The sequence below is a fragment of the Pomacea canaliculata genome, linkage group LG6, assembly GCF_003073045.1.
Source record: "Pomacea canaliculata isolate SZHN2017 linkage group LG6, ASM307304v1, whole genome shotgun sequence".
Lineage (NCBI taxonomy): Eukaryota > Metazoa > Mollusca > Gastropoda > Architaenioglossa > Ampullariidae > Pomacea > Pomacea canaliculata.
This window is the reverse complement of record NC_037595.1, coordinates 20,006,959-20,070,739: the sequence shown is the minus strand read 5'-3', so window position 1 is coordinate 20,070,739 and position 63,781 is coordinate 20,006,959. Positions and strand designations below refer to the sequence as shown.

The 63,781-nt window shown below is 38.2% G+C and overlaps 3 protein-coding genes across 6 annotated transcripts; all 3 read left to right on the top strand.

Annotated features, from left to right (window-relative positions):
* Positions 1–7,162: 7,162 nt before the first annotated feature.
* On the top strand, positions 7,163–19,291 carry LOC112566621 (neurogenic locus notch homolog protein 1-like). 3 transcript variants are annotated; one of them, XM_025242884.1, is made up of 12 exons: positions 7,163–7,322; positions 7,863–7,916; positions 8,627–8,705; positions 9,256–9,438; positions 10,615–10,781; positions 11,208–11,295; positions 11,426–11,671; positions 12,093–12,256; positions 12,839–12,958; positions 14,381–14,478; positions 14,660–14,701; positions 19,149–19,291. In XM_025242884.1, exons 1-12 carry the CDS (start codon positions 7,284–7,286, stop codon positions 19,162–19,164), a joined length of 1,296 nt encoding a protein of 431 aa, XP_025098669.1. In that variant the 5' UTR covers positions 7,163–7,283; the 3' UTR covers positions 19,165–19,291. The 3 variants fall into 3 exon arrangements, with proteins under 3 accessions (XP_025098669.1, XP_025098670.1, XP_025098671.1); XM_025242885.1 differs by lacking the exon at positions 19,149–19,291 and adding an exon at positions 15,212–16,254; XM_025242886.1 differs by lacking the exon at positions 12,839–12,958 and having other exon boundaries at positions 7,165–7,322.
* A 970-nt stretch (positions 19,292–20,261) lies between these two features.
* Positions 20,262–21,945, top strand: LOC112566623. Of its 2 annotated transcripts, XM_025242889.1 has the most exons (4): positions 20,262–20,402; positions 21,428–21,563; positions 21,668–21,788; positions 21,822–21,945. In XM_025242889.1, the coding sequence occupies exons 1-3, from the start codon at positions 20,366–20,368 to the stop codon at positions 21,777–21,779; spliced, it is 285 nt and encodes a 94-aa protein (XP_025098674.1). In that variant the 5' UTR covers positions 20,262–20,365; the 3' UTR covers positions 21,780–21,788; positions 21,822–21,945. The 2 variants fall into 2 exon arrangements, with proteins under 2 accessions (XP_025098674.1, XP_025098673.1); XM_025242888.1 differs by having other exon boundaries at positions 20,263–20,402; positions 21,668–21,945.
* A 3,102-nt stretch (positions 21,946–25,047) lies between these two features.
* Positions 25,048–26,903, top strand: LOC112566622. Its single transcript, XM_025242887.1, has 3 exons — positions 25,048–25,156; positions 26,090–26,228; positions 26,590–26,903. The coding sequence occupies exons 1-3, from the start codon at positions 25,120–25,122 to the stop codon at positions 26,774–26,776; spliced, it is 363 nt and encodes a 120-aa protein (XP_025098672.1). The 5' UTR covers positions 25,048–25,119; the 3' UTR covers positions 26,777–26,903.
* The last annotated feature ends 36,878 nt before the right edge of the window (positions 26,904–63,781 follow it).

Below are 63,781 nucleotides of genomic sequence, written 5' to 3'. Positions count from 1 at the left end.
GATCGAGGTCATAAACACGAGTACTTTAAGAGAAAGTATTTGTTCTTTGTGTTTGTGCACCCATACACTACGTACACTGTAATATCATATATATAAACAGGTATTTATATATTGTGCACATTTCTCATTACATTTCCCTGTAATGGATTTTTAATCCATTATACACAGGGGCCTTGATTCCAGCTTGCTTTCTATGACTTCAGAAGTAAAAAACACAATCAGATCCTTTTTATATCAACGCCCTCAAGAAGAGTCACATAATTCCCATATTATAATTTGCATATACATATTATAATATATTTATAGATGTATTATACATTTTATAGAGATTGTGCAAAGTTCTGGGGCTGTAGGATAAGAAAGGGTTGACATTCACAATCTTGTAATCCAGGGATGCACAACCTACGGCCCGCGGGCCATATCCGGCCCGCGAAACTTCTGCCCACAGTGCAGGAAATCGGCATGTTAGTAATAAAAGAAGACCTTAAAAAACGAAAAAAGGGGAAGAAGAAGTATTTATCCCCACGTAGGGGCGTTTCCCAATCTTTTTTTCGATGGACGAACATTTCGATTCAGTGCTCCGACTTGGTGTCTCTACGATGAGGCCGGACATTCAGAAGTTGGTTTCGGGGAAAACAACTTCAAATATCCCACTAATTACTACATAATTAATGGTAAGTACAACTTGTTTCTAATAAAAAAATGGTATCTGCTCTATTTTTTTTTTTCCCTTTTTGTATTTTTGCGGTGAAGTGGCCCGCGACACGGCTGTCCGAAATGGATATGGCCCGAAGGCCGAAAAAGGTTGGGCATCACTGTTGTAATCGAATGAGTGACTAGGTTTTGTTCTAATATTTTCTTCATATAACTATCCACCGCGATGCCAACGGGGCGCCAAGAAAACATGAATTCAACCCGTACAGGCCCCCGCACTAATAGTTAGCCTTCTATACATTATGTTAGCTATCGCTAACATTTTTTGCAGGCATTTGATTAGTTTATATGAAGTTGTAGGGGGAGGAAGAGTAGTAGAGGGAAATTCATGCCTTTTAATATGACAAGCTCGGTATGTACATTAAAGAACTTTAATGTCTCTGGTATTTACCAGTTACTTCCACTCCAGTCTCTTAGCTCACAATATCAAAAAAGTAAAGCAAGTGAAAAAATTTATGTCTTTCACTCTCTCTTTTGATCTATCCCTCTGGTGATCGCTAATGGATGTTGTAAGAAGTGGTGCAGACAACATTAGATAAGGTAATTGCTAGACCACGCTGTTTGAGGAAACTTTGTTCTTATTGTTTCCTGGCCTTGGGGCTTTAGTGCAGAGATAATTTAATCTCCTGCAGCTGTCTCCACCACCTCAAGGCTGACATTGTTTTTTGGCACAAAAATATAACAAACAGATGTTTTCTTTCATGTCACATAGTTGCTAAGACCAGAAGCACTTTATACAGTTTTGATATTCCTGATTTACTGGAGCAGAGAGACTGTAAAATATTCATAACAGCACATGGCAGTGAATCTGTAGTGGCAGAGAATAAAAAGTACATGTAATCGGTTAGGGGGCATAACAAGATTCACAAACATACACATGTAATAACTTAGGAGAAGTTGTCTAAAGAATAAAGAGTAAAATAGAGAAAAGAAAGAAATATTATAGAGCAGAAATGCAGAATTAACTAATGAAAGTAGGAAAGTAGACCTCTAACCGATGGCAGGGAACTTTGTGCTCAAGGGCGCTATTGAGCGAGTTTTGGCGAAAGGGCTGCAACTCGAGTAAAGGGCCTTCAGCATGGCACTGAACGGTGCTTTCCCTTTAATCATGATTGGAGTGAAGATGCCTCTCACTCTCTCATCCTTTCTGCTGCAAAAAAAAAAAAAAAAAAAAAAAAAAAAAACACACACACAAAATGAAAAACGTGGAATCCTTAAAAGAATTATATTCCAGATTGTCTGTATATGTCTTAAAGGCACTTTGTGAAGTTGTTTACAACATTCAATTTCCCACACAGGAGTCAATAGCAGCTATCCATTTTTTGAGATAAGGCCTACAGACATCACCATTCACAGAAAGATATAAAAAACAAAAACACCAAAATTTATTGATACGCTTAATATGTCCAGAATAAAGTGATTGTGACAGCTGGGACCATGTTTTACTTGGGGTATTCGTCCCCATTTGGTGCCACACTTGAAACCTGTTCATGGTGGGAAAAAGTATTAAATGCGCATGTAAAGGACTGGTAGTCCAGACCGACTCATTTGTGCATGTGTATTACAACCTACACAATATTTAGATACCAGTGTAATTAAGACATTCTGTAGCTTTCTGATCTTCTGCCTCATTCCCAAAACATCTGAAATAAAAAAGCAAGAGTATTCCGGTTGTACAAGCTTCTGAAGAAGTTGGGGGCTGAGAGGATAAGACAGGGTTGATGTTCATGACAAGCCTTTAATCTACGAGTGACTAACCTTTGTTCTCAGATTTTGTCTAATATTTTGGAGGTGTTAGCTCACAAGACCACAAGGTGGATCACCTGTGCACTGCGTACCAGAGCTAGGGCGCCCGCCATGGACGCGATGAGCATTTTGTCTCACCTGTTACCTGTCTACGCCGGGCACGCGCCTGGAGCACTATATATCAGCAGTGTTAGACCAAAGGAAACACAAATTAATGAGAGGGATGGGGTCAAAATGCAATAACAAACAAGATTATGTCACGATGTAAGCCACCTGCAAAGCTTCGTCTTTTGTTTTGTTGCTTTCTTTTTCTTACGTTCTTCAGTCCGACCTTGGGCCTGTCGTGATAACGATCACTCAACCTGCTTCATAAACCGCATCCTTCATTTTAGAAAATAAATTTTTTCTTACTTTCTTTATTTCTTTCTTTATTTCTCCTTCTTTCTTAGACCATAGACTTGCAATTCTCACGTTTGTTTCACAGGTGAAAATCAAAGATAATAAAATATTCATAATAAATCCTGGCATGTAATCCCAACGAACAAGTGCAGGCCCCATCACACTAAATAAAATGACTTGATAACAGATGTAATAGTCTTGACAGAGTCTTTCTGTCAGTTTAAAAGCCTGAAGAAGGTTTCAGTCGACACTGATGTAAAGAAATCTAGACTTTTTCTATAAATATTGAATATTTTAGGCCATGACCATAATAATTTTGAAAATGATTTCCCTTAAAACGCTTATCATTATTGTTATTATGTTTCTAACATTATGAACTTTTTCAATGTTATTATAATCGTTGTTTTCGTCTTGTTTTCTTTATTTATATTTTTTATTGACAGGGAGCAGTTTCAGAGAACTGCATTTGTGAGTCTTGATAGCATATAGAGAGTGAGAAGAAGGTAAGAAACTCAAAGGTCAAGAAATGAAGAAGAAAAGACAGAAAAGAAAAAAGATAGAAAAGGAAAGAATAGATGGAAGAGAAACGATACTGAGAGATAATGGTCCGATAACTCTATGCCCCTATGAGAAAGAAATGCAACTCTACCGTCGCCGTCCATTTTGACAGCTTTGCCACTCTATTACACTCACAAATGGAATAAAAATGAGATACCGACCACCTGTAAAAAAAACACACAAAATATTGCAAAGAAGAACTAACCACTGAAACCATTTTGTCTTTTTATCCTATTCCTTGTCACACGAGCTCGGTATCATTCCTAATTCAGAGTATAAGGTTGAACCTACACTTTAAAAAAAAGAAATGTATTAATCATGGAGAAATAAAGATATTGGTTTATCGAAAAAGTTATTGCTTTTTCCATTTTTCTGGGAAAAAGAATAATGATTTTTGTGGTAAATTTCTCCTCCACTGGTCTTAATGGTATTCATGGCATTTATGAAATGAGACAAAGTACCGAGACGTTTCCTCCTTTTCTGTCTTGTCTCTTTGCTCCACTCTGCAATATTTCTCGGTGTCGGATTTGCACTCCCATCACGTTCTGAAGTTAAAGAAGCAAAACCGAAAGAATCTGCTCTCTGTGTTCCAAGGTAAAGCACAGGTGTGGCTTTGTATTTACGCCATAATCGGTCTTTGTTTGCGATGACCTCCCTTGGTGTTATTACACTACGAATATGGATGGTTGCAACATGTAGGGCAGCCTCACTTGCCGAGGAACAGGAGGAAAGCCCAGGATGACATAAAGAAATATAGTATTTGTGCTTACAAAGAGTCGTCCATTCATTCCCCCACATACCCGTCCCCCCAAACAAACACATAGAAATACATGCACGTGCACGTTGCGCGTGCTCTTCAGCGGGTAATGTTTGAGACAAACACGTGAAGGGGAAAATAAAAAGGAATAGGAAAAAGGAACACAGTAGCGGAAAGGTAGTGTGGCCTTTGATCACTGTGTGTATCGTGTAGTGTAGAATTTTCGAGAAGAATTTTATGGCAGTGTACATTATCTGCGGATCAGCACGAATAAGAAATAACTGCCACTTTCTTAATTTTTTGCGAATTAAACAAATAATAAAGGTAATTTACACTTGTATACAGAGTGAGCACGATGAGCTCCGACCCACTGCTTCCTTCACACTGACCACGTGACAAGAAGTCCCGGAAAGCTCTTGTTTTCTTAAAATTTATACATTCATACTGTTATACAACCATGGATCCCACAACCAGCATCCTTCAACCGATCATCAATTCTCTCGCCGTCATACCAGGTGTTTCCTCTGTGTCCCGCCGTCAGACGCACGATGTCTTCTCCATCCCCCTGATACTGGTCCTGTGCCATGGACGATTTTCTTACCTGCCTGCTGCCAGAAGCTGCCACCTGGAGCACCGCTGATCTCACATGGCTGTCTCTCCCTCTGGCCATGAAAGACTTTTCTATCCTTACATAAGTGTCTTCTAAAAGCTTATAACCAAGGCTTTTTAATTAATTACGGATTCTTTGGCTGTGGACGCGTGATCCATTATAATCCAGACTTTAATTGAGAAAGATTTTCCTGCACCACAGCCACCTCATGACATCTCCGTCCTACAAGGAAGAACATAAAAGTTGGTCTAATTGTAAAAATGTTAAATATATACTGAAGGATGGCTTGGGAATGACCAAAGAGATAGACATCCTATGAGAGGTGGCAAGACACTTTACCCTATCATCGTCAGTTTTGCACGATCAAGCATAAGGAGAAGATAACACCTGAAAGACCGCTCACATGAAGTATTTATTTCGGAGTAAGAGACAATTAATCCTAAAGCAAGCCGTGGATGCCAACAAAGAGTAAAGAACATTTCTTTGTTTCGATACACTCATATCATCGATGGTTTGTGTTTGACTCTGCAACAACGTACAAAAAGGAAGAGTATTGTTATTAGAAGAGCATTAGGAGAGTATTCGAAGGAGGAGTATTAGCCTCCCTCGTCGAGCCAACGTCTGCCACTGACGGCGACAGCTTACAGTCCTCGAGCATCACCTGCCGACACCGCCCCATCAAAGGAAGTCGCCGCCTCTCTGTCATCTGTAATTGAGTACACAGGGTCGACTACAACAGTGAGGTACAATGGTCCGACGTGCCTATGATACTAACTCACACAACGCCTCCCCCTACTTTAAAAAAAAGTGTAAGAAAAAAAAAAGATAAATCTGACCATCAGGCAAAAGACAAAATGTTTGATTTTTTAAATTGTAACTTTGACGGTTTTGTATTTGTAGCGATTCGTTGGTAAACTTTATTGAATCTCTTGATTTCGTGTGCCTGAAAGAGAGAGAGAGAGGTTTGTAGAAGAGAACGCTTATCTTTCAAACACGTTTTGTCCCTAATGTCAAGTCAGTACCCAAGCTAATAAATTATGCAGGCAGAACCCATATTTAGGAGGATTTTTCTTCTGGTGAAAGGATGCTTGTCTCAGTTTGTCACTGAAATCATATCTGACAGCAACAATACAGTTGTGTTGACAATGGATAGAAAATATATTCTTTGTGACATAGGCATTATGTTGATGGCGTGTTAGGTGGGACTAGAAGGAAACCCTTTGTATAAGTTAACAGACCATGAAAAGGATGCTATTCTGTAACAAAGTGAGAAATTGTTGCAGCACAAAACCGGAAATGTAGTATACATAATTTTATGTGTAAACTTGAGAGCTAGGACAGGTACAGAACAAACTAATTTGAAAGACCTTTCAAGAATTTTAAATATGTTTAAAATAAACATATTTAACAACACTGGCAAGCAGCTGCTAGAACTCCTCTACACATCTGACCTTAATATAGTCAGTGAGACCTGTAAGAATGATATTGAACTCCGATATAATCTGACATTAATATAGTGATATTGAAATGGAATTAACATCTGCGTCGAGTTAAAGAACTGTGTTATAGATTATTTTCTAGTGCCATCAGACATTATTCCATGATGAAGCGAATTTCGTAGCGAAAGATGAAGGGTCGAAAGGGAGAGGAGAGAAGAGGGAACATTAGAAGGAAGGACATGTTATACAGGCTTCCCGCCAACGGAGAACAGATTTCCACATACATGTAGTCACAAAGTAATAAATGTTTTCTGTTGACAAGCGTGAGGGTTTACTTTAGCCTAACAGATAATAATGAGGTCTATACTAGGAGAAAGTATAGAAACCTACCAGGAACCTTTCAGTTTGAGAGATAAATGGAACTAAATGTACGAAAAGACGGAGCCTATCGTACTTACACACAGGGAATAACAAGTGTTCACCTGCACACTGTGTACTAAAATAAAGAGTATGTCTGGGATATTTTTCTGACGCAAATAACGGAGGGATAGAGAGAGGAAGGAAAGAGTAGCAAAAATAAATAATAAAAAAACCACGAAAGAACTAAACAAAGAAAAATAGAATCCCCCACCCATACACAAAAACACACACAGACACACACATTCGCACAATGAATAAAACGCAACATTCCACAAAAAAGAAAACAAACTCCACACAGACAACATACTACAAGACACACGACATGACAGCAACAAGTCACAGTCTGATACACCAAATTGTGAAAAAAACACGACACACAATAAGATCACAGTGGAAGGTCACTCTGCACACATATTTTATCCCTCCTCTCTTTCCTCACCTGTCTTCTTCACCTGGGCGACTGTCACGCACGCCCTCTGGCGGAGCGTTTTTGTGTATAAATAGAAGGAGGGTACAAAGGACCCTTGTAGTCTTCCTGCAGTGTCCATCAGGCACATCGCGCGACATTTCATATTAAACCAATGTTTCTCCTTTGCTGCGTGAACTTCCTTCTGGTCTAGCTAGGTGTCTGCTGCAAGAGATGGATTTAATAACATTCACAGCGGTTGTACTCGTTGCGGTGAGAAATCTGTTTTCTTTCGAATACATTCTAAAAAAAAAAACAAACCATCAGACTGGGCAAAAGTATGAAAACTATTTTTTTATTATTTAATTTGAAACTGATAAAATCTATTGTTATTATATTTTTGGTCATCTCGTAGGAAATTGGGTCTGCAATTTTCTTTTAACGTATGGTTTAAAATTAAACTATTATTAAATTATCACAGTTTTAATAATATTTGATTATGTTTCCATCACAATGGCTGTTAGGTTCGTTGCTTATGTTAAACAAGATGTTTAAGCCAGCAGTATCAACAAAACCGAAGACTTTATGATATTATTATAAATATAAACTGTTCTCTCATAGCTTTAAGTATAATTTTTTTTCGGAATCGTTTTACTTAAATTACTTATTAACCTTGAGCATTTTCTCAATCATCAATGTCATGTCATTGTCCTAACTACTTAATCATGTCCATAACTGTGTTAACATTTTGACCAGCCATATAGTTTTGTAATATTGATACATACTCAAGTATCGTGAATGTACATGTTTCAGAGTTTACATTCGCTGTCAGTGAAAGGACAAAGCTTGGTTTCTTGTGCCCAGACAGTAAGTCTTTGAAGTCATGTAATACTATATTTTTTTCTGTTGATCCTCATCCTATTTTCTGTCTATGAAACTTTTCTTCTCCAAAGAAAAAACGCCGGCTAAGACGGAAAAGCTTTCGAGTTTTCTTACAAGCGGAACGGATGTAGATGCCATCTTTCATGTCTGACAGAAGATTTTTTTCTCTCCTTTCTCATTGTCTCCATTTGACAAGAATATGTGACACAACTCGTATTACTAGGCTTGTAAAATTGTCAGCTCTATCTCGTACTAAAGCATTCGTCTCTTTTTCACAGATTATAATGCTTGTGTCTCTTGTATGAAGCTTTGTTTCTTAGATTATACATAATTATTATTAGAGAGGAATGTCTCGTGTTTAAATCCAGGTACTGTCAACTGTCCTTGATAATTTATTATATTGGGTATTTTTTGACCATTAGGCTTGATTGGCATTCATCTTATATTGCTTTAGATTGTAAAAGTCTACTATTCTTCGTTTTCATGGAAACAAGATTTAATCCTACTGGTTTTTTTTTTTACTCGTGATAGGATCCATGCAATATTTTGTCGCCTCTGTTCGTAACATCTTGATGTTTCGTTCCTTTATTATATAAGATTTTTGGCAAATAATTTCACATTGTTTTTTTGTTTTCATTTTATTTGAATTTTTGGTTTTGATTATTTGCTTTTATTTGTTTTTTTTTTCCTTAAAGGTATGTGCGGGGGACAGATCTTGCCGTATAATTCAGCGCTGCTGGAGTGGTGATTGTCAGACTGGTACCGGGTGTGTAGGTAAGAACAGAAATTTGGTATTCTAAAGTGTATGGGGTGACTTTTGGGTAAGTTACTATTTTCCAAGACGTTAATTCATAATTAACATCCTGATCATGCAATCCAAGCCAAAAAGACACACAACAAAGATCATCACATGACCGAAGTACGTGGAACTCCTACAAATCATCAAGGCGACAACCAATAAAGAACTGTGGCTATGTGCTGACTATAATTATATTTCTCTACACCACGTGGTTGTGTTTGCAGGTTTTTGTACCTTGAAAACAAAGGGAGATCATTCACTCGAATGCTAAGAAATAGTACTTTTTATGAAACTAATGTGTTGAAGTTTGTTGTACTCTAGTACGCCTTTAATGTGTGTTTTTAAGGGCGTGACGAATATACGCTGCACGTCTTCATTTCTCAATGTTGTTAACAGGAGTTTAATAATGTTATTACTTTAACAAATATTTTATATTTAACTAGCGTTCCCTCTATTGTTTAATTTCGCGTGCACTAGAGGCACCCAGACAATGCTGTTGTAACGGCGTTACTCTCTCCAACACAGACCCATCAAAGCTGCCGCTGGACCGGACAGACTTCAAGTGCCCGTATGACGACCCCATCTTGCGTTCCCTGGATGGCGGGGCTCTCGTGGAGATCAAGTGCGGGAGCTCCAACCCCCTCAACACCTGTCCGGAGGGAACCGAGTGCATCGAGCCTGCTGGCGTCTGCTGCACTGGAGCCACAAGTATGGCAAGCTGGTCAAAACACGCTTCTCTTGTTGTTGTTGTTGTTGTTGTTGTTGTTGTTGTTGTTGTTGTTGTTGTTGCACGTAATGTCTAAAAAAGGCACGGGGAGTTTTAAAATAGAAACAAATGATGACCAGTTTAACTGATTTTTTTTCCGGTAAAAGGTATAGAAATTTTTAAACTTTGATATTCAGGAATTATTGCAAGTCATGTGCAGTTAGATATTATAACTGATGTGTGTGAGAGAGAGAGAGAGGGAGCCGTGTACGTAGATACAACGTATATATATAGAGAGAGAAAAAGAAAGTAAAACAAAGAAACATATATGCAAAACAAATAAAGTTTTAGCAATATTTGCGAGCCTCCTAACCTCAAAAGTCAGCAGACTCACACCCTATCACTACAATAACAACAATGTGTAACACCGTGCTATGCGCTGCTTCTAACCCTGAGTTTAAAAAGTTCATTGTGGTTGCTTTAATAATATTCCCTCTACATTTCTAAAACCTACAACTGCCGGAAGTGTGTGAAATATTCTATAGATAATATTCATGAGCTCTGTGTATGTAATTATTCAGTTCCCGGCACGGGTGTCAGTCATCTCTCTTCCTGATCGGCCTGATGACTTTTACTGTCAGAAATTTGTCACAGCAGAATGTTAAAAAAAGATGTTTTGAAGGAAAACAAAACGTGAAAGTTATATTTAGCAATTATTCTGTGACATATACAACTCATAAATAGATGAAAAAATGATTTCTTTTTGTCCTATTGCGAATTTTTTTTTTTGTTACAATTTTTTTTTCTATTCCTTCTTTTATTTCTTCTTCCCTTCGTTTGTGCTTGGGGATGGAAGTGGGCTTTCGAGCTGGTTTTGGGTGTATTTTCTTAAAAGTGTGCTTGTTTATTAGTGTATGTTTGTGGTGGTCTAAACAAAACAAAAATCATTTCAAATACTTGATCGAACATTTAAAGACAGTCGAGTGTCCACCGACATGTCTACTTTTTTTTACAGCGAGAAGAATACGTTTGTCTGCTTTCTTGTTCACTGTTGTATGAACTACCCGTTCATTTGTGGGTGAGTTGATGAATGACTGATAATGGACAAGTAAATGTGAACAGATATGAAAAGTGATGCAGGTCCCTCTCTCTGCACACGCGCTGTCATCTGATTACAGAAAACACGGGTCAGTGCCCAGCCACCCGTGAGAACTACTTCCAGACCAATGGCGGGTGCAGAACCTTCTGTCGTCACGACCAGGAGTGTCCGGGATACAAGCGGTGCTGCGCCACAGGCATCGGGTGCAACCACTGCATGGACCCTGTGCCCGCCCTCACCTGCGAGGTCAGCAAATATTGTTTCTAAAGTTCACGGTCATTGACGGGGATTACTGAACGTGTTTGTCCCTTGGGTATGCAAACGTGTGCGCGTGTGAACGAGAAAACCAGTTATGCCCCTTCATTAACAAGAAGGATTGTTTATTAAGATGTCCTCAAAACAGTTAATTTCTTTGAATTTTTTGTAATATTCTATAATTTTGCTGAAGGAATATTTTCTTATAATTTTAATGCAATTAATAATTTTATAACATAAACAATCAGAAAATAAGGTCTTTGAATAATAACAACAATTAATATATTCAAGCATACGTTAGGTTCGATCTTGTAATTCTATGTATGCAATGCTCAATTTTATGAACATCTTACATCCAATTCATTTATCAGTCCGCCTGTCAGAACGTCGGCCACAAACACCATTTGTCTTTTACAGACCAAAGCGTGCGACGCCGGGTTCCACTGTCTGATGAGCGGCGGCAACTGTACATCTTATCCCTGTCTCGCCGAGCCTGTCTGCATCGGCGAGTAACATTCATCATCATCATCATCATCATCATTATCTTTTACACCATAGTTTGATGGGTGGATAGATGGATGGATTGACCTTAAGATGAAGACGTCACCTGATCATTCCTGTCCTCTTGCTTGCAGCCGACAAAATTGGCGACTGCCCGGTGCTGCCTGGGATGTCCATCTGCGAACACGTGTGTCTTGTGGACACGCATTGCCCTGGAGATCAGAAGTGTTGCTCGGCGGGTGCGTGCCACGTCTGCGTCTCCCCCGCCCTGTACACCACCACCAGCCTCCCTCCTGCTGACGTGGGGGGCCCCGGGAGTGTCTCAAGCTCCACCTCGGCGTCCAGCACACCATTGTTTGGCTTTGCCAGCCTGGGCTCGAGTGAGAATTGCTTTCAGTCTTTGAAGTGGGAGGAGAGAGAGAGAGAGAAAGTGAACGGCTAAATAAAGAATGCGACAGCAACAAAAAATGCAGGAAGAAACAAAAGGAAAAAAAAGTGTGAATGAAAGAATGACTACCAAACTTATCGAAAGTTCCCAGATCACAATCAAAGCGACATATTTTCCACTTCCGTAAAGCGAATGCAAACATGAACAAAACAAACAAACAAACAAATAAATTTTGTCTGAGTAATGTTACTTAACAGCTTAAGGTCTTACGAATTATATGTTCTTTAGATAAAGTAGTTAATAGCATACATGCCTAACTCTATCGAAATAACGATTTATAACATACCATAACATAACTTTGGGAAGAATGAATGAATGTTTGATCGTGCTTTATACCTTTTCATCTACTACAGTGGATGCCAGCAATAACATCATTACACCTGCTGCCGGTCCAAACCCGCCGGCAGTCCCCATGTTTGATATGATGAGCGGAGTTCAGCCCACAAACTCTGGTCCTGTCCAGATGATGGCCCCGACACTCGGCGGGATGGGCTCTGTACAAACCAGCCCTACGATGGTGAACTCTTTTGTCACTCGCTATATATGACAATGATGTTGTTCTAGTGTTTAGCCTCTGGTAATCATTAGTTAATTGGGCTCATTGACCTGAAGAGTACTTAATCCACACTCATGAGAAAATATGAAAAACATTCATACTAAGGGATTGACTACTGATCAGCAACTTGAGTATTTTAACCTTTTTTTTTATTGGTTATATTTCCTCTTTTTTTTAATTAAGCACAACTATGCTATCTTTAAGATCATAGAATTTACTTTACTGTCAATAGTGAATGTAATGTTTTCTATAGCACCAATGTGAAAAATTGTCTAAAGATTTCCCTTTATACAAATATTGGTGATGGGTGTGAATACTCCCATTTAAGCTCCTTGGTGTCATATATTCCCAGTATATGAATATATAAATATATAAATATAGACATGATACTACTAGATCGTCCTCTGTGTCTAACACAACATTCTTTCTCTGATATATATCATTCTTTCCGATTATATGACTTCAGACTTACTGCCGTAATCAGTTTTATGCGGATGATCATGACTAGGTCTCATTATTTTTGAATGCAACTCCTTGCTTTAGCTGCTCGATCAACAGCCCAGCAGCAGCCCCCAAATATCCACCTCTGGTCTGGATAGTTTAGGTGGCGACCCCCAGGGACCTATCTCCGTTGCTGCAGTCCACTCAGGAGGTTTGACAGGTGTAAGTTGAGACAGGAGGCTGACCTGCTCCCACAATCTGACCACTAATGAGAAGGGGAGGCCAGTCTAACAGTCATCCGACCGTCAGTCTGGATGAGAATGTGGAACTCACCATCATAACGAAAAGATACAATAACCTTTAAACCATGTCTTAGTTCCTGTCAGCCTATCATTTCTAAACTTCTGTTGCCAGACAATTAACAAAACAAAAAGAAAGTTTAAATTAACTAATCAAAGATGACCACGGTGGGTTTATTTTTCAGAATCTCTGATCACTAAACAAACTTAACCCATAACATTTAAAATAGAAAATAAAATAGAAAAACTTTAAAAAAAAATAAAATAAAAAACGACCAAGTAGCGTGTTCATGGCTTCATGGGAAATTCTATTATAATGAATAAATTTGAAATTTTAATTGTCAATTGATGTATTTTATACAAGAGCCAATCATTAATAGGTCTCATTTTAAGCCACCATTTAAAATGTCATACTTGTGTATATTTCATGTGCACATCTCATGCATAACAAAGAGACTATAAGTATTTTGTCAATAGTAGTGTCAGCATTTTAAAAACTTGTAGACGACATCATTGTTGTAATTTTCTATTGTTCTTTTTTGTCTTATTGTTTGGTTGTGGTTTTTATCGTTGTATTTGGAAAGTTTGTTTATTTGGGAGCAGGGTTGCATTTTATTTACATTTTGTTTTGGGAAACTGATTCATCATCTCCGATGAGAGAGACGCTGGTTGTCAAAGGTGGACAGCAGTCACATGGCTTGACTATTAATTAATTAATATTCAAACTAACTTCTAACAGATTTTGTTGGCTTTTCTCAGAAGGTTGTATCCTCACTGGCGGAGGCCTGGTCCATGTTATCTGGTTCAACCTCGCAGCTACTTTTAGGATGAATTGTTGTAACTTCTACAAAACAATCTGCTTGCCATTGTACTATTTAATGCCATTAAAACTGCGCGACTGCTAATGAAACATTATCTACTTACTCTTTCATAGTACTTACGTGCACTCGTACACACCCAACAACTACAAATAAAAGTTATAGCAGTGGGTGGATAGACAAATAAATGAATGGACGGTTGGAAGAAGAGAAAGACTCAAACGACATAACTGCAAAACAAACCCAAGAAACACATATAAGGCAAATAAATAAATAAATAAATAAATAAATTTAGCAGGTTGAAATAGTGAAGCAATCAAAGAATATATACAGGATGGGTGGACGACAGAAAGGAAGTAAGAAAGAAAAAAAGAGAAAGGACTGGCACAAAGATTCGGAACACAAGTAAGATATTTTCCATGATGAATCCAGAATTTCAGGATTAAGTGATTCTCGAAGATTCTTCTTCCAAAAACACATGGAAAGGAGACATTGCTTGCTATATCTAGGTTGCCTGTCTCTAACAGATGAATCTGTTTGGACCTCCACCTCAGCCATCAGGTCCTTCACCTGGTTTCTTCAGCGGTCCCCGCTCTCCCCGATGGTTGCAGACCTCCAGAACTTCGTAAGTGCTTTACAATCATACTTAGTTACCACGAAAAGCCGTTGTCCTTGTATATTCAAAAGTTCGAATCTGTTGATCAATTCTCTTCTCTGCTAGAGCATGTTACTGTGGCTACTCATCAAACATTGAACCATATGCATGATCAGTTGTTCATCTTCGAGGTTACTTGTTTGTCTTTCAGAACCCTCAGTCTCAGCCCCAGAAGCGGACTGCATGCAACTTTGTGAGTGAATACTTTATTTTTCATTTTCTCTTTTATTTCAGCCACGTTAGTAAAGATATATATATAGTCACACAATCACTCAAGTATACAAGCACACATTAATATCTTCACCCACCAATCTCTCTTCATGTGATAGCTTCTCTAAGGTCTGCATTATAGTCCGCAAGTTCGAAACTAATACACAAAAATACATCAAAACTGCCGGTAACAGGACTTTTTACGTGGTATGTAAGTAACCCGTAGCAGTTTATAATTATAGTTTTAAAACATCTGCTGTATTTATATTAAATATTATATCACCTCAGCTTTTCAAATGTAAAAAAGTACGCATCATTGAACAAAGAGAAAAGTGTCTCGGTTTTTAAAATGTTATTTGAAAAAGAAAAAAAGACGATGATGCAAGAGATCTGGTGAGTACAGACGACAGTAGAGCATACACCGTCCTACCGGAAGTTGAGAGTGGAAGTGTCGCTGACGTCACCTGATGCCTGTGAACCTTTATTTTTGCAGATGTGCCTCATGATGTACATGGGATTCATGAACTATTGAAATGGGTGGGGGTGCTGACTAAGTTACATGACCCACGCAAGTCCCCTCTCCCTCTAAACCTCCAACAGACAATATTTTAAATACTTATTCATCAATGTGCTGTGTCCATTCAACAAAGCTGCTGGAGAGAGTCGCATCTTCTGTCATGTTCACTAACAATTTACTTATTCGTCTTGCTTGAATGATTCGTGAAGGCAGCTTCATGCATGTAGTAGCCCTTTGAGCGAGTGAGTCTGTAAATCAGCAAATGAGTCTGTCAGTGATTGAGTGAGTGACCCGGTAATTGCTGTGGACGTAGGCAAAAAAGCTATAAAAAAAAATTAAAAAAAATGCAGCGGCAGAAGAAACGAACGCTGAACGGCGCAAGAACGTCAGACCTCCTGTGTGCGAGTTCTGGACCTGACGTGTCAAAGGTTGGGTTAATCACTTTGAAAGCTGTCTGCAATAAGCAAATTGCTCTCTGATTACAATTAATTGTGTGCTTTGATATTGTACAGCAAAAGGTAATTATCACCTAAGCTAGGGGGCCCCACTTTTTCATATGTTTAACCCTTGCTGTTGTAATCTGTCTACTTGTGTGAACACTGCAAGTTCCAAAAATATTGTTTTTGTTTAACTGTTGGCTCTAACATTCAATGCAACAGAAAGTACAAAAAGTTGATAAATAAATAAATCATTCCATAAACCACTTTTACCCAGTGGATATGAAAATACCCTGGCTGCAATAAACAAATGAATTTACGCATAGAATTCACAAGTTTATTAAAGAATAAGAATGTCAAGCTAGAACATGAGTTCTTTGTTTCAACATAAAGGTATATAAATTTTTCTAAATGTTTTGTAAATTGTCATAGAATTAGCTTCTCCCGATGGTATCACACCATGTTTTGTTTGTTCCCAAACCTTTGCTTGTACAGGACAATGCTTCGTCTTCATCGATAACGTCGTCATCGAGTCATTAACGTGCTTTCAGCTTGTATAATGAAATAAAACAGCTCTCGTACTACATGTCTACTGTTTCGCTGTACAATGTGCTTGGCTGTTGGTATATGTGTGCTTTAACTTACTCGTCTTCTTGTTTGCTCTTGACTCATTTGCAATGAATGTGTCCCAAGTCCAGAAAAGATTGGCTTCTGGCATCTGTTACACACAAAAACAATTGTTTATACGGATTTACTGTCTTCTTATTCGGAAGTTCAGCGCTGTGGAAAATCAGCAAGTTTGTTAACTAACAAAGTATGTTGAAGTTGGACAGGACGGGATGGGACTAAAATAGGACAAGATAGAAATTTATTAATGATAGCAGTACAGAACATTCAAAGAGAGTTGATGGAAAGGCTGCAGGAAGGACATCTGACAGTTGCCCGCAGCTTGTGTCAAGTTTATAACTGCATTGCTGATTTGTTTTGACACTTTGTCTACAAATAATAAAGCCTTATCCTTTTTTAAAAAAAATAAAGCATTTTAACAGAAAACTTGGAGCAAGTAGTAATTTGCTTTGAGATAATAAAGTAAACTAATAATCCTGTCATGACAAGAGTAGTACAATACTCATACTGTATGGTATTCCTCTAATCCAGAGACTTTCTTTGAGAGGCTGTATTCTGACTTCAGTGCATTTTTGAGATAGAAAATAAACATAGAGCGAAAGAAAGAAGAAAGGGACAATACAAGGCTGACTACATTGTCCGTGGGATGGATGGGGAAGCTGATAAGGTGCAAAAGTGCAGATGTGGTCCGAGGTGGCAAATACTTTATACTTTAATAACATCATTAACCTTTCAATGGATATTGGAATATAACTGGTTGTTCTCATTAAGGAAACACGAGGATAGCGGTAGCACAATAAAAATAGAACAAAGAAAATGTAGGGAAAAGTTACTAACAATGATATTACTGGTTTGAGAGATAGCAGATCTTCAAAAGCATCAGCTAAATAACGGTTTAAAACGGCTGATTTTAAAGGACCTGAAGGTTGGTGTGTTTTGGGCGAAGACTAGCGACCATTGCCATGAACGATGTTGTTATTACTGCTGTTGTTGTTTTTGTGTCTAGGTAGAAGTAATAACAAAAGAGAACAAAAAAAGCAATACAATAATACAATAACTACAGGGGCAGGGTAAGAAAGGCCAACAATTGTGCCGATGATCAGAGGGGGCAGTTAATTTTGTGATACAGTTAGCCTGTCAACAACTCATAAAATGATGTCATTGAGTGCACACAGGACATAGAGAGCGTGGACTTGTGTACATGACAGCTTGCTCCTCGCTTGACTCTCTTTTTCTCTTTATATATATATCATTAAGTCCCTATTTGATAAAGCACAAAATTGTCTTAACAACGATTTAAGCACACTGATTAATAACTATTTAATTGTTTTAATTAGTGTTTAATAGATACTATCTAAAAGCTCGTACATTCAGCATTTTAGTAGAAGACTAGAGAAAGAACACAAAACTAACATCAGAAACAAGTAGGACCCTGATTTCCGAAAAAAAATCACTATTTTTTATGTGTTCGTTTTATCTTGGATTTGATTGTTTGATTTATTGCTTCAGTATAACTCCAGCAACTATAGTTACATATTTTAAAACAGAATAAAAAAACGATTTCTATAAGCACATGCATAAGGAGCTCTATAAATAAATCTTGTTTTACATAAATCTTGTCTTGTGGATAGCTAGAGATAAAAAGAGAACATTTCAAATAAAAAAATTGAATAATTAGTTCGATAGCTTCATTGAAACCATTTCCGTAAGATTCCACCTGTTTCAATGATTACAAATTCCACATTGTTGATCACACGTCTTCGTCTTTTAGTGGTATGTACAATTTCTATAGAAAATTAGGGATACTGGAAGTATTTATGCTAAATTTATATTTATATGTGTAGATATTTTCCATTATTACTCTATGATCCATTACTTTGCCAGTAAATATATCCTTGTTCCAACCAAATAGGATAAGTATGAAGGTAAATTTGAGATCATTTATATGTTTGCATTTATTGCTAATTGAATTTTCTAGTATTTTCTAAAATTTATGAGCATGAACATATTAAAAATGTGCTCAATACCTTTTCTTGACTACAAAATGTGCAAAAATAAATTGGAACAATTTCAATTCTTTTAATTTTTAAATATAGTCTGAGGCCGACACTTAATTTACTAGTATGACTGAGAACCACATTTAATTAATTATGTTTTTTATTTAAACATTTTTAACAAATACCTTTAAAAATTTTAATTGTATGGCAGGTATTAAATCCATTCCTTGCCGTAGATTAATATTCAGAATTTAAAGTATTTTAATAGGTATTTAAAGTAGGTGAAAACTATTTTATTGAAAAAATTAAAAAGCAATAATTCTAGAATGTATTATTTAATTAAACCTTAGTTAGACTCATTAATAAACTAATATTTTGATAATAAAAAAAACTACAACTCGAGTGTGTTATTCCTTCGTTAGACCACGACTTAAAGCAGAAAACAGCGAAGTCACTTTCTCCATTGAAATCAAGCGAACGAGCGAACAGTGTTTTGATATGAAGCTTATCACAGAAAGGGAAGAAGAGACAAGTACACACACACACTAACAAGCACGCTATAGGTATCATCATGCTTTACCTATTTTAAATATTCTTAGAAAATTTATTTTACCAAAACATTGTTACCACCATACTTTTCTAAGTATAACAACTTCACAAAAACAATGAACAGTCAAACAGTCGCCCTAACAATAAGCAACACACATCCTGTACCACAAGACTTATTCTGCCACATGGATACAACATCAGAAAACTTAGATGGTCGGTTTAAAGGGAAGCGATCACGTGGAAGCGGAGCTGATGGTAAAGAAATTATATCCTTGATTAAACTGTCTTAATAATCTGTTTCAGATTTGCCTCATGCTGATCCGACTATCACTTCTGTCCTGAACTGAAGGAAACAATACCAGCTGACATTTGCTCGGAAGTTTCCAGTTAATCACGTGATTATGTTGAAAAGAAAACAACCGAGAAAAATAAATTTTAAAAAGGGTTCTTGTGTGGTTACATATATACACACTGTGTTTAAAATAAATATATAGCTTGAATCTGGTATGACTTCTACTTCATATATATTGTAAGATATTTTAAATATATAAAAATAGAAAGCAGCCAAAAATTTTCATTTCTAAAAAAAGGTTTATGTAAGATTATGTTGTCATTACAAAATTAAAAAACAAATAAAGAGGCATAAGGCATAAGCAGTTTATTCAAGGGGCCATTGCCCTTTTTGAAGAAGGAGCAACAACAAAATAATACAATATTACATACATCAATACATGGTTATAGGAGTAGAATAACGAAAAAAATGCATTCATAATTGTTTATTTGTCTTCTATTGTAGATTTTCTAAACTGGAAACAAATAAAGAAAGAAGTAATAAAAAAATACAGAAATGAAAAATTTAATATTACCAAAAAAAAGTAAAAAAATAAAAATAAAAATAAAGACAAGATGAAATAAAAACCAACAAATAAGAATGTGGAAATGTAGGAAAGTACCGTAGTGCCGACAGAATGCTCGACTTAGTAATAAACTACAGTTACAACATTTTTCCTTGGATTTTTTTACCGTCTTTAAAGACATGAGATTTCTTTTTTTTTTTGTCCCGAATTTGCAGCTAATAAGCTAACAATACATATTTTACAAACAAAGTGTAATTCTTAAAGGTAGGTTAACTAAATTTTGCTACAATCCAAATAAATTAAACATATTTTATCAAATTTATTAATTTTTTTTTCAGTATCGATTCTGTGTGCACACATGAAAGAATGAATGAATGAATGTGTATGTGCGTGCGATGGAGGGAGAGAGAGAGAGAGAGAAAGTACACTAACGTGTCAAAGAGACTTATGATGATTACTAACATTGTTTTCTCTGGTTTCTTAGTGTTGACAAAGTGATTAGAGAATTAATCACATTAGTGTAAAGTGTCACATTTAGTTCAAAGATTTATGAAGTAGTGGACAGTATAAATGTTGGTCCCACTCAAGCGACCTCAGCCGACCTCGCACAGTCCATCGTTATTGTCCAACGATTGAAGCAGAGACAACTCCTAGACCGGAACCATGAAGATAATTGTCGCCCTTGCTCTTCTGGCTGTCGGTGAGTTGCTGGTCTTTAAGCGTTGTTACATTTATCTTAAATCTACGCCATGTTGGAAGTAGGAAATGGAATATCGGGGAATGTTTTCTTCCTTTTCTTTCTTTGGTTAAAATAGCTTAATACAGACAAAGGGAAAATGAGTGAAAGCAGATTACATTGTTTACAGTGAGTATTGTATTTAAATCAAATACTCAGATTCATATTTTTAAATAATTTAAGACCAAAAAAAAAAAAAGAAGAAAGCCAAAAATAATAAAAGATAAGCAAGAAACTCCGACAGAGAAGTCGTTTTCATTTGTTTTGTTTTTTAAAATATTTTTTACATAAAAACGGAACCAACGAAAAGATAATCAAACAAAACAAACAATGTTCAATGTCATTTCTGTTTCTGCATTTTAGCTCTTTCTTTTCATAAAATATGATTGGATGCTTGATAGCGAAGCCTTATACTAATCTTGGCCACACAAATATATACAGACAAAAATCAGTAGAAAGTCACTCTAACAAAACTAAACAAGCGAACATGTAAAGAAAGACGCACTTCTAAATTCTTTCGCTCTTTAGAACTGATAATTATAGAACTAGACTGAAACAAAGCATTTTTCTTAAGCATTTTCAATGAAAAAATTTGTTCGCATATAACTCGTGTGAATTTAAAAACTTCACTGACATAACAGATCGTCCCAATGTTCCAATAATTTAACTTCAGTAGGCTATTGCTTTAATACTTAATGTCCGTCGTAATATTTTTTCTGTTTTGTAGTGTTTGATTGAAATGAGAAGACAGCTGGTCAGTTATTTGACTATGATGGAGAACGTATAATTTTTCTCCGAGCTAACCCAGTCCATTAAAAACAAAAAGAGCTCTTGCAGAGCATTTTTAACAAAAAGAAACTTTGTTAATAAGTTTACAATATTTTAACAATAAAGATTCAAGAAATGAAACTGGTTTCAGCAAGAATAAGACTGTAAAACAGTAAGAAAACAGGAAAACAAGTGTCAACAAGACGAATGCTCTCTTTCAGCTGTCCTTGCATACGAATGCCCTCCTGACCCCACCCAGGGCATCGACTGCTTTGAGACGGAGCCTGGCAAGGTGTTCTGCATGACTGACGGCAGCCTGGTGTGTGGAGTGTGTGGCAAGAGACTGGCTTACTGTCTGTAAGTTATACTCTTGCTTCTTATTGACATTCACTATTAAATGTCCATATCGCTATTCAAAAATGTTGTACGATGTCTCATCATTGACACTGTTTGTCTTACAGTGGGATGATGGAGGGTCTGCTCATCCTGGAGTCCATTGATCCTAGTGTGTGTGAAGGCGCCACCGCCCCGGAGTGTGAGCAGGGCATCAGTGGCCCAAAGATCAAAGGTTGATGCAGCGGCAACTACCCGGGTACCGCCAACAGCAACAGTCGGGACTACCTTGGTACCGCCAACAGCAACAGTCGGATGCCATGATTAATTAACTCAGAGTGCATGGCTGTGGAGGTTGTTGTCGGTATTCTGAGTGCGCAATGGAAAATAAAGATATATAGTCAGACTGCTGTGTAATCTTCTTACTGAGATTTGCATTATTGCTAATGTGTGTTGAACAGAAAAACAGACAGACATAGGGAACACGAAAATCTACCAAATATTGCATGTGATGAGAAAATTAAGAAGGCTTTGTTCACATAATCATCCCAGTACTTTATTTCAAGAGTACTACTTCATTACCATTACCAAATAAAATATTTCAGTCTATCATCAGCGAAAAATAATTCGTTGAATTTATTCAGTGTTCCATTTTACTTTTACAAAGCTGTTTGACTTCACCGTTACAAAACTGCCAATCAAATTATCATAGCAGTTTTTCCTCTTTCCTTTTTCGCTTTGTTTCTCTCCTTCACACACATACATGGATGCATGGAGGGATTGATGGATGGATGCGACAATCTGATCCAAAAACATTAAGCAACCTCATAGCACATAACTGTAATAAAGAAATCGAGATAAATTCTAATAGTATATGTACATAAAGCTCGACATATAAATTAGCATACCAAATATATCAAAACAGAATATAAGTTGTATACCCACTAATATACACGACACCTGCTTCACACACTGAAAAAAAACGATCACGACACCTAGGAGGAGAAATCATCTTTAAGGCCAATTGCAGCATAATAAATCTAATAGCAATATTCTTTTCGAAGGTCTAATGAAGTGACTAATAAATATGTTACAACTCATTAACTAATGACAATTAGCCATTCTTTTACTTGAGCTGCCCAATTAACAGATTTTGGCACTCATTTGGGTCGGCGCTATACTCACTCGTTGTACACTTAACTTTTGTTATCCTGACTCACTGAGAGAGAGAGAGAGCAAGTAGTCTCATCACGTGAACTACAGCCAATTCTAAAAATGTATAAACTTTAAAAAATTGCACAAAGTAGCATATAATCTATATACATATTAATAATAAACAGATAAAGTATCCCCCTCTCCTTTCATCATTTATATTTTGTCTCTTTTGCATGTCCACTATAGAAAACATAATGTAAAGAAAAGAAGCGATGACTCTTCATGCACGTGGTCAATGCTTCTACTTTCCCACCAACAGGAGAATACAACAAACGACAGTGAGCAGAGGCTACAACTGTTAACTGTGAACCACTATGTATCTCATTATGAACACTGTTTGTCGTCTCTTCTACTGCCTTTTTATCACCAAGTCCGATGATCCTCATGTCTGTGACAAAGCCATCCCCCATAAAATGTCCAGCAATCTGTAGCCAGCAGAGGACGAAACCTTTGATAGTCATTCCACTCGGACTGTATAAGCAGTAAGTGTCCTTGTATTGCCAACAACAACATTCGGTCTCAATGCTCGCCCTGAAGTCCATGGTCCTAGAGACTCCTGTAACTGCTTTGAGTGCACGAAGAGAAATAAATGCATGTCGTCAGACCTTCTATGGTCATCTTTGCTGACTTTCGTACTATACTTAATGTGCCTTTAGAAACACGAAATTTGTGCAAGAAACCAATACTCGCGAGAGAGTTCAAACACACACACACACTCTCACGCACGCAAGAACTCACTAGTACACCTACACGGACATGAATACCTGCACAATATTACATATCATGCGAAAATTCTAAGTTGAAGAAGACCTTTTTGACATATTCAGCATTTAGAAAAGTTTAGTAAGTACAAAGAGACAATTATATCTTACAACAAAGGCTTTACAGTTTATTTCCAAAAACATAGTGACAGAAATACTTCATAAACATCATACCTACATTTATGTCGATTGACGGCCGAGATGTAGCTATCGCTTTGTAGACTACAGACATCAGAAGACTACAGAAGATTTTTTTTCTACCAAATGTAGATGACTGTATTTTATAATGTAACAAAAGATGCAATAAAAAGTGCATGTGATGTACCTCTTGTAGCCATATTAAATATTATATTCGCTTCTTTTATAGTTATATTTTAGTTTAGCTTTCTGATAGTCATTTCATTTATTCATCAATTTTCTGGAAGTAGTGAACCCCCCCCTAAAAAAAATTACAAAAGTTACAAAATAAAGATACAACGATGCTATTGGCTTAAAAATAATCACAAAGAGTGAATAGCAGTGTAGTGAACAGTCTGGAAGTTTGAATTGAGCTTTTGTGGGTGTTTTCACCGTACATCAGGTACAACCTACAACAGACGCTCGGCTTACCAGTGACCTCAGCGCTTTTCGCTTTTTGTTTCTCATAAAAGTGAAGCAAAGAAATAAATGAAGGCTAATTATATTGACTTGACATCTGGGATAGGACGAGAAAATTCGACAATTGGTAAAACGTAGCTTGTGATCAGAGGTGGCAGTTCATTTAGCGAGACCTTTCACCTTTTAACAGCACGTAAACTGACCCTGTCACTGGCTACATAGACAGAGGAGGCATGGGGAAGGGTACACGATGCTGTGGGGGTGTGAAAATGTGTTATAGTCTCGGAAGGAAGAAAGAAAAAAAAAATAACAAAGAAAGGAACAAATAAAAAAACCAACTGATAGGAGAAAGGAACAAAGGAAAGATAAAATAAAACCCAAAACGGAGAAAGAAAGTAAAAAATCCAACAGAGCAGTAAAGAATGTGAAAATTACAAAAAGTGTAAGTGGGAGAAAGAGGAGGAAATGCAAGAATTTATTTGGTGCCGAAAGAGAGATGGACTTTGTCGTAGCTACAGTTACTACATTATTATACAGAGCGTCTTAAAATCGGTAGGAATATGCAAATTTATTGTACTCGTCCCCAGTTTGAGGCTCAATAGCTACCAATGTCTACTTTCGAAATGTAGCAACTAAGAAATTATAAAACAAGAAAAATTTATTTTATTACACTCCAAAAAATGCAACTATATATATTACCAAATGTATTACTTAAGTTATCACGGTTTTATTTGTCTTTGATATATTATTTGTATACATGCGTACGAGCGCGCTGATGATGATTATGGTTACAAATCTGGTTTCTCCGGTTTCTGTTTGTCGACAAAGTGATTAGTATAATCACACATGTAGATCACATTAGTGTAGAGTACCACACTTAGTGTTAAGATTTATTGGTGGTCGTCAGTGTATAAAACTTGCTTCATTCAATGGACCTTACTCGAACCCGGTACAGACCATCGCCATAGTTCACCGATTGAGGCAGAGACAACTCTGAGACCGGAACCATGAAGATTATTGCTGCCCTTGCTCTTCTCGCTGTGGGTGAGTTACGGGCCTTCCAAAGTTGTCACACTGATTGGTAATCACTGCCATGTTAGGATTAAGTATGCAGTACTAAGGAGATATATTTTTTTCTTTATATCTTTCTTTTTGTACAAAATAAATTGAAATAGACATGAGAAGAATAAATAAAAGTGTAATGCATTGTTAACATTGTTATATTGTTGTATTCAAGCGAAAAAAGGTTATTGAGCTCTTTCTTAAGCAATAAAAGATGTGCAAACTAAAAGAAATAACAATAAAATAAATAAGTTGCAAACCTGCTGTATTCCACTAAAGTTCGTCGGAAGTTCTTTTTTGTTTTTTGCTTTTTTCTTTTTTGTTTGTTTTTCGAAAAAAAGTATTCGATGCTTTAGAAGGCATGTTAATAATCAAAAACAAATAAAGCCATTTTCAATATTTTAGTTCTTTTTTCTTATAGAATAAAATTGTACTCAACTTGATTCTTATTGTCAGCACATACTTATCTTGGCAATACCAATACAGAATTTTCCCGTTGATGCGATTTATCAAATACAAAACAAGCAAAACTCTCAAGAAAAAAGTCTTTTTTGCTATTTGAATCTCATAATATTAGAACAAGACTAAAACTAAAAATTTTCCCTGATTAAATAAATTTTAAGTCTAGAGTATTAAAGACCTACACCTTATCAACATACTGTCCAAATCGCTTATTGAACAGCTTTAGACTTTTCCTTTAAGTATCCCCATGTCTATGTTTTGCGAGAAGAGGGTGTGTGTTGTTGAGCTATTTGACCATGTCAAGCCAGTTCGTTGATACAAATATCGCCTCTTGTAAAGTATTTGGAATTATAGATTGTCTATATAATTAGGTTTACCATAAACTCAGGATCAAATTGGTGAATAAAAATAAAGCAGCTAACTGAAAAGTGAGAGACGAATGCTCTCTTTCAGCTGTCCACGCGCGCTTCTCGTGCCCTCCTGACCCCACCCAAGGCATCGACTGTTTTGAGACGGAGCCTGATCAGCTGTTCTGTATGTCTGATGGCAACCTTGTCTGTGGAACTTGTGGAATGAGACTGGCTTTCTGCCTGTAAGTTATCATACTCTTACTTTACTCACAAGAAGTTTCATCATTCTCTTTCACAATTCAAATTGTGTTTGTGTCTGCATGTGTTTGTGCACTTGTGTCACAGCCAACGCTAAAGGTATTAACTCAAATAAATGCTTGAAAGAAACATTAGAAACATATACACTAAGATTACTAATAAATTGATTAAATATCCTCTCTCATTCATTTCCCTTATGATTTTGTTCTCTCATCTGCATGTCTAATAGAAAAAAGTATAAAAATGAGCCAAAGCTTTGGAATCTTTGTTTACTTGGTCAGTGTTACATTTTCACAAACAACAGCAAGAAATAAAAACAATAATTAAGACTGTTTGTCTTTACAGTGGTCTGGTGGAGGGAGTTATCATTATCCAGACCAATGATCCCGCTGTGTGCGCGGGCGCCATCCCACCAGAGTGTCCAACAGGCAACAGCCAGCAACGGCCGGGAGGACAAGGAGGACAAGGAGGACACGGAGGACACGGAAATCCATTCGGAATACCTCCCGGATTGAATAAGCCTAAGAACTAACTGTCCTGATATCTCCACCGACAACCGACGGTCTCCATGCTTACACAGTTTAGAATCCATGATTGTAGAGTTAGCTACAGATGTTTTGATTGCACGAAGGTAAATAAAGATATGTAGTCCAACCATCTGTGGTCTTCTTAACTGACTTTCTTACTCAAACATGTTTTTAAATGTATGACTAAACACACCCACACACACACACATTCAATGAATGAATGATGTTGTTTCAGTCAAGATGTTTGTATTAACTGCACATAACATCCGAACATTTCTTTAAAATACTAACTGACAAAATGCCCCTTAAGCTTCCTAATACTTTTTCAAACAAAAGAAAAAAAAATCAAATGGTCTCTCAAGCTCTATATTCTCATAGCAAAAATTGACCAATTCAAGACAAAGCTGAAATATTCTGACAGTATTCTCGGGAATGACATTTTTCTCGCATCTTCCCAAAGCCGAATCCAGTCTGTGCAACTTCAAAGTGATCCCCACCCACCCCCACACACTCACAGTCTGCCCCATCAGCTAGCAACTGGCACCGGTTGTGCAATTATCGTCATTAAATTAAGTGTCCTGTTAGTCGTAATTGATAACGGCAGCGACCCGTCACAACGGTTAGCATCAGAAGCCACAGCCGACATCAACCGCCATCACTGCTGTCGTCGTCTTCTCGGCCGTCTCAAACCTCAACCATGAAGTGTCTCGTGCTCCTTGCTCTTCTTATGGTTCGTTAGCTGAGTTTGTTCACTTCAAAAATAGTTCATCTTATTGAAGACAGCTACATCACTAGAGATACTGTCACAAAAATGGCGAGCGTGTACATAGTCGTAGTCTACAACAGTCTTAGTGCTCAACGTGTTCCCAGTCCACTGACGTGCTCGTGGTTGCGTGAGTAGTCATAGAGGCTAATGGTCTTTGAGATCGGTATTTTACCCGATATTGTCATGATTATAAGATCAGTGGTCGTAAACTAAAAGTAATGAACCTTATTATACTTACAAACAAGATCACAAAAGACAGACAAAAGACATTGAAAAAGGAAGCTCAAATAGGGGATATATATTTAATATAAATTTAATTATGAATGAGAGTTAGAAGAAAACAAAACATATTGAAAACGATCAATCTTTTTATTGTTTATAGTGTAATACAAATCCTTGCTTGTTTCTGAGAGTTTGTCTTAAGATAGTCTTTCTCTGAATCTCTATAGCTATCTTCGTCCCTTTCTCTCTCTGTCTGTCTTCATCGAAAGTGTTGGTTATAGGACTTTGAAGACCACAGTCTTTCTAAAGGAAAACGTAAATATTATACTCATGTCACCTTATATGAGTCCTGTATAGCACTCAGAGATAGGTCATCCCCTGCAGTCACATGACCTTTAGTTATGGTGGGAAGCCAAGATATTACAAGTCGTTATGTCCAGCGTGCGCACAGCTCGGTCATTTGTTTTGTATCAGCTAAATCGTGTAAAAATCTACATCCACTTCTAAAAGACCTAGTTGAGTTAGTTTTCACAAACCCAGAATAAAAAGACTTTATACAGCTGCTTATTTTTGTTTAATTTTTTTCTGGGATAAGTCTGTAAATGGAGCCACGGGGTTGTAAAGACTAAACAAATTACACGAAGGATATCTCGTTACCCTGTTTGCCACAGCTTTTCAAGGGGGAAGAGCGTACAAAAATACACCGATGTTATCAGGATTAGGCCATCCCTCTCCCGATTTGGAAAACGACTTTCTCAGTAAACACTCATTGGCACCGCAACCAGTAGTCAGATGATCTGCAGTTGTGTCCCTTGTGCACGTAGACGCTGGGAAGCGAGACAGTCACCTGCACTACATTGTCACCAACCTCTCTTTTGATCTCTCTATTTTATCTACCCATCAACCCCCTTCTCTCACCTAAAGAAGGGGAAATATTCTTAATGCTCTTTCAATCTCATTCGTTTGTCTTTCTCACATAATTTATAATTATAGAAAAAGGAAAAAAATGAAAAGAAGCAAGCAGAGAAACATGGATATGAAAGAACTAGAAAAAGTCAACACAGATATTTTAAAACAGGCTCGCTCTTTTCACAGACAGCCTATAGTGCTTCTAGTGTCTGTCCTCCTGACTCGATTCGAATGTTTTAGACATCTCCTGGAACTGCGATCTGAGTGACTGCTTCTGTCTGGGAAAATGCTGTGCCAAGTGGACATTATCCTTCCCTCTCTCCATCTCACATCTCATTATCTTTGTCCCCTCCTCTCTCTCTCACTCTCTCACACACATATCACGATCTGTATTCTCCCTCTTTCTCTCGTGCATCTCCATCTCACGATCTCTATCCCCCATCTCTCTCTCTCTCACACACACACATCATATTCATATTCATACGTTTCTGACGTCTGTCTATACAAATCAATCGCAATAGCAACAGAAGTGCTTCGTACATAAAGTAAGTGCAAGCTTTCGTTAACAGCGACCTTTGCCCTCAACGCTTATCGTTATTTAGCTCCTGCTGTTTGTTCTTCCTTTTTCAGAGGAAAGAAAAAGGTCAACGAAGCAAATGAGGGCTAATTGTATTAGCTTGACTTCAGCGGCAGGAGAGGAAAATTCGACAATTAGTGGAAATGTTTCTGCAATCAGACGTGGGAGTTGATTTAGCGACAACATTAACCTTTTAACGGCACTTAGAGTGACGTTGCCACTGGCTGTAAACAGTGGGGAGACATCGGGGTGGTGCAGGGGGCTGGTGGTGTGCGCGAGATTAATTGTTATAGTTTTGCCAAACCACGACTTCAACGTGAGTTCACACAAACGATGCTTCTGATGGCTGAATTGTAGAAATCAAGCAAATTAACACATAGCATCGAAGAAGATCGAAGAAGGCCGTGAGACGCTGGCCGCTTGAAGGGGAAGATGGAGTCCGCCGCATCACACAGTCGCTTCCTTCCCACTTACTTTGTATTTCTGTTCTTTAAAAGAGAATCCTTTCTGATATACAGTCTTGCAATTCAGTAATTTACTTCCCGCGTCACGGTGGAGTGAGTCACAACTTAAATGTGTACAATGTTATAAAGGACAACAGCACAGATCAGCAGATGCTGTTTCTCTTTTGTTTCAGTGATGGTGGACATCCATGAGAGTGTAGCTACGACAATATTCCCTTGGCCAGTGTTTGACATCGCCACTGAAAACTCTACTCAGTCTCTCGCAAAGTTCAAGTAAAAGAGCGCTGAAGCGAGGCTTGACAATGACACGGAGCGAGGCACACGATGGGGGAACCTCAAGGGCCCAAGTCACTGGAGGGAGGGAAGGACCGAACCGGGTCCGCGAGCGGGGTGTTGTTGCGGCCATCTGCTCCTCCAGAAGCTGCAGGGAATAAACTAACCTGAAAAATAGGCAGGCTTCCGAAGAAACATGACATAGAACAACAACAACAACAACAACAACAACAACAACAACAACAACAATTTGTAAAGCGTATACTCACACTCCTCGAGCACGCTCTTAGCGCTTAAGAACAAGAATGAAACATGGAGAGCTTACGATTGACAGGCAAACAAGCAAATAACATGAACTATTAAAAGAATAACCCTAACTAATCCTAACTCACGAGCAGCGTATATAAAACTTGCTAGAGAGAGAAAGAGAGGGAGAGAGGGACCTATTAAAAAGGTCTTGCTTTCTCTCTCACACACACACTCACACACACACACGATTGCGCACAGAAACACGCGATTTGTATTCATTCCTCTGATTGTGTGTGTAAGTGTTATATTTATGCTTATTTGTGTGTGTGTGTGTGTCTAGTGACTCTGTGTGCATATGCGTTAGTGTGTGTCTTGTTTATGAGATGTTTGTGTATGGAGAGCCGGTAGTTTTATTGTCATCAAGGAAGTTGACCTGTTATATTTACTTGCAATATTTTGTACTTGAAATAATTATTTTCTGCATGACCTATGGTTTCTTTTCATCTCCATAATTGATACTGGTTTTTTGTAGATTATTATTGATGATAATTGATATGTTATTATATTATTAGCGTTCAGTTCAGCGCATTTTTTTTTGACTGCGCAAAGAGCATTCTTATGACACCTGCGCGTAAATGAGTGACGAAATTAATAAGTGACGTCACACATAGCAACGAGGAGCGAATGACGACAGCTGTAGGTTTAAAGACGCTGCTTGAAAACAAGACTAGAAATAATGACGTCATTGTTACGTCGGCCTAACTTGTTGTAGAACGTTCGAGCTTTATTTATTATTATTATTAATATATTATTAGTAGTAGTAGTAGTAGTATTCTTTGGGTAAAATCTATCTATAAAGTATCGCCAATCAAATAATAATAATAATAAACATCATCATCATCATCATCGTCTTCATTATCCGTTACTTTAGCAGCACTAATTTCGAAAATAATGCAACATTAGCATTATCAATGTGTGACAGGTTCAAAAGGTCGAATGAAATCGATCCATTTTGACAACATTAAGGGATATTCTTCACCTCAGGCCCTCCACCTCTCAGTAGGCTAACAACGTCATCACCACAAAATATTAACACCTCCCCCTCCTACCAAAAAAAAGCCTTTACTTTTTTAACCTTAAGTTTCTAGCAGAACAATTATTGTCAACAAACTAGTTGTCATATTAATCCTCGTTGATAACGACAACTATAATTTACAACTTCTAATTAATGAGCAGAGTATAAACAGAGCCGTCTCAACAGTCAACAACAGAAGCTCCAACGCCTTCAGACGCCATCACTGCTCTCGTCGTCGTCGTCTCAGCCGTCTGAAACCTCAACCATGAAGTGCATCGTGATCCTCGCTCTTCTGGTCGTTGGTGAGTTGTGCTTCCTTTCTTTGGAAATAATTTCAGTTTTGGAGGCAGCAACAGTAGAGATACTGCCACATACTTATCACAGTTAACGTATACGCACTCGTATTTTCAGTCAAAGTGCTTAACGTCCTCATTGTCACCAAAGGAGTCGTAGTGGCTAACGGTCTTCGTCTTCAGTACTTCCTGCGGTGGTCTCAAGATTTATAGTATAGTCAGGTAGTCTTACACTTGACCGCCGAGATAAAGGCCAAGTACACGAAAATTGCAGGCATCAAGTGAGCAGCTTTAAAATCTTAATCACATATTCTAACAGAAATGCACGTTATACATGCATTCGAACGGATATAAATACGCTTAATGAAAAATTATACTAACACAAAGTACAAACATTGTGTTCAGTGTTTTATGAGTTTTGACTTTTAACTTTAAATTCTTTGCTTGTGCATCATCACTTTTTGTACGAATTGTCTTTATTGTCCACGAGCACTGTACGACTGTAAACTGTGGAAATTGTTTTGAGCAACAGCAACAGCAGTCCGTTTGACTGTCTGCACAGTCTGTTGTCCTTTGTCTTCACGCATTACTTTTACCACTAGCAACATCGTTAATAATTGTCTTACAGCCGTCAAAAAATTGAAAATAGGAGGCAGCTAGCAAAATGAAACCAAAATATAAAGAATCCAAGAGAGTCTTGCAGTCTGCTAGTGTCTCGTCTCTCTTCTCCGGCGTTCGGAGAGAATAAAGTCGTTCTCTTTTAACTTTTAACTTTCTTCATGCGTTTAGAAATCTGTTATAATGGCGTAATTTAGCATTAACACTAACACCATCGTCAACACATCTTGGATTTATTATAGATATCATCCCCACATCAAATGGGTTTTTGTTAAATTTTCACTGTAAATGTACTTGTTATTATTATTGTCCCAACCAACCTCCTACCCCTAGTAATCAGTAAATGAGAAACAATCCCAGTTTCTTTTATAAGTTTCTCTCTCTCTCTCTCTCGGAAACTTTCTCTTGCAAAAACTTAAGAAAAAAAAAAAGGATAAGAGGAAGTAAGGAAAGATGAATTACAGAAAAAAAGACAACACACAAAGCCGTACCTGGAACGGTATTCTAAAACAAATTTGCTTTTTTACAGCCGCCAACGCGCGCTTCTTTTGCCCTCTTGACCCGACGACCTTCGAATGTTTCGAGACAGCTCCTGGGGTTCCGATGTGCCTGAATGACCGCACCTGGGTCTGTGGTAACTGTGGGGTCAAGAGGGCATACTGCGAGTAAGTAGCAGTCACGACCTTTATAGTAGATGTCATAGACAATAGACCAACAGACCGTCTTGCTGACCTCGTCAGGTAACTGAGGTAACAAGTGAACGTCTTGTGTCCACCTCGCCTCTCTTTCTCTTTCACGCGCGCACGAACATCAACCTAACCACAACATCAGCATAGTGTCTTATTTCCACTGTTTACTGTTTACAGTGCCAAGGCTGCTGGAACAAATCCCCCCGTCAAGACGTCAGATGCAGTGTGTGCAAAAATACCCAAACCACAATGTTGATGTCCCTCCCCTACACCAGTGTAGACCAGCGATGGTAGATACAACACCCTGATGTCTACCTACCCTGACGACCGTAAAGCCACTCAACTGGCTTCTGACTTCATTCTCTCGTGTCGGCAACAACAGCTGTCAGTCCGCTACTCATGGCAGTTGTTGTCGTGTCTAACGTCTGTTGTACTCAGATGCTATCATGTTTACTATTTAATAAAAACATGTTGAATTTAGTCACAGTGTTTTCGTTTTGCTTTTTAAACCCGTTACACAAGTACCAATCCAATTCTCTTTGATACTTTTGGTCATTTTCTTTCTTTCCTACGAACGAACAGACAGGAAAAAACATACTCACGCGCACATCCACACACACAGACAGTAAAACACAGGGTTAGACTAACATTAAAAGACATAGCACGGTAGAACCATCTTCACTTTGTGAGAAATGAGTAATCAGTGTCTACTCGTCTGTCTCCACTTTCTTTTGACGAAAATCTTGAAACAGCTAGCAACTACCAGTCACGCATGCGCTCTCTCGCACTAAACATTCTAATTAAAATGTTAGTCACAACAACTAGAAACTTCTTGAAGGTCAAAGTGCATCGGCAGACTGTAGGCGGGTCAGGTGAGGGGAGATATTAGTTCAAAGGACGTTATTCTCGCAAGCGTCATCTTGTAACGAGAACGAGGCAGAAAGTAATCTATGTAAGATACAGTCGGCGTTACTGCATTTGGAATCATTGCAGGTAGAATAATTTGACTGCCCGCTGACAAATCACACTTCCATCACACGTTACTATCAAACGATGATTTCCAAGTATACTATAGTAGGAACAGTCGCGCTTGCTGGTGATTTCTGTCAGTTCTTTTGTCACTGGCTCTTAACCCATCAGATGTTATGAAACTGGCCTTTAACATTTAATGAATAGTGTATCTCAAGTGTTTCTTCAGATCTTAGTAAATATTGAGTACAACTGCTTCTTCTTGACTTACTGAGAAAGCGAGAAGAGTTTTCAAGACCAATGTCAAACATCTTCCTCTCAGTTTGGTTTACCCACACTAACCTCATCGGTCTCCATCATTGCGGACACACAAGAAAAGCTTCTTTTGCTGATTTATATTGTCATTCTCTAAGATGCTTACGTGCTTTCAAAGAAAGATGATTGTGAACGTTTGTGGTTGTCTTCTACATTCTACATTCTAGCTTCTACATTCTTTCCCATGCAAGCGACTTCTACAAGCTTCATGATTTCAGCTTCACTTGACATAAGCAGCGGTTAAGTCAACAACAACAATTATAAGCCGCTTTCACGGCTGCGTGTTGTTGCCCTGGTCATGATATTATGGGCAGATAGCAAAATAAAACCAAAACATTGAAAAAAACACTCTCTCAGTGCCTTTCTCTGCTATCTCTGTTCGCTGGAGTTTCGATAAAATAAAGTCGTTCTCGTTAACTTTCTCTCATAAAATGCGCATTTTATCAAATGTCTGACACCTCTGCATTTTTTGTACCCACACTAATCTCATCGATATCCACCACAGCGGACACACAAGAAAAGCTTCTTTTGCTGATTTACATCGTCAATGTCTAAGGTCAGTGTGTTTCCTTCAGTGCAAACCTCAAACACCAGTAGCTAATATCTTCTGCTTACGAGCTTCTAAAGAAGTCAAGCGGAAACAAAGAAAAACGCAGTCTGGCAATTTTTGTTTTTGAAAGTAAATACGTTAGGCTTTGTTTACAGCCCTGATCATCGACAGCTGCTTTTACCTAAAGTCTCGCTGTGTATTTATTCTCAATTAATTAATTGTCCTATTTGCCCTTATTGGTAGGGACAGTGATAGTTAACAGTTTTTAATACATGGACAAAGTATAAATAGAAGAACTGTGAGAGCGGTCACCAACAGAAGCCATAACGCTATCTGCCGCCATCACTGCTCTCGTTGCTGTGACAACCGTCTCATTCCTCAGGCATGAAGTGCATCGTGTTCCTCGCTATTTTAGTCGTTGGTAAGTGCTGCTTCTTCTCTTTCTAAATGTTTTATCTCAGTAGGAGAAATAAAGAAGAGAGGTGGGATTGCCAGGTCTGTAAACATACGCTACATGCAGAGAAAGAACAGCGGTCCCGAGACGAAAGCTGAACACTGAACAGCCAACCTTCACTAAACTTCTGGTAGATAACTTGGAATGCGATTTTTAATGGTCAGGGTATACGTACTCGGAGTTTCAGACTTCAAATACTCATAGACCCAGAAGGTGCTCGTAGTCGCTAACGTAGTCGTAGTTGTACAGTGACGATTTAGAGCGCAGCATCATGTCGGGTGGTCGGAAATTTTTCCTGCGAGGTGAATGGGAAATACATTCTGATAGTAATTCGATTTATAGTTGCATCCGGCAAGATTTAAAAATGTTTTATAAAAATTCTACTAGCACAGCGAATAAACTTGATGCTACGTGTTTTGTGCGTTACTCCATTAACTTTGATTCCTACACCACGCAGGCGCAAAGACTTTTATTAATAAGACTTTTATACTAGCAGCAGCGACAAACAGTCGTTGTACTGTCTGGACTGTCTTGGCTACCACACTCACGACAGTTACCACTTATGACTTATTACGTCTGTAAAAAAGTAAACATTTGAGAGGGAGAAATACTACATTCTCTTATTAAACATAGCTTGCTTTTGTTTATGTAACATTGGAGTAAATAAGTTGACGATAGCTTTTAACAAACAAAAATCTCAGTTGTATACAGTGGAGTAGACAGCTGGAGAGTTTTCACAAGCCTCGTTGTTTGGGTTGAGCCTCATGCGCTCAGAAGTTTAATACAAGATTTCACGTCTTGTGTACATTTCCAGAGTACACACAACTCACACAAAAATATGTGCACAACACACACCACGACACGTTGAATTGGTTATTACATTGTAATGCAATAAACGGTGATGCGTTTGAAATCAACATTGGATAATTGTATTCGTGGGTGTCCCAGATTCTACATAATTAGCTGACTTATTTCTATGTTTATCGCTATATTTTATTACTGAATTATACTAAAATGATATACAGTATTTTGAATGTTTTGAAAATTATCCTTCCCCTATTCCTCGAGTGTACCGTTCGGGGTGAAGGTGGAAATGGATGTGGATGTGGATGTTTGTTGGTTTATATGTTGGGAGGATTGGGTGTGTGATGTTGGCGGGCGGGTAGTCTGTAAGTAAGCAATTGTAATAACAGTAATTATCTTTTATTTATTGACTTATATATGTAGATATGTTTGCTGGTTTTGCAAGCACAGCACAACGAAGTTTAAAAGAAGTAAACATTACATCAGGTCAGGTCATAATCCCATGTCTATAATTGAGCAAGGACTCCTTACGCACATTATGTTAATACACATAATTATAGTCTGACAGCTTTGTGGATAGTTTAACATATATCTTACAAAAGTACTAAATTTCAAGAGAACACACACACACACACACACACACACACACACACACACACACACACACACACACACACACACACACACACACACACACAAAAGAATATCTCCACCAACTTTTATCTAAGAATCTATTTTTGATGGCGCAACATGCATCTTGTCCGCTACTTTTTTTTCCCGGCTCGGGCAAAGCTACCTTCTGTAACTTACTACTGCGGTGTTCCACAGCAGTAATCTTGTCCACTATTCTCTGAACGTTCACAAGTCACAATCATGGCTTCCTCTTTGACCACAGACGAGTGCGTACTTCGCATGCGTGAAAAAATTTCTTTATACTTTCATTATAAATTTAACTTTCTTCATGAGTTTAAACATCTGTTATACTGGCGAAATTTAGCATTAAAACTAACACGACGTCAACACATCTTGGATTTATATAGATATCATCCCTACATCAAAAGGGTTTTTGTTAAATTTTCACTATAAATGTATCTTTTATTATCCTTCTCCCAACCACCTCCTGCCCCTTGTAAACAGTAAATGACAAAGAATCCTAGTTTCTTTTATAAGTTTCTCTCTCTCTCTCTCTCTCTGAAACTTTCTCTAACAACAACTTTAAAACAAACAAAAAAAAAGGATGAGAGGAATTAAAGAAAGATGGATTACAAAAAACCAAGAGAAGAAGAAAACACACAAAGCCATACTTCAAATAGGTTTTTAAAACAGGGATGTTTGTTCTTTTACAGCCGCCAACGCACGCTTCTTTTGCCCTCCTGACCCGACAAACTTCGAATGTTTCGAGACAGCTGCTTGGGGTTCCGATCTGCCTGAATAACCGCACCTGGGTCTGTGGAAACTGTGCGGTCAAGAGGGCATACTGCGAGTAAGTAACAGTCACGGCCTTTATAGTAGATGTCATAGACAATAGACAACAGACCGTCTTGCTGACCTCGTCAGGTAACAGGTAACAAGTGAACGTCTTGTGTCCACCTCGCCTCTCTTTCTCTTTCACGCGCGCACGAACATCAATTCAACCACAACATCAGCATAGTGTCTTATTTCCACTGTTTACTGTTTACAGAGCCAAGGCTGCTGGAACAAGGAAACCCCCCGTCAAGACGGCAGAAGGACAGTGTGCAAAAATACCCAAACCACAATGTTGATGTCCCTCCCCTACACCAGGGTAGAACAGCGATGGTAGACACAACACCCTGATGTCTACCTACCCTGACGACCGTAAAGCCACACAACTGGCTTCTGACTTTCTTTTCTCGTGTCGGCAACAGCAGCTGTCAGTCCGCTACTCGTGGCAGTTGTTGTCGTGTCTAACGTCTGTTGTACTCAGATGCTATCATGTTTACTATTTAATAAAAACATGTTGAATTTAGTCACAGTGTTTTCGTTTTGCTTTTTAAACCCGTTACACAAGTACCAATCCCATTCTCTTTGATACTTTTGGTCATTTTCTTTCTTTCCTACGGACGAACAGACAGGAAAAAACACACTCACACGCACATCCACACACAGACAGTAAAACACAGGCAGTGAAACACAGGGTTACTCACATTAAAAGACATAGCACGGTAGAACCATCTTCACATTGTGAGAAATGTGTAGTCACTGTGTCTACTCGTTTGTCTCCACTTTCTTTTGAAGAAAATCTTGAAACAGCTAGTAACTACCAGTGACGCATGCGCTCTCTCGCACTAAACATTCTAGCTAAAAAGTTAGTCACACCAACTAGAAACCTCTAATTAAAACGTTAGTCACAACAACTAGAAACTTCTGGAAGGTCAAAGTGCATCGGCAGACTCTTGGCGGGTCAGGTGAGGGGAGATATTAGTTCACAGGACGTTATTCTCGCAAGCGTCATCTAGAAACGAGAGCAAGGCAGAAAGTAATCTATGTAAGATATAGTCGGCGTTACTGGATTCGGAATCATTGCAGGTTGAATAATTTGGCTACCCGGTGACAAATGACACTTCTGTCACACGTTACTATCAAACGATGATTTCCAAGTAGGAACAGTCGCACTTGCTTGTGGTTTCTGTCAGTTCTTTTGTCACTGGCTCTTAACCCATCAGATGTTATGAAACTGGCCTTTAACCTTAAATGAATAGTGTATCTCAAGTGGTTCTTCAGATCTTAGTAAATATTGAGTACAACTGCTTCTTCTTGACTTAAATCTACTGAAAATTCGAGAACAGTTTTCAAGACCAATGTCAAACACCTTCCTCTCAGTTAGTTTTACCCTCACTAACCTCATCGGACTCCATCATTGCTGACACACAAGAAAAGCTTCCTTTGCTGATTTATTTTGTCATTCTCTAAGATGCTTACGTGATTTCGAAGAAAGATGATTGTGAACGTTTGTGGTTGTCTTAGCTTCTACATTCTTCCCCATGCAAGCGACTTCTACAAGCTTCATGATTTCAGCTTCACCTGACATAAGCAGCGGTTAAGTCAACAACAACAATTGTAAGTCGCTTTCACGTTGTTGCTATGGTGATGATTTTAGGAGCAGCTAGCAAAATAAACCCAAAACATTAAAAAACCTCACTCTGCCAGTACTTTCTCTTCTATCTCTGTTCGCTGGCGTTTTGAGAGAATAAAGTCGTTCTCATTAACTTTCTCTCATAAAATGCGCATTATACCAAATATTTTACACCTTCACTGCATTTTTATTACCCACACCAATCTCATCGATATCCACCACAGCGGACACACAAGAAAAGCTTCTTTTGCTGATTTACATCGTCAATGTCTAAGGTGAATGTGTTTCCTTCAGTGCAAACCTAAAACACCAGAACCTAGTATCACCATCAGAATCCACGACGGCATCTGTCGCCATCACTGCTCTCGTTGCTGTGACAACCGTCTCATTCCTCAACCATGAAGTGCATCGTGTTCCTCGCTATTTTAGTCAGTGGTAGGTGCTGCTTCTTCTCTTTCTAAATGTTTTATGTCAGTAGCAAAAATAATGAAGAGAGGGGGGATTGGAATTTTACACCGAGCTATTTCGCGGTAAGTGAACCAGCCCTGGGATCATATGCTACACGTGACAGGGACAAAGGTTAAATGAAAAAGTCTGTTTCAACAACTTTATAGTTTTTTTTTTCTCACCTCAGTCCTCTCAGATTAATTCCGTCAACCACACTTCTTGATACCTCCACCCCTCGTCACAAATAATCTGCCACTGTTACCTAAAGTCTTTGAGAATGCAATTATCGTCAGTAAATTAATTTTCCTATTACTCTTAATTGTTAATTACAGCAAACGTTAGCAGTTTCTAATCAACTGGCTTCATCATGGACGAGAATTGTACAACTGCAATCTTCGGGAAAATGTCTCAAACAGCTGATGGCATTTAGCTTCACAGAGTGATTTGTTCAGTCACTCATGAAATGTACATTAATCATCATACAAACACTAAGGGATTTTAATAAAAAGAAACTAGTTTCAAAGAAGAACCATCTACAAAAATATTTCTGTGTTTGCTGGTCATATTTTTTATCCTGAAATATACTAAAATGACATACGGACAGCTCCTCCTTAATGCTTGGAAAATTATGGTACCTCCACCACCTCCCAAAATGATCCGCCACTTGTGTTACCGAAAGTCTTAGGTCGCGTGATTATCGTCAGTTAATTCATGTTTACTATTATTCCTAATTGTTTATGAAAGGGACAGTTAATTGCTTCTAATTAATATACAGCGTATAAATAGCGAAGCCGTCAAAGGCAGAAACCAGACGCCATCAACCGCCATCAACAGCCATCACTACTGTCGTCTTCTTGTCGCCCGTTACAAACCTCAATGATGAAGTGCATCGTGTTCCTCGCTCTTCTGGTCGTTGGTAAGTGACATTTCTTGTCTTTGTAAATGTTAATCAGTAGGCGAAGTAACATTAGAGATACTGGAATGACTAACGTATGTGTACTTGTCGTCTCCTCACGTCCTCGTACTCGTAGCGTCGGTCCTGTACGTGGTATCGTCACGAGGCAGCTTTATCAAGTCGGGATGTCCTGTACTTATTTTCTTATGCATCATCCATTATTCAAGAAATTGGTTTTACCATCCACAGGCATTATACAAGTGAAAGCTTTAGAAAATGTTCTGAGCAGTTGACGACATTTTTCTTTCATGAGTGGCTTCGCTAAATCTTGCAAATGCAGCAGCAGTCCGTTCGACTGACTGCACTGTCTATTGTTTCTTATCTTCAAACATTATTTTTTACCGCTGGCAACATGGTTACCACTGAGAGGATATCCCTAGCGTAACATAAACATCTGCAACACACAGACACAAATATCTACACAAAATACACCACCACACGCTTCATCGGTCATGCATGTAAACATGAAAACACGACGAGAGTTTAAAAATCAACATTTAATACTTGTCTTAGTTTGTCTAGCGTATGTGAGTGTCTTAGCTTGTACATTCTTTCACTGTGACCATCTACAAGATGAAGGATTTCAGCTTCATTGACATCGATAAACAGCGGTTTTAGTCAAAAATAAATTCTGTTTTTGACAAAGTCGTTTTCACAGTTACCTACCCTTCCCCTGTAATTATTTTAGGTTGTAGGCAGGAGAATCAAAGCAAAACAATGAAAGCCAAGTAAAAACTTAGTCTGCTAAATGTGAGTTAAAGTCACACAGTCTTCTAGTGTCTGTCTCTTCCATCTTTGTTAGCTGGCATTTTGAGAGAATAAAGTCGTTTTCACTCATTTATACTCGTGAAATGTATATCCATCAGCACAAAAAGATGAAATTAATAATTATAAGGAATTAAAAAAATTGTTTTAAAATGGCAATAATTAGATAAACTTATTTTTGTGTTTTTTTCAAAGTATATTTTATAATATATACTAAAATCGAGCAGATGCCTCTTAATAGTAGGAAACTTATGATTCCCTGTCATTCTTATCTGAATACGTTTGTATGTATGTATGGGCATGCGAGCGCGCGTGTGTATGTGTGTAGGATTGCTGTTAGTAGAAAATGCAAGAATAGCTTTATTTATATGTATACATACATCTGTATTTACGTTTGTTGATTTGTTGCAAGCACAACAGAGTCAAGTTCTGTGTTTAGGCAAAGATTTGTTTTGTCATAGATATATTAATGAATAAACAGCTTTGAAGATATCTGTTAATAAAAACCTTGCAATTTGACTATTTTTCAAAGAAAAAGTTCTCTCCGCCAGTTTTTATTTCGGAATCAATTCCTGATGCTGAAGAATGCATAGCATAGGGTAGGATGAGGGTCTGATGATTTTGTGTACATTGCCAGAGACGTTTTATTCCTGTGTCTATGTTTTATGTAATTTTTTAATGTTTTGTATGTATTGTATAATAAACAAAAAAGAATTGTAAGAAAATGCAATAAAAACTGGAGGAAAAAGATAAAGGCAAGCAACAAAGGATGCATAGAACAAATAAAGGAAAACAATAAAGCAACGCACAAAGGCAGAAATTGAACTGTATTTTTAAAAAAACACGTTTGTTGTTTTACAGCCGCCCACGCTCGCTTCTTTTGCCCCCTGACCCGACAAACTTCGAATGTTTCGAGACAGCTGCTGGGGTTCCGATCTGCCTGAATAACCGCACCTGGGTCTGTGGAAACTGTGGGGTCAAGAGGGCATACTGCGAGTAAGTAGTGTGTGTGTAAGTGTGTGTGTAAGTGTGTGTGTAAGTGTGTGTGTAAGTGTGTGTGTGAAAGGGAGATGAGGTGGGTGGGTGTACTGAGAAAAGCTATATTTCGAACTGTGTGTAAATGTATGTGAATAGTTTCTTGGTGCATGTGTACATAGTAGTTCAGTATAACTGTTCTTGAAATTGTTCGCTAATGTATTATTAAAATTACAGTAGTTTTAAGATGTAGTGACTTTGCTAGACACTTACACCCTTTGTTGTAGCCATGCTTTTAAATAGTAAAATAACAATCAAACACAAGGAAATGTGACCAGACATACAAATGTGTCAATATACCAACACCCACCAAACCACACAAACCCGCATCATCCCATCTCCTCCCCACCCACACACAAACACTACAAATTAGCGGTACATGTATACCAGAACAACAGCATCAGCAAATATTTTATTTCAATGTTCTCTGTTTACAGAGCCAAGGCTGCTGGAGGAAGCAATCCTCCCGTCAAGACGTCAGATGCAATGTGTGCAAGAACACCCAAACCACAGTGTTGATGTCCCTCCCCTACACCAGGGTAGAGCAGGGATGGTAGACACAACACCCTGATGTCTACCTACCCTGACGACCGTAAAGCCACACAACTGGCTTCTGACTTCATTTTGTCATGTCGGCAACAGCAGCTGTCAGTCCGCTACAAGTGGCAGTTGTTGTCGTGTCTAACGTCTGATGTTCTCAGATGCTATCATGTTTTTTGGTTAATAAACATTTGTTGAATTTAGTCACATTGTTTTCGTTTTATTCTTCCAGCCCGATATAGTTAAAATTGTACACAAATACTAATACACTTTGCTTACATACTTTTGGGTATTTCTCTTCATCCTTTCTTTCTTTCCTACCCACGAAAACAAAGACATACGCGTAATTGCAAAAATTTAACACACACACACACACACACAGATCTTGTCTTCTTCCTTCAGTATTCCTTGCCTGAATAAATTTCCTCCCTCGTTCCCGCCAAACCCTACTGGTGAACTGTGTTCACTTAACACTTTCTATTACAGTTAACCCTTTCCTATCTAATGTTTTTATCCATTCAGCCATACGTTCAACATAAAGTTTTAGTCCGTGAGTCGAAAAAGGGTTAAATATTCTGAAAAACACTGGAGTCAGGGACAATTGCAAAGTTTAAAAAGCTTAGCAATTTCAATGACTAATAAAGCAGTTTTCCGTTCTATGCACATTTTTTTGTTTTATTATCATTATTAATATTAGCATGTATATCTAATTTATCATCTTTTTAATGAATGAATAGAGATACTAAACTTTAATTTATAAATTTATAAATATACAATTTAGGAAAAAGAAAACAAGTAAGTCTTGAATATTATTATGCGAAATTATTTCATAACTACAAAAAAAAAAAATTCCCAATAAATGTTTATCTGTACAAAGCAGAAATGATTTTGTCTAGTCTTTTTAGTAAATAAGCAATCATCCCCTAGCTTAGTTTCTCAAGTCTCACCTTTTCACCTTTGTTTACATATATTCAGCCAAAGGCAGCAGAGATCCCCAAACAGTTATTATTTGTGTCTAGTTTTTCGTTGGAAGAAAACAAGAGTTACAGAAACGGGTAAACACAGTGACTACACAGTTCCCTCAAGGTAAAGATGAGGCTGTAGTGCTATTTCTTTTTATGTAAGTTTGCCTGTGTTTCAGGTACGATTCAGTCTCTGTCTCAATGCTTATGTGCGTGTTTGTTTGTTTTTTGTGAGTGTTTGTGCGTCAGAAAGAAAGAAAATGATAAAATGTATACAAGCGATCTCGACTAATACTTGTGTAGCGTTTGGAAAAGTAAAATGAAAACACTGGGACGGAATTCAGCAAGCTTTTATTAATTATTTAACATGATAGCATCTGAGTACATCAGACGTTAGACACGACGACAACTGCCACGTGTAGCGGACTGACAGCTGCTGTTGCCGACACGAGAGAATGAAGTCAGAAGCCAGTTGTTCGGCTTTACGGTCGTCAGGGTAGGTAGACATCAGGGTGTTGTGTCTACCATCACTGGTCTACCCTGGTGTAGGGGAGGGTCATCAACATTGTGGTTTGGGTGTTCTTGCACACTGTGCTTCTGCCGTCTTGACGGGGGGATTCCTTCCTCCAGCAGCCTTGGCACTGTAAACAGAGAATTGTGAAAGTAATAAATAATATGATTATTTTGTGGTTATGGATGCATCTACGTGTATTTGCAAGTGTGTATGTAGTAGAGGGATGTAGAATAAAAGAGGGGCTCTTGTGGGTCTGTGTGATATGGTGGGTGGGTGGTATTGGCGCATCTTTCGTGTTTCTTTGTGATTGCTTGAAGAACATAGCTCCACCAAGGGTGTGAGGATCTATGAAAGTAACTACACAATTTTTATTTTACTCTGCTGTACGTACAATCAAGTTGTGAACAATGTCGAACAGTTATGCATAATTTTTATCCACACGTTCAAAAACAAACTATACACCAAATTTTACGTACACTTAATTCACACACACTTACACTCTCTCTACTTACTCGCAGTATGCCCTCTTCAGCCCACAGTTACCACAGACCAAGGTGCGGTCAGTCAGGCACATCGGAACCCCAGGAGCTGTCTCGAAACATTCAAAGGTCGACTGGTCAGGAGGGCAGAAGGCTTGGACGACTGAGAAAGAACGAACGTGTTTTGAAATATCTGCATTATGTGTTCTTTTCTTTCTATTTCTTTTCTTTAATCCATCTTATTTGCCTGCTTTTATCCTTTTTTTAAAGTTTGCATTAGAGAAAGTATGTTAGAAAGAAAATATTGAAATTCTTTATCATTAACCGTTTACTGGCTATAGGTGGTTGGTTGAGAGAAAAAGATCAAAAAAGTCGAATTTATACTTAAAAAAGCAATAAAGGTCCTTTCAGAGTTGCGAATGATATTTCTGTTTAATCTAAAATTTCTCGAGGTTGGTGTTTAATGTCGGTGTCATATGCCTGTATAAGAGATGACTAAGCGCACAAAAAGGAAACAAATTCATAAGAGTTTACAGTTTTTCAGCGCATGCGCAGTACGCACTTGTCGGTGGTCAAAGCGGAAGCAGGGAAAAAGTTTGCCATTACTGGGACATGTGAACGTTCAGATGTTAGTGGAGAAGACTAAGTTGTGTTCTAAACTACAACAGTAAGTTACGAAAGGTAGCTTTGCTCGAGTCACACAGCTCCCATTCACCTCATCCCCCCACACAAGGAATGGAGGAAGCATGCTTTTCCAAGCTATGACTGTATATCATTTTAGTATATCTCAGTACGTAAAATATATGAGACAACACATAGAAATAAGTCAACTACTGATATTGTCTTTAAGCTAGCATTTAAAATGACATAAGAATCTTAATTATATTTAGGTGCTGATTGATTCACATTTCTTAAAATGAAATGAATCAAACCGACTTTTCACAAGGCTGGATGATGCATTGTAGTCATACAGCCGAAGTTGCTGACTCTGGAAAAAAACCCACTAACTCCCACCTGTCTCCTTGATGCCTTCTCCTTAGACAAAAAATTTACAAAGAGAAGAAACACAACTTACCAACGACCAAAAGAGCGATGAGCACGATGCACTTCATGGTTGACGTTTGAGACCATTGCACGACGACGAGAGTAGTGATGTGTCAGATGATGTTGTAGCGTCTGATGTTGTGACTGTTGCTCTATTTATACTCTACCTGTTTATTGACAACTGGTAATTATCGCTGTCCTCTAACAATTAGGGGACATACGAAAGTGAATTTATTGACAATCAATGCTCGGCCGGAGGGTTTACGTAACAGCAGGTGTGGAGGATCAGGACTGTAAACAACGCCTAACATGTTTACCTCAGAGGAACAGCTGACTGAGCTTTACCTTTGTGACCTCGTAACTGTCCTAGAAGCAGGTAAGTAGAAGATATTAGCTACTGGTGTCTGGGGTTTGCAGTGAAGGAAGCACATTCATCTTAGAGACTGACGATGTAAATCATCAAAGGAAGATTTTCTTGTGTGTCCGCGATGTTGCACAGCGATGAGATTAGTGAGGGTAAAACAAACTGGGATAAAGGTGTTTGTCCTTGCACTTGAGAATTCTTTTCGATTTCTCCGTAGACTCAATTCAAATAGAAGCAGTTGTCGTGCGTTATTTATTAAATTTAAATATCAATTGTTGTACTACGCTACTTACAATATGTTAAGGACGGTTAAACTATTCTTTAAAGGCTAAGGGCCAGTGACAGAAGAACTCACGCAAACCATTTGCAAGTTTGAATGTTCCTGTTATAACATATTTGGAAAACATCATTTGACAGCAAAGTGTGAGGGCATTGTGATTTGTCAGCCAATTACAGTTCAAGTTCTGAGACGTCAAATTATTTTACCTGCCAATCAAAACGTTATGGTAGCTGTTAACACACTTTTGCAGTAAGTTACTGCCACCCATTAGGAACATCTTTGCCACATTCATTTTACTAGTGACACTAGAGGTTCCTCATTAAAAACCTCTTCTGTCACAAGAACAGGACGAGCACGGCCACGTTTGCTGGCTGTGGACACTTGGCCTGAACATGCAGTGGAGAATGTCCTGGAAGGACTCCATGGGAACCAAGTGATGTGAACTTGATGAGTAGCCAAGAGGCTCCTTCGTCTCTGAAGCAAAAGGTTGGTCACCATGTGAACACAGTGGATACGCTTCACTTGCAGCATTGAACCTGAACCAGTGGTCCGTAAACCTGGGCTGATGGAAGACTGTGTCGTTTTACTGTAATAACAAAGGGTTAGGGTTCGAGTCCCGTGCAGTAAGTGCTAAGTGCACTGTGTTTTTGTGGGACTGATTGTCGTTTCAGATTGCAGATTGTCGTTTTGGACACAGCAAACGTTCACACATCAATCAAGCTATTCTTGGCGTATTGAATGTGATTACACGCTGTGCTAACTTGTACATCACAGTCTCCATCAAGGGGAGACCAGCCGCTAAAGAGCTGTTATTTCATACTAAAGAAAAGGTTGTTGGCTGAATCGAGGGGGTTTATAGCAACATAAAGGCCTCTTCCAGTACCGACGAATGTGTGACCCGTCCCAGCAAGCATAGAATGTATGTAAGAGTTGTCTGTGATACACAATATAGACATAACCTGTGTTGTCTTGTTCCCTGGGTCAGTGCACGATACTCGAAGTGTACAAGAAAGCAGTCTTGAGAGGATGTGAGGAACATATCAAGCTTGTATGTGTCTTTGTCCTAGGAGACAATGGATATGTTCTCTGAAAGATTGGCTTATTACACCACAAACTCAAGATAAAAAAGAAGCCAGCTGAAGTCAGTAGAGTTTTTTGAGCATGCTTATGTTTAGCAACTACTCATAACATACTAGACTACTTATCACAATCTTCGCTCAATGTATGTTAGGAACATTATAATCTACACGTGTCCACAAGTGTTCTTTCTCAGTACAAATTATAAGACCTGCTAATGGCTTTCCAGCTCTTTAAATTCTAGGAAATTTTGTTTTTTAAGAGAAGAAGTAAATGAAACAAAATAAAATCTATAACATATGTAAAACAAAATAATCTCCCCTACCACAGTGCAATGCCCTATGCTCCACTTGTGTTACCTGAAGTCTCAGGCCGTGCATTTATTTTCAATAAATCCATTTTCCTATTTGCCTTATTTGTTAGGTACATCTTTTAATAAATGAGCAAAGTATGAAAAGGAGACTTGTCACAGCGCTCAGTACAACGTCATCTGACACCATCGCTGCTCTCGTCGTCGTGTCAACCGTCTCAAACCTCAACCATGAGGCGCATCGTTCTCCTCGTTATTTCGGTCGTTGGTAAGTTATGATTCTTCTCTTTGTAAATGGAGTATCTCAGTAGGAGAAATAAAGGGGAGATGGGGGCGTTGGTGTTTTATTCCGAGCAAGCAATTAAGTCTTTATCACTACACGCCAGCTAGGCCTGTAACCAGATGCCACAAGCAGAGAATAAACAGCGTGCCCGTGTCGAGAGTTGAACCTTGGACAGCCAACCCTTGCTGACAGCCCGGTAGGAGAAGTAACAACAGTAGAGATATCGAAATGCTTCATAAGGGCCAACGTATAAATTTAACAAATCCTTCACGGTATTCAGTGAAGCAGACAGCTAAACATTTCTCACTTGCCTTATTTTGGTTAGGTTAGGTTGTTCGCTCCGAAGTTAAAAAACAAGATCTCTCGTGTCTTTGACATTAAAAACTCCTTAATGTTAACGTAATACACACAATTGTTGTTTACAAACATAGTATGTACAGCAGCATTAAGATGTGTACTTTGATAGATGCTCATACCCTGGCTGTAGCTATGGTCTTCAATCAATTAATCACAAAGAAACGCGAACAAATATACAGATGAACCAATATACCAACAACCACCTACAATATCACACAAACCCACACATGCCCCTCTCTATTCTAAATCCCCCTCTTACATACACACTTGCGAATACATAGATACATACCATAACAGCAACATAATTATATTATCATTTTTTTCGCTATTCTCTGTTTACAGAGGGAAGGCTGCTGGAAGAAGCAATCCCCTCGTCAAGACGGCAGAAGCAATGTGTGAAACAACATCCAAACCACAATGTTGATGTCCCTCCCTACACCAGTGTAGACCAGTGATGGTAGATACAACAAAAGCAGGGACTGTAAACACTTTCATACACTTTACACTTTACATAATATGTAACAATGGAAAGTAACGAGACTGACAAAGAAAACACGAAAAAATAATACTTCTTATCCTAGAGACCATCAGCACAGACTAACAAACATCTATAATTTACAAATTAATATGATAAAAATAGGCTCAGACTTTCGAATGACTTTTACATTGTTAGACTAGAATGAGTGATATGTATATCTTTAAAGACAAAATAAAATATTCAAACACTGAAGTTTACAGATGTACATGTGTAGTTTTGCATTAGTAAAATTTTTCTTTGGAAATTTCAGATATTCAGATGGCTCAGTATTTCTTCGTTTATCAATGAACTGTGGGATTGTGTTAGTTGAATTGTATTGTGTCTTTATAAATCTTCAATGAGATATGTCTGTTTTCACAGCAAAAGCGTATGGTTTCTGCTTTCAAAAATTCCTCTCTCATTAGACTAACTACGGTAAAACTACTTGTTGACACCTCCACCACTCCCGACAACCAAGCCGCCACTTTACCTATCTGTTACCTAAAGTCTCTGGCCGTGCAATTATCGTCAGTAAATTAATTTTACTGTAAGTCCTAATTGTTTTGGCAGCGAAAGACGCCAGTCTCTAATTCAATGGCTTTATCGTTGACTTGCAAAATTTCAATTTTTGGAAAATGCTTTAAGCAAAGAGTGACTTCGACCAATCGCTCATGACATGTTCATTATTTATCACGGATTTAAATACTACAAAAACTAGTTTCAGAGAGCAATTAGCTATCTTATTTCTATGTGTTTGCATATTTTGTGTACTGAAATAATAAAATGATTTACGGACAGACTCCTCTTAATGTTCCGAAATGTATGATACCTTCTCTCTCTCCTTCTCCACAAATAATCGCGACTTCTGTTACCTAAAGTCTCAGTTCTTTCAATTATGGTTAGTTAATTTTCCCATTATCTGTAATTGTCAATGAAAGCGATAGTCAACAGTTAGCGGAAGAGTATAAATAGTAGAGCCTTTACGACGGTCAACAACAGAAACCACATCGACATCAACTACCATCGCTTCCGTCGTCGTCTTGTCGCCCGTACCAAACCTCAACGATGAAGTGCATCGTACTCCTCGCTCTTCTGGTCGTTGGTGAGTTGTATTTCTTGTCTTTGTTAATGGCTTATCTCAGTAGGAGATGTAACAACACTAGAGATATCTCAATGCAGTAGCAGCCAACGTCTACGTACTCGAAGTCTCAGACTTTAAATACTCTTCATCCCTCAACGTCCTCGTACTCGTAGCGACGGTACCTTACCCGGTATTACCACGATTTAGAGGCAGCTTTATAAGAATATTCTCCTTCAAAAACTTAAAACAGACAAAAGAAGGATAAAAGCAAGCCTAAAATATACGTATTGAACACACAATAAAAAGGAAAATAAGAAAAAAACGAATAAACGCAGACATTAAACTATTGAATAAACGCGCTCTCTTTTTTGCAGCCGCCAACACGCGCTTTATCTGCCCTTCTGACCTGTCGACCTTCCAATGTTTCGAGACAGCTCCTGGGGTTCCGATGTGCCTGACTGACTACACCTGGGTCTGTGGAAACTGTGGGGTCAAGTGGGCATACTGCGAGTAAGTAGAGAGAGTGTAAGTGTGTGTGTAAGTGTGTGTGTGTACGTGTCTGTACGTATGAGTGTAAGTGTGTGTGTAAATGTGTGTGTACGTGTGTGTACGTGTGTGTGTAAGTGTGTACAAGGGGGAAGGTTTGTGGGTGTATTCAGAAAACCTGTGTTTTGAAGTGTATGTAAATTTATGTGTTTAGATTCTTGGTGCATGTGTACATAGTAGTTGAGTGTAGCTTCTTTGGACATTGTTCACTACTGCATGACATGTACAGTCGTTTTGAGTAGTTTTGAGTAGTTTTGATAGATAACTACACCCTTTGTTGATACTATGCTTTTAAATAGTAAATCAATCAATCAATCAAGGAAAAAGAAACACAACCAGTCATAAGAATGTGTCGATACACTAACTAAACCACGCAAACCCACATCACCCCACTTCCATCCTCCTTCCACACACACACAGAGCTCAAATGAGCCATACATATAAACCAAAGCCACAGTATCAGCATAATATCTATTATTTCCACTATTATCTGTTTACAGAGCCAAGGCTGATGGAGTAAACAATCCCCCCATCAAGACTTCAGATGCAGTGTGTGCAGGAACACCCAAACCACAATGTTGATGTCCCTCCCCTACACCAGGGTAGGCCAGGGATGGTAGATACAACACCCTGATGTCTACCTACCTTGACGACAGTTTATGAATTATACAACTTGCTTTTGACAGGAATTGAAGGTGTTTTAAATAATATTTATTCGTTGTAGTTAATAAAAGTGTGTTGAAAAAGAAGACACAAGATGTCTTTATTGGAGATTGATGGTTCGATACTAACAATTTTGGAAATATTTAGAAAATATTCATTCAGGCTGGCCATTAACTGGCAGATATTTATAGCCACACTCACTGCCTGAGAAAATGTTTATTAAAAAAGACTGAGGAAATGCATAATACTTGATTCTTCATTTTCTCTTGTTGTGCAAACAAGACAGAAATAAGGCAAGAAACAGAGATATGTGTGTGTGTGTGCTTATTCGTCTGTGTTTGCACGCGCAGAAGTACAAAAGAAGGAAAATAAACACTGGTCAAAGATATATTTTATTTTGCTGAAAATTCATTGAAAAATGAATTTTGAGTACAGTTCATTCCTACACACTGGCACAGGTCAGAGACATTATACTTTTACACATATAAACATCAACATGCACACACACAGTGTACATGTATTCACTCTCATCGCCAGTAACTGTTGCGATTTCCTGGACAATCTGTTGTTTATGTTTACTTTAATATCAATTAAAGGTCGCGGTGAGCTAGAATATTTCAATTAATTTATGATCGTAGCGGGTCCACTTATATTCGGGTGTCGTCTCATTAACAACATTACCTTTGTATCCTTTCATGCTTTAGGTATCTGCTACCCGGGTGTCAGCTGGGGAAAGTAATCTTTGTCAAACGAATATTAAACCGTATAGTACACGCGCTTTGTCGACGACGATGATTGAATATTTCTAGCTATGACCAGAATTTTGCATTTTTCGTGACAAGTTTTTGTCTCAGTCCTCGAGTGATTCGAATAAAAAAAACAACGGTAAAGTTCCGCCTAAACCTTTTCACGTTGTTCGGGAGAGCAGGTGTTAGAGAACTCACTTTACTCGAGGCCAGCTTTACATGAATGCCGCTGCCTTACCTTCCCCAACCCTCTAAGCCAGTCTAAGGAGTCAGGTACCCGTTCCCGCCAGCTGGGTCGACTGGGGGAAGTTTGCTGCGCCAATCAGGCATTGAACCAGAGCACTCTCGGTTCGTAAGCCAGCGTTCTAACCACTCACCTTTCCGCTTCCCCACCTTCAAAGTAACTCTACCGCTGACCAAAAAAAAAGTATTGGTAAATGTCGCGTTACTCAAGGAACATTCACACACACACACACCCATTTCCACTCTACCCAGTACTGAAGCACCAAACTCTTCAAAGTTAATCAGCAGACACTCTTCTCAAATTCCTCTATTTACCATTTCCAAACGGCTCTAGTTCAGGGCATTTTATAATACTTGTTTCCTTTGGTTTCGAATCTTGTTTCACAGTTATTTATGTCAGACAATTTATTATTTTATGTAATTTTCCAAACTGTGCTTTAGGCTAACGTTAATTCATAATTTCTATGAATGAGCGAGATGAAATTTACCCAGCTTCCCCTGTTATCAGCATGTCACAGTGTGCACCTGTAATCAGTCACCTGTTGACACTTCAAGTCAACCTGCAACTGTCAGAGGCTTCAGAACTCGTCTCTTCTCGTCACTGTAAGGCCGTGTGAAGTTTACTTACTGTGACTACTTCCAACGTCTACCCAACGGTCAAACCAACTAAAATTCAAATCTTGTTTTTGAATATTGTCATTATTACTCTATTTGTGTAGTAAAGCTTTGTTTAAAAATGCATTTCTCTGCTATCTCATTAAACTATAAATATATTAACAATATTGCTAATGGATTACTTATTTCGCACCTAGCAATAATCATCACAATAACCGCGACAAGAGACCCTATAATACGTCACACGACAAAGACCACCAAGAGGAAGCCAGCATTGTAACTTAAAGCACAGAGCGAGACCAGCGACATCTTGTGCTGAGTGATGTCCCCTCTCTCAACTGCCTGCAGTTTATGAATTTCCACAGGGTGTGTAACGAATAAAACCCGATGAATATAAGACTTAGCATCACAGTAATCATACCTCGTGTATTCAGCCCTGACTCAGTCTCAGACACGTTGTCCTGTCTACTCAGTGTGACGAGTGTTCACCTGTTCATCTCATTATCTCACTGACTCACTCAGTTTATCCAGTTATACAAGCTTCGCTCATTTTTGACAGGCGAGAATTGGGAAGAAGACACAAGCAAGATGCACAAACATTTTACATAGTTAAAGTGTTCATTTAAAGGGATACTCAAGGCTTGTGATAAGGCTCTGGCGACGGTCAAACGTTTCAAAAATAGATTTAGTTACAATTACAGAGCACGAGAGCACTACATGAGAAATAAAGGGTTCGTTTCTCACTTAATTACCACTTATTAGCACTATTTCGGTTGCCGATGTTTATAAAAATTGAAAAAATCCAGTGAAATCGACCCTTGTGTCCTTCCGCCGAGTAACCACGATAGCTTCCCGAGATGGTCAAGCAGACGAGTCTTGTTGTGATGTCAGTCTTGTTGTGACGTCAGTCTCTGACAGGAAGTGTTTGTGGTCATTGAGAAGATTTGACGTCTGTTTATTCGTATGACGCACTCTGTGTGTAAGGCTTGTAAGGCTCTGTCTTTCGGAAACTGATCAAAAGAAAATTTGAATCTTTTTCCATCTTTTCGTGGCAATCTGGTGCAGCACATTCGCGAGGCATGGTTGTCACTATGGAAACCACACGTCACAGGGTCACGTGACGGAGAACGAGACTTCGTGGAAAGAAAAAAAAAGAGTCCCGTGTAATTTCTGTGGTTAAACATAACATTCTACTTAAAATTAATTAAAACGTACATGGCATCATATTCCTATTGGCAAGCTCTTGGCTTTGTAAAAAGAACTTACTATTAGTAAGTAAATGCAATGACAGTGCTGTTGTTTTTAAAATGAAATCGTGTTCGTAAATCAAGATATCGATGGGTAACAACTCACATCTACAGACCTACAATCATTTGTCAAACGCAAAAGAAATCGACCAATAATGAAGAACGTGGCTGACACCGTCAGGAGATTGTTGGTATGTATATAATGGCATGTCACCATAGAGAATCTGCGTTAAAATTTTGAAACATGCGGCTGTTTAACGATCATGTAAAATCCATTGAAGTGAAGACAAAGGAAGAAACTCCTAAAGGTCTTAATTCACAAAGACTAACAAGAAATGAAAATTCAGTGAATGAAAAGCGAAAGTTCAGATACAACTAAACAGTCCGACACAATGGCGAAGTAGCCATCAAAAGGAGGTTTATGCAACGACATAGCATGCACAAGAGTTGTTGAAGTGAATGTTACATATCACAAATTGCAAAAAGTTAGAAGCAAGACATGGAGACTGTTATGATGCACAGTTTCTGACAAGCTTCTGAACTATGTTCCCTAGTCTTAAGCATAACATTTCAAGGTAATGAATATCATCGCTAAGGTTTGCAAGCAATTGAAGTGATTTAGGGTAAACTCTTTCTTCTAGATCTTCTAACAAATTGTTGTAAGTGAAGTTTAAACTTTGAAGAATTGTGATAGTAGATGAAAAAGAGTACACAGCTATTGGTTTCTGGAAGCCACATCATAATCAAAGAAAAGATCAGCAAAGCCTCATCATTGTAGTTGACCTCAAGATTGGTCCAAACAAAGACACAAGTTTCCCAAGCGACAATTGGTAACATGGTTACAATGTACACACAAGAAACTATTACCAACATGACTGTCAGCGCCCTCTGACGGCTGCAACTGTCTAAGACAACAGAACTCGTCCCTTCTCGCCATTTTAATGCCGTCTTCAGCTTGATTATTGTCACTAAAGTCGCCGTCGACACGATGATGTAAACAACAACCGGATATGCAAATCCTAACAGATTGTTATTAAATATTGTCAGTATTCTTCTGTTGGCTATAAAAAATTCTGTGTCCAAAATCATCCGATTACGTTTCCCTTGAACAATAATCACATCTGTGTAGTGGCAAAGCGGAAAGAGAGAAAAACAAAGCTGAAAAACCACGAAAGCCGTTACAATAACTGTCGCCATGGTGCGCGTGCTAATCAGTGTAGAAGCTCGGAGAGGAAACACCACACACACGCAACGTTCTACCGCAATCACCATGGTGATGAAAGACGATGTAGATCGTAAGGTGTACGCCACGCTTATCACAACAAAAAAAACATGTCTGTTATATTTCTTAATGATCGCTTCGTCAGACCACTCGATGAAGAAGCTCACAGGCTCTAATATAAACATGGACAACAGGAAGGCGCAGTCCGTGAGAGCCAAGGAGAAGAGACAGAGGTTCATCCTATCGCGGAGACCCTGACTGTAGAACACAACACAGTTGATGACATTACCCGGGATACCGATAAGACACGCCAGTGGGGTAAGACCTACACAGATAATTATATCAACTAACTTGTAGATGGCGAAGCTTTGCTCACTGGGAGATAAGACTGCTGATGTCACTCCGGGTATCGTCACGTTAAAAGACTCATTCATTATTCCTAAACAATCACAATCTTATTTTCTATCAACCATCCCTTCTACCTCTGGTGTAAAATAATTTCTTCTAGTCTTATTAAGGGCGCTTCTTTTATAGATCCTTGACCATTATTAAAAGTTGGAAAATTGTGGAAATCATTTTCGAAAGTGAAATTAGTTTTAATATTTAGCTGTTAATTTTTTAAAGCTATTAGCAATAAAATTATTGTAGACTCAAAGCCATTTCTCTTATTGGTATATACTGGAAGAAGTATTTGAAGGTAAAATATCAAAAGCAATACTTGAAAAAGTATGTAAATGTTTAAACAAATTATTTGATGTGCACGTATCTGTACATATTATTGCGCGCGCGTATGTGTGTGTGATTACTTGTCATGGCCTTTGCAAGTACACAAATATGTGTTCCGTTTTGTAAATTTTATTAAAACATTATTATTTTCAATATATTTTTTTATCCACTTTCGTTTGTTTGATTCTAACAATTACGAGAAAATGATTACACATCACCCAGTCAGAAAAGAAGTAAAGACTTATTTTATCAACATCTGACCTTTAGAAAATTTATCGCAGATTGTTGATGGGGTGTGTTGGTTATTAAAAGTTCCGTCGAGCGCAGATATTACGGGAAACTTTTACACATTTTTAACAGGACAAACTTGGGAACTATTAATTATTTAACTTTACATGGCAAAGAACACAAAAAGTTTATACAGACACATCTCGCAAGAAGCAGCAGTACAGTTGCACTGGAGACGACTTGTTGTGCTGCTTTAACGGGTGGGTCTAACAGCGACACCCGGAGTTTGTAGATAAAGCTAGATGAAACACGTGTCTGTCTGTCTGTCTGTCTGTGTGTCTGTCTGTCTGTCTGTCTGTCTGTCTGTCTGTCTGTCTGTCTGTCTGTCTGTCTGTCTGTCTGTCTGTCTGTCTGTCTGTCTGTCTGTCTGTCTGTCTGTCTGTCTGTCCTTTTTATCCGCCGTCTTCTTGTGGGGAAACTAGAGGAGTGGTTTGACCGCAGCTTTCTGGAGCTGAACGCTGAAAAGACGGTGGAGATGGCCTTTGGAGGAGCATGTGAAGGAAGAGATGGCACAACTCCTCTCTCCCCACTAGTACAAATCAAGGGACAGCAGGTGCAGAGGGCTGCTGTGTTTAGGTACCTTGGTACAGTGATCGACAGTGCTCTCTTTTAGCGATCACGTGAACCAAGTGTACAGACAGGCCCAGCAACGGCTGTACCTTCTGAGGAGACTCCGCAGCTTCGACGTCAGCTCTGGGGTGCTGGAGACTGTGTACAGGTCTCTTGTTGAGAGCATCCTCTCATTCAACATCGCTGCCTGGTATGGTCATCTCCTCGTCAACGACAAGGCAAGACTGGCTAGAGTCATCCACCAGGCATAATAAAATTATTGGTAAATCACAACTGCCACTTTCTGACTTGTACCTTCATGTAGTCAGAAAGATGGCACACAACATCATTTCAGACCCAACGCACCCTTTCCATCTCAACTTCCAGCTGTTGCCCTCAGGCAGGCGCTATAAAGTGCCACGTGTACGGAAAGCTGCCTACCAGAGGTCCTTCGTGCCAGCAGCCATCACCATCCTAAATAAAGGCACAAGGACTCATGAGGAATTAAACACAGTCTGATGAGAAGAGGGTGCTGCATCCATTATCGGCCATCACCTTGTTGAATGTTTCGAACAAACAATAATGTATCTTTTCTCCTAACTGTGTGTGTTAGATGTTTTTATGAGTATGTATGCCTGCCCTTGTGAGCAAAAGAAAAATTTCTGTCTTGGGTCTCCTCGACAGACAATTAAGTGTGATTTGATTTGACTTGATTCTAACACTTGTCTATCTGCTTTCTATGTAATGTAACAAAGACACGTGGCTTTCAAATCGGGTAAGTGTGGCAACTATTTTGACGTAGCAAGATGTACAGCTACTCTCTTTTCTTGTTTCTCTTTTTCTGGTTTTTTGTTTGTTTTTTTTTTTCTTTGTTTCTTTCCTTCTTTCTTGCTTTCTTCTTTCTTTTCATTATATCTGTAATGGAGTTGCGTCACACGGTACGACAGTTGATCGAGGAGATCTTCAAATATTTTAGAGGTTAGTCTTGGAGTCTTGGTTAGACATGGAGACTGATCCCGGTGCTATGGGCGGCGGCCCCTGTTCTAGTTCAAGAATATGCAAATTTCCCCTCCTACCCTGTTCAAATTTATTCTACTTGTCACTACTGCTGACTTTCTTTCTGTTTGCTCTACTTTAACCCTGTTTTATTATCAATAGTTTTGATCAGGTCGTTGTTCAAATGTTACAAAACATCATGTGGATTTTTAGTTTTAGTTTTTTTTTTGCTAGTGTGGGTAACCTTTCACTTCATAGTATCTAAACTTGCAGACCAGTAATTGCCAAACTACAATGTAGCACGTGCTTCTCTAATGTCATGTGACGCCAGTCTATTAACATGTACCCGCTGGCTTAAAAGTGCAAATCTCTTTACTTTTTCTCAAAAGGTTGATTACAGCTTAAGCTACTTCTGTAACTTAGCAGACATGAATAAATTATGTTGCTAGAAAGCTTATTAAAATCATGCGAATTAGTGATCATGTACTACTAGTGTATCTGATTAATACTACTACTAATAATACTAGTAATAACACAGTTAACTTGTATAGAGCCATGTCCCAGCCCTATAAACAAGTTCATAGTGACTTGTACGATAAATAAGTTAATATACATGGGTTGTTGTTGTGAGGATGACATTCTAGTCTTATCCAAGATGTTGAGAAGATCAAGTTTACATCTACAAATTTTTAAGTGATTTCTTAAAAGCAGGGTACATCGATTACAGCCAAGAACGTGGATAAGATCATACGGTGATTGCAGGTATCCACATAGTCTCATTTCACCAGACATACATTGCACTGATGTGTTAAAACATGTCACTGTAGGGCGATGCTGAAGCTCCATCGCCGTGAGGACTTGTACAAACTAGGAAACCGTCGTGGCGTTAATTCTAGAAGACTGAAGAAAATTGTGATCAGCAGATGAAGAACAGAAAGGCCATAGGTGAGTAAACAGTCCAACAGAATGCTGAGGACACCATCGAAACGTGTTGTCGCTACACTGACACTGGATGGACAAGACATGTCGAAGTCAGTGCTACACATCACGGAGTGGCACGACACGGAGACCGTTAGTAACGAAAAGATCGATCTCATCTGTCTATTAAAAATGAAAAAGGTACAAAAACAAGCCAGCAGACAGAGGAACTAAAGGAGGATATAGATTAACAGAATGATGATGATGATGACGACGATGATGATGATTGCTGGTACCTGCGGTTGAACACGCCTAACGCCTCAGAAAGGTGTTATTTGAATGGTTTTCTGTTTTAATTGTGTTTCTGTATCTGCATTGTGTCTATTCTGGTCAGTTCATTTGACAGCGCCGGAAAAAATATTTTTTGTTTTGTTTGTTGTTAATTAAAGTCTCTGTTTAGGTGCTTAGATGCTTGCACTGCTCGATGGAAATTTTGGTAGTCATTTCCTTTTTTTTTTCTGAGAACCTGATTGGTCACTATAGTCAAGTATGTGACGAGCTGAGTATAAGGATGATTTCGAGTAGTTTTATGTTTGGCAGTTGTCAGGTTAGAATGTGTTTCATGGTATGTATGTACACACTGAGTAGTAGAAGCTTTCCCTTTGTTGGTTCTTTTTTCACCTTCGAAAAAAACATATTTTTCTTTCAGTGAGTATTTAGTGAATATTATGTATTTGATTAGTCAAGGAAAGGATCCTTGATCCTAGAGTCTTCATATTAAGGGTAAGAGGTCACGGCAACTTGCTGCCGTCAGGTGTTATGACATCACTGATTCCTGATGGACGAAAGCAAAGGTAATGTTCGTTTCGCCCACCTTGATAGGATTTGATGGACAAACGAATAAAGATGGATAGGAGTGCTTCCTTTTTATCATCGTTGAATTTAAGCTTGTTTGTTGCCGTTCAATCCTTGACTTCATTAGTACAGTAAATTAAGTAAAAGTCGCTATCGATTTTTATTTCTCTATAAAGAATAACAACTGACATAATTATATCTATGACATATATCGAACAAGTTTTTCATTCTGTACAATATTTGTTTGTTCTCATAATTGTCATAGTTATTTAAGTAATTTATCCTTTGTTTAATAAATAAACACATCGTTTCACTCCCAGTTGGGTGAAGCTGTCTGAATTATGGGTACCGACGTACAACTACATCCCACTGTGCATAAATGAATGACAACACAAGGGAGGGAACTTCTGATCCAACTATACTTGTATAGATCATTTCCCTTTAACTGCTAAAAAAAAAGGCAAACACTCGGGTGCTTTGTTTTGTTTTAAAGTAGGCAAAGTTTAAGTTGATCAAACTCCATGTGTCTGGCAGTTGTCTGTTACTCAAGTTCACATGGAGTTGTAGTCCAACAACCGAAAAGTACTAAAAATAGCAAGTAATATTCAAGCTTTAAGGTATATTCCAATAAAATATATGTTTGTTTGGCACCATATTTCTGTATATAACGGGTATTTATTTTTTTTATTATTATTTCAGACTTTTGACCCACTTTTCGGTCTTCTCTGTCCCAAACATTTCCAATCTTTCATTTCAGTTTAAAACAAGTAAACAAAACCTATATTTGTTAAACTTTTTCACCTTGTAAATATGCTTTTTACATCTGTGTATCACGGAAGGTTGTCTTTGTTGCAGTTAACAGTTATAAATATTCAAAAATCTTTGATGGAGGGCTTTTTAGCCCAAAGACACCCGGGTAAAAGCGATCTTATAGACTTTAATAAACACGGATTTCACAATGTAATTCTTTGGACAGTATAAACGGTTTTTACACTGTAAAGCAAGATAAATTTAGAGTCAAAAATACCAAGTACAATCTCATTAATTTTTTTTAAGAAACAAAGGAATTATAAGCATTTCGAGTAAATGAGTTATGAGTCCACGATGTTTCTCATTTCCTCTCTTTACTTACATTAATTCAGTCAGTGCTCACGGAAGTCCTCATCCCCTTCAAAACACTTTGTTTACCTTAGGGCAGCTTAACATTTTTTAGGTGAACCAAATTGTATTTCTTGTCGTTTCTGACTTTTTAAAGTTACATGAAGGCACAGTGTGTTTTACCAGTAATAACAAGTAGGAATTGCATCTTCCTTAAAATTATAATACTCTTTGGTAAAGCTTCATTTTTTACAAATATTCTAATCAAACTATATTATATTCACTAGGCAACAACAGGTATCTCGTCTCACATGAAGCTTCTCTAACTAACAGATATACTTTTTTATTTTACAAGCCATTCAAAGTTGTGTTTTACAGCCTCGAGTCGTACGGCTGTGTATACAGATTGTTATTGAATATATTACACTCAGCAAGCAATACATTATTTTCTTGCTTATTTATAGGGTCATGCGCTGTATTATTTTAAATGGAGTCCGTTTTTTACTTGCTAACAACCGCGACTGACCAATGTATATCACACGACTAACTTTTATTGAAAGAAAATGTAGTCTTGATTTCTTTTACATAAGTGAATTAAACTATTTTTTCAGACCGAATGTATACTTTTTTACATTTTTTTGTTTTTACTTCTTTATTTGGTGGGTTATTTATACTAAAGGAACCCATCGTTATATCAATACTAATGTTATCCATAGTTTTAAAATCAGCGTTATTAACATTCCATTCACACTACATTTACTGTCCGCCTCAGTTAAAAGAGGATTTTTTACAGAAATAAATCAAAATAATTTTTGAGACCGAATGTATACTTTTACAATTTTTTGTTTTGTTTTTACTTCTTTATTTTGTTGATTATTAATACTAAAAGAATCCAACGTTATGTCAATACTAATGTTATCTATAGTTTTAAAATTCAGGGTTATTAACATTCCATTCACACATTTACTGTCCGCCTCAGTTAAAGGTGGAAAATCGTTTGAGAAATGTCACACACAAAACACCTAAAAGTTGATAGAGACATTCACAGCTCATTATAAATGTGTTTATAAATGCCCTCAATCAAAACCACATCATGTTTTTTGTTACATGAAAATCAGTAGAGGTCAGTTAATTAATATGATAATAGCTAAATATTTGTCTTCATCATAAAACCTTTGTTTCTTGCTCTTGACTAATAAGAATATTCATTGCTAATGCTTTCTCGTTTCTTTCTCTTGGGATAATTCAATAAGTTCCCTTTTACACTATCAAATTCCGACAAAGACTGTTCTAAGGACGAGGGTAGGTCACGTGTGCACGGCCAGGCGTGCTGGTCCCGCTGCTTTGGTAACGACTGTCAAGCGGCAAGACACAAAAGTGGTTGACTCATATCGGCTGACATGACACATAAGCAAAACATGTCCTGCAAACCAAGGCTGAAGGCGGTAGTTTCTGTAAAAAGTAAAGAACAGGTCGAGTGACTAAGGTGTTCACTGGGGGACATTCTCAGGCGTGTAGATGACGGGACCCATTGAGGCAAGGTCACCACTGTCACTCGCCATCAGACTGTTCCCCTACAACTGCTAAATGGAACGATCGCTAACTGTAGGACAAACTGAACTGAACCTAACTTTTTTTAATCCTTCTACTCTTAGCTATGACAGCAAAGGTAACGGTCTCGAAAAACTTTCTGTAGTAAAGAATTAAATATATTTTTTTAATATGCACACCAACATCAGATCATCAGTGGGTTGTAGATCATTAAATCCCTTCCTGAATCCTATTTGGAGAGTCACTTCAATATAAAATGCAGACGGCACTTTAAGGATTTGACCGTCTATGATTTATGTTTTCATCCCAATCTGCAGATGGCTAGGGATCTTTAATCATTTTTAGGGCGTTCTCTGTTACCAAAGTTGTTTATCATTACAAGGTATGGTTATGTCTTTTCACAGGATGTGAAACGAATAAAATTCGATAAATATAAGACACAACATCACAGTAATCATACCTCGTGTATTCAACCCGTAGCTCAGTCTCAGACACGTTGTCCTGTCTACTCACAGTGTGACGAGTGTTCATCTGTCGATCTCATTATCTCACTGACTCACTTAGTCTATCTATTTGTACATGCTTGTATCTTTTTGAGAGGTAATAATTGGACAGAAAGCAGAAAATCCACAGCTATTTTAGATTATTTAAGTGCACATCCAAAGATAATGATAAACATTAATTAAAATATACATAGCATCATTTTCTTGCTGTAGGGGCAAGCTCTTTTGCACTGTATAAAGAACTTACAAAAAGTAAAAAGAAATTGAAAAAAAAAAACAATGAATGAAAAACGAGACAAGTCAAGATGCAAAAAACAGTCGGACACAATGGCAAGGTGGCCATCACCACCAGCAGGTCTATACAACTTTGTTGCATGCACAAGAGTTGTTGAAGTGAATGTTACACATATCAAATCACAACGTTAGTGACTGGATATGGAGACTGTTATGAAGCAAAGTTTCTGATTAGCTTTTCAATGTGATAAATGTCAACGGAATCTCTAAGGTTTGCAAGTAATAGAAGTAGTTGTGGGAAAATTCTTTCTTTCAGAACTTCTAAAAAATTGTTGTAAGTGAAGTTTGAAGTTGGAAGAATTATGATAGTAGATGAAAAAGAGTACACAGCTGTTTGTTTGTGGGAGCCACGTCATAATCAAAGCAAAGATCAGCAAAGCCTCATCATTGTAATTCACCTCAAGATTGGCCCAAACAAAGACACAGGTTTCCCAAGCGACAATTGGTAACATGGATCCCATGTAAACACAAGAAACTATTACCAACATGACTGTCAGCGCCCTCTGACGGCTGCTACTGTCTGAGACGACAGAACTCGTCCCTTCTCGCCATTTTAAAGCCGTCTTCAGCTTGATTATTGTCACTAAAGTCGCCGTCGACACGATGATGTAAACAGCAA

Excerpts from the sequence above, each read along its gene's own strand:
- LOC112566621 (XM_025242884.1), top strand. The coding sequence starts at position 7,284 with ATGGATTTAATAACATTCACAGCGGTTGTACTCGTTGCG. Across the intron at positions 7,323-7,862 it reads CAGCGGTTGTACTCGTTGCG|AGTTTACATTCGCTGTCAGT; the intron begins GTGAGAAATCTG and ends TACATGTTTCAG. Across the intron at positions 11,672-12,092 it reads CTTTGCCAGCCTGGGCTCGA|TGGATGCCAGCAATAACATC; the intron begins GTGAGAATTGCT and ends CATCTACTACAG.
- LOC112566623 (XM_025242889.1), top strand. The coding sequence starts at position 20,366 with ATGAAGATAATTGTCGCCCTTGCTCTTCTGGCTGTCG. Across the intron at positions 20,403-21,427 it reads CCTTGCTCTTCTGGCTGTCG|CTGTCCTTGCATACGAATGC; the intron begins GTGAGTTGCTGG and ends GCTCTCTTTCAG. Across the intron at positions 21,564-21,667 it reads AAGAGACTGGCTTACTGTCT|TGGGATGATGGAGGGTCTGC; the intron begins GTAAGTTATACT and ends TTTGTCTTACAG.
- LOC112566622 (XM_025242887.1), top strand. The coding sequence starts at position 25,120 with ATGAAGATTATTGCTGCCCTTGCTCTTCTCGCTGTGG. Across the intron at positions 25,157-26,089 it reads CCTTGCTCTTCTCGCTGTGG|CTGTCCACGCGCGCTTCTCG; the intron begins GTGAGTTACGGG and ends GCTCTCTTTCAG. Across the intron at positions 26,229-26,589 it reads ATGAGACTGGCTTTCTGCCT|TGGTCTGGTGGAGGGAGTTA; the intron begins GTAAGTTATCAT and ends TTGTCTTTACAG.